General features: G+C 46.6%; 1 long non-coding RNA gene across 5 annotated transcripts; it reads left to right on the top strand.

The window, feature by feature from the left end:
• Positions 1-20,109: 20,109 nt before the first annotated feature.
• LOC135912472 (uncharacterized) lies at positions 20,110-59,020 on the top strand. 5 transcript variants are annotated; one of them, XR_010567685.2, is made up of 4 exons: positions 20,110-20,347; positions 35,235-35,546; positions 36,894-37,021; positions 58,689-59,020. It is a non-coding gene; the product is annotated as an uncharacterized lncRNA (long non-coding RNA). The 5 variants fall into 5 exon arrangements; XR_010567684.2 differs by lacking the exon at positions 58,689-59,020 and adding an exon at positions 52,173-52,232; XR_010567686.2 differs by lacking the exon at positions 58,689-59,020 and adding an exon at positions 46,184-46,281.
• The last annotated feature ends 13,069 nt before the right edge of the window (positions 59,021-72,089 follow it).

Raw genomic sequence — 72,089 nt, 5'->3', positions numbered from 1 at the left:
GCGCGTGTGATCTTTTGCACGTCTCTTGCAGTCACTTGCGATGGTCTGCGGCGGTGGCATCTTGCATATATTGCGGTTCCGTGCGCGTCATGCGCCTTGCGTTGAGATCCAAGGACGTGTCTCCGACGGGTCCGGCAGCATCTCCTTGCTGTTACTCGTGCACAAGTAGGGTTGTTGGAGCGGTAGCGTCGGCGCCTCCATGCACCCTCGCGTTGATGAGTTTACAGCCGTTTGCCGACTGCTGCGGATGGATAGTGGCCTCGGTCTCTGGCAGTTACTGCATAGCATCGCATGCCACAGCAGAGTCCCAGACCCATGGTGGAAAAAATGGCTTGCATCCGGGATCTACAGAGGGGCATGTGGTGATGCCATCTGCCGAAACCTTCCAACATCCAAGCTGGCGCAGATTGCAAAGTTGAATGTAGTGGTGTTTTTCTGCTGCGTGTTGATGGATTTTGGTGGAGGCAATGGAGTTGGATCGTGATGCGTCGGCGAGGGAGCGGTGGTCTCCATGCGCTTCTCACGGTCTTCGGTGTAAGTGACGGCGACACCCAGTGCACCCGCGTCTGCGGTGGGGCACCCCGCGGCCTTCTCTGTCGAGGCCCTGCTGGGAACGATGCCGCGCCAAGGTGGCGCACCTCAGAGCCTCCGGCTGCGGAGCAGCGCTGGTCTGGCTGGTCTCAGGCATACGCGAGCTGGTGGAAAAGAGCCATCAAAGCTGCGATCCATTCTGCCCAGGACCGGTGCTGGTGGCATGCGTAGTTGTCCCATGCCTTGGCGCCACGTCGTAGCCGCCCCGCTGCAACCAGCCATGTGGTGTTGGCTGACCAGGCATGGCGAGCGCTGAGCGTGCCTGGCTACCTGCACCCAGACTGGTATCATTCTGGAATCCGTGGAACTCCGGTAGTTCAGACGCAACCGGTGATGTTAATGTTGCAGGTGGGAAACCGGAGTTGACCGAAACGATGAAAGTCAGCTACTGCGATAACAGCGAGATGGCTCGCATGACGCCCGTCAAGCTGCCGTCTGCGCCACCCACATTCACCGCCCAGCCTTGGCGGCGGATTTGGAACGTGCTTTTCTGCCGCAAGCATCACGAGTACGTCATCTCTTTGGGTGAAGGGAACTGGTCTATAAACCAACATATGCTACCTGAAGGCATCAATGTTGCCGGATTCGAGACCCTCCTCATGTAATGGACGAGAAGAAAGGTGCTTGCCCGAGGGGCCCAATTTTTAATAATCATAAGAAGCCAACAAAGAATGACACCAAGGAAAACATAGGAGAAATTACTTGTACTTACTAACTGAATTAAAGAAATGGTACATGGAAATGAAAGTGGATTAAAAAACAACTTGCCGCACGTGGTGAACGATACCCCAACTGCGGCTGTTGGACGTTGCACCTCCACTGCAAAGGTTTGTGAGTGCTCGCTAATACTCCCAGTGTTAGTTCTACTAGTGCTTAAAACATAAATACCCAAGAAAGTAGATGGGAACGGATCAATGTAGCTCAATTGGAAGAGCATCGCACGCGTAATGCGAAGATGTGTGATCGCTGCCCGCCTGCGGCAAGTTGCCTCCTGTGGCCTAGGCCTATCGCGTGACACGACACTGAACCCAAGCTGAACCCGGGTTTCGAACAACAATTTCCGATCACGCCACACTAGAGCGGGTCACTGTGGTTCGCGTAGCGAACGCCATTTATAACAGATTCACGTTCCTGTCCGTGTGACGTGAGGTGCGTGGGCAATAGGCATAGCCCTCAAATTGTGATTGATGCGCTTATTAATGTTTGCGTGTGGGTGGTATAGCGACGTTTTCTTGTGTTTGATACCCAGAGCGGAACACATCTTGGTGAATGTGCGACACGTAAAGTAAGTGTCGTTGTCAGTTATCAACTGTGCCAGGAAACGGAATCTCGAAAACACTTCCACGGGGCAATCAAGATATTTCGCGCAGTCAGTGTACGCAAGGGGTACAACTCCACCCAACTTGTGAAGTGATCGCTAATAACAATGGGATAGCTCTTACCATGAGGGCTGCTCGGAGAAAAGGCCCCATGATATCACAAGCCGCAATCTACCAGGGGCTTTGTCTAAGAACGGGCTGCATCAGTCCGGGCGGCGGACTATACCACGGGGTTTCTCCCGCTGACATGTATATCAACGTCTAGCATACCGGACAACATCCTGCCTCATGCGTGGCCAGGCAGCAGACTAACACAACTTACTGTAAGTCTTACTGTGGTGGTAATACAAAAACAATCGTCTACAATATCATCGTAATACAAAATCGTCTACAAAGTCATCGTAATACAAAAAGAGCCGTTGTCTTTCTCCCCTGCTCCAAAATTCTTCGTCCGTTACGTTGACGACTGTTTTTGTATTATTCGTCGCGGTGACGTCCAAAAGTTTCTGGCCCATCTCAACTCATTCAAGCCCAGTAACCGGTTTACGGTAGAATATGAAGAGAAAAGCCGCATTGCTTTCCTTGATGTTCTCGTGGAACGCATGGATAAAGGTTTTGCCACAACGGTATATCGAAAGTTCACGCACACGGGAAAATCCCTCGATTTCCTTTCCATGCACACAAAGTGCCATAAGGGCTCGGTCGTGTCATCCCTGTTCGACCGCGCCTTCCTTCTCTGTTCGAGCCCCACAAAATGCAGAGCAGAATTGGACAGGGTATGGAAGGACTTGTCGAATAACGGATACCCACCTCAAATGCTCAGAGAGCAGGAACGTCGTGCGTCCGCACCCAACCGCCAAGCGGTTACAAAGAAGTGTAAACGCGTAGCCATTCCGTATGCGCTTTGTAAGAGAGGCTTTGGCAAGAGTTTTCAATGAGTACGACGTTTGGGTTGCGCATGTCCCGTCAAGCAAGTTACGTGGTCAAGTGATGCGCGTAAAAAACCCCTTGGAACGATCGAGGTACCCCTGCGTTGTGTATACCTTGCAGAGATTGTGACGCAACCTTTGTCGGCGAGACCTGTAATTTATAGGAAACGCATAAAACAGTAGGATGTCGCCAAGGGAAACTCATCTTCAAACGCTTTATCAGAATGCCACGTGAACACAAGTCACTTCATAGACTGGGAATCGGCATCCATTATCGCCAGAGAGAAGAAACTGCCTGCAAAACAAATGCTTGAATTACTGCACATTCAGACGATGCAACATGCGACAAACAGGACACGTGGGAATCTGCCAGAAATCTACACACGCGCACTGCGCCATCTATCTCATATTTAAACAAGAGCCACTGTGTTTCCTTTGTGATCAAGGGCCCTACGGGACCCGAAGCATGCAGTTTTATTTTCCTATACATGTCTTTCCATTGGCGAGTGTTCGTTTTATTTTACTATGCTCATTCCTCGCCAGACGGGTTTTCATCGAAGTTTGGATTATGGCTATCCTCAAGTACTTTTCGCGGAACTCGCTCACCGCTTTCTCTACAGTGTTATCTCTTACACTACTCGCTCGTGCTAGACACAACACAAACACGCAACGACCTTAATGAACGTAATAGTTCTGCGGAAACCCGCAAGGTGGATAGAAGTATTTAATAAAGGAAAAATGAGACCTGCACTTGTGCGGCGATGTTGTAAAGGCATAGAGCTAAAAAAAAAAAACAAGGGAAATAACGGAAGCCTTTCGCATGTTTTTGGAGGGTGACAGATGCATCAGTCAACTCTCGATAGCTTTGCCACAGGCAGAAGTGTCTTACCTTCGGGGTATTGTGCTAATCAGTTCTTAATTAGCCATCTTCGCTGTTGCCACGCGTATGTTATTTTAGTTTTCTCGTACACACTTGAGAGGGTGGTTGTTCTCCTTTCAACGTAGTTTTCTACTTATTCTGTTTCTTCGTAATAAACTGTTAGTTGCGAGTAGCGCCCGTGTTTGTCGTTTCTCGTCTACGTCTTTTTCGCGCACTTTTTTGTTAAGATGATACTTCATTTCCTCTGTATATATTTTCTGCTGTATAGGTGTGACTTTGCACACCCGCTTAATCCGTTACACTGACGGTGAGCGTTGAATGTCAGGGCGCCGCCTGCGCCTGAGCTTCGCCGTCACCAGAGAGCACAGAAAGCTGTCTTCACAAACAAGCCACCAGGATTCGAGCTCGTGTATTTGCAGCATCCTGCATTTGGGAGCTGGGCACGCTAACCATTATGCCGCCAGCTCCCCACACCACTTTCGGTTTATCTGCCTTCCCACTTCTCGTTTTCGCCGCAGACGCAGGCAGAACGGACGCAGAAACGAAAAAAACGTAAACAATACTTGAGCCGCTAGCTGACGCATGACTGACTTTGGCAGGCTACTCTCATGGGAACGCATGTGCGCTTGCATGCAGATTGTCACCTTAGCTTTATCGTAAATTTGCTCTCACTGACTCTTTTCGCTTAAAACTGAAACGCTGGACAAAAATGAGACCTACCGGTTTAATTTTTTTCTTGTTTTATAGGTTTAAACCAAAAAAGTGCATTCGTAACGTTAAAGCAGTAACAGCTTCATCATCAGCGACTTGAACGCTCATTTACACAAATAGTATTTTTTTAATGAAATGGCATACGGATACTATATTTCGAGGTCATGTCGTTGCCAATACGGGCAGGCACCACGTGTCAACGAAAGGGCATCACACTGGCCGATGCACGCGGCATGTTACTGAATGACGAGAATCGAAAATACGACTGTTCTTCAGTTTTCGCAACTTATTACACACAGAACACAAGGCACACGCCCCCATGACACACATTTTTTCGACAGCAGCGACACACAACGGCGGACTGATAATCTTCATAAAGGGGTTTAATTTCATTTTTTATCACGGAACAGCAAGCGCAGGGAGCGCCGCACTCATACCGCGACCACGTACTGTAGCCGCGCTCTTTTTTCCTCTGGCAATATGGCTGACGGCGGCTTCACGCGCTCCCGTAGGCGGCGGCGGGGACTGGCACTCCAGAAGTTTAAGCATATAACCTCCTTGCATAGAAACGACAGCATGGTTGCTAATAGATTGTTGGCTCGGATATCTTTGGCACAAGGCCCAAGGCGGCACGCTGTCTTCGAACGCGTTCTTATGTTTGCGTTCGCGTGTTTGTATTGAAGGGACGCGAACAGTAACGTGCTGCAAAGGTGCTTGCGTTGAGCGTATGTAAGGCGAGAAACGCTGTTCTAAACTCTGTTTTCTAACTTGTGCAGGAAATTCACTTTCATAGTGTTACCGCAATCGCAGGAGTGACGAGTATGATAACCGTAACCGCAAGCGTCAGGGTACGGTGGTCCACAGAGCCTGCCACTAAAGAATACGTGAACAGGTGTGGCCGATGAATAATTAATTACCAGGATTGATATTTAGTAAACGTTTATTATCAAGAACGGTGGGTGCTTATGCTACCACAAAGGAAGGATGCTGGGCGGTGACTCCAATCATTTACTCGACACATCCCACATCTACACTAGAATACAACGGATTTCACCAACTCTCGCTTATATTCTCTCTACCCTAAACTGCGAATTCGCCTGCCACCCGGACTCCAGTTTTTCCTCTTTTTGTCCCCAGTTCCTTTCCCAATGTGTTGGGACGTGCTTCCACCGACGTTTGCTCTTCCTTTTCCTCAATAAATCAAGGCGTTTATTCATTCATTCATAAATTGCTCCAGAAAATAGCGTGTCTTCATCTCCACAACCACCATCTCTCAACCGCACTCTCCCATCGCAAAACAATGTTGCTGTTTTGCAAATAGCTGAGCGTCATATATACAATTTCTCAGGAATGGCCAGCAGTGCGACGTGCAATTTTCGGTGGGTGACGAGGCAGTATAGAGCATCTTCTCTGCCCCTTCCACACTCAGCGCTCTGCTCCTTGAGCTACGATTAGCCGCTAGGACAAAGTACGAAATGAAAGAAACTTAGCTAGGCTGGTCGCTGAGCAGCTCTTTCCGGATTCCTGATGCATTGATTTAAAATAGCCATTTCTTTTAAGCCTAAATGACGGCGATATATGCGAGGTGAGTTATGGCTATAGCTCATGGGTTTGGACTAAGGACGATCTTGACGTAGCATTTTCGTCTTATGTGTGTTTGCGAACCGGAGTGAAGGGCAAGAGGGTAACGCGCCGTCCTGAAATAAAACATTCGGAATAACCCTTTGTTCGACGCTTGGACATATGTCAAGGGCCCGCGATACAAACCACTTTCAGGTCGGTATCAGCTTGCAAAGGGGGAACTCAGATGAAACGTTTTCAAGCGGTTAGTCTTTTAATTATCATAAGGATATTTTTATTGAAATTTCCTTCCGTGCCATGAGGTGAAAGCTGACTAACAACCATTTAAATTTTGTTTATTCTTAAAACTTACTGTTAATATAAGCTTGCTGTCTTTTACAGGCACCTAAATTAAGCAAGTTACGAATAATAAATTACTGCGTTAAACGTGTAAGCGCACACGCAACAAAAGTCCTTGTCCATTTCCTATTGTTCTCTCAGTAAAAATGTAGCACGTCTAAACTGTCCCATTGTAGTGATGTGAAGAACAAGGCAGTTCCAAAAGACAGAATCGCGAATCTTATTATGAGGCGAGCTTGCGTTGAAGAAAAAAAGTAACACTCAAAGCAGGATGGCTGCGCGCAAAGTAGTGCTTCTTCTAAATGTGATCTACGGACGAAGGCAGCGGTTCATCAGACTGGAATTCTCGTACATTTCAGCGCCACTTCCGACGCTCAAATGTGATCGAGAATATACGCCAGCATTGGCTTCACGCGCGCAATCTGATTAGATAACGCTCTTCGAATCCGTGACAACATTATGGATATTTGAAATACACGCAGGCGCGTCTTGATATAAGCGATAACCTTAGAACAGTGATTAGACGCTAGGGAAAGCTCACCCAAAAAAGAAAAAAATATAGTGTACAGTTGCTGCAAATATTACCTGAAACATAGTGCTCGTGGTAAAAAGTGCCCCCAAGACTGTACAGCGGCGACGACATACCAAAAATTCAAGAGCTAAACACTTTCCCATTACTGGTATTTATCGAACCAGCATTTCGTGGTTCAATGTAGCCCTGTAGTCCAGGGGCCAGTTCTACCACGGGTACTGTGTCGAAGCTTATATTTCACGTGACTGTACGTATGTCGGCATCAATCGCCACAAAATCACGGGATTTTCGTCTTTAGATCTCAACATTAAACAGCCAAAATATATGCAGTAATACCGTCATCTTAATATTTCAGTACTTTTCGTTCCAACTTACATGTCCGCGCTGATCCATATGTTACAAACTAGTGAAAATATATCCAATGCTTTACCCCAGGCAGCTGTTCTCATTCCTGATCATGCCAGGAAACTGAGCCTGATTCCACCAACGCTCAGAAATCTAACCGGGAGCTTGCACAATGTTCTCGCAAACTTTGCGTGATGTACCATATCGTGCTTCTTGTATAATGTAGGATAATCTGTTGTAAAGGCAGGAGTGCACAGTTGGAGATATGCGTTTAAGCTCACCAACTTGATTTGCACCAAGATAACCTGTCCAAGCTTTCATACTTGTTCGATAATAAGCCGGCTGCACCATCAATATGCCGGCTGCTTTCAACGGTACAAAAAAACCTGCTAAACCAATACAAACATTGCTGACATCACTTTATTATTCGAGTGTTCAAATTGGCAACCTCTAGATGCGGAGTAAGTAGACAAGTTGTGTGCGTATATAACGAAGCAACGTTAACTAAATTTTCAGTATTTGGTCTTAGGTGGCTAAAGAAAATGAGTAGTTTCGAGCCCGTCAACGAGATTATCTAGCCGAGCGAAGAAATTTTGATTAAACATGCTTCTGTAAGATCTATGCGAACAAACAATTTCCAATTAAGCGCTCTTGGAAAGTGTAACTGTGACAGAAAAAGATCATCTCTAAAGTCGCAGAACGAACAGAGCTTCAAGATGGGACACAAATGAGGAACCACACACATCCTACGCTAACAACTTGACGGGTTGTTTTTTATGTGATAATTAACCAACTAGCCCGTCATTACATCCTTGCAAACCTGTAAACCTGACCGCCCCTAGCCTTTTGTGATGTCATCAATAGTATGGCCCCGTGAGCATGTTTCTTGTGTCTAAACCACTTTCCCTTTTACAGCGAAGCTGTATGCCTCTACCGTCCAAAAAATTTTCGTGTCGTCGTTAGCATGGTAAGAAAAAAACTCCCCATACGTGGGCCGATTGCGCAGATAGTGCAATGCCGGGCCGACCCGCGTAGGAGATCAAGCAGGAGTTAAGCCCTCCCCATACGTTGGCCGATACCGAAGATAGTGCAATGCCTGGCCGATCCGCGGCAGAGGTGAAGCAGGCGTTAAGCACTCCCCTACGTGGGCCGATCCCGAAGATTAAACCGGCCGGATTCGCGGCGGCGTTGAAGCAGGCGTTAAGCACTCCCCATACGTGGGCCGATCCCAAAGATCGTGCACTACCGGCCCGACCAGCGGCGCAGGTGAAGCAGGCGTTAAGCATTCCCAATACCTGGGCCGATCCCGAAGATAGTGCAATGCTGGGGCGACCAGCGGTGGAGGTGAAGCAGGCGTTAAGCACTCCCATACCTGGGCCGATCCCGAAGATCATGCACTACCGGCCCGACCAGTGGCAGAGCTGAAGCAGGCGTTAAGCACTCCCAATACGAGGGCCGATACCGAAGATAGCCCAATGCTGGGCCGACCCGCGGCGGAGGTGAAGCAGGCGTTAAGCACTCCCATACGTGGGCCGAACCCGAAGATCATGCACTACCGGCCCGACCAGCGGCGGAGGTGAAGTAGGCGTTAAGCATTCCCAATACGAGGGCCGATCACGAAGATAGTCCAATGCTGGGCCGACCCGCGGTGGAAGTGAAACAGGCGTTAAGCACTCCCATACGTGGGCCGATCCCGTGGCGGACGTGCAGTTCGCCATTATGGGGCCCACATACACAGCTTCGCTTGCCATCCTTCTTCACAGAGTCGAAGGGCACTAGATTTTTTTATTCACGCTGTTTTTTCGAAGGTAAGCCATTTAAAGTTTTGAGGCCTCTTTATAGTCCGACGTTATCAGCGCGCGAGCGAGCATCGTTCGCGGTGCTGTAACGGCGTGATAACTGCGTGACTGGCGTGTAACACCCCGGGTAAAATGGATGTTCAAAGACCACGCCTAATCGAAACGGAGGATGGATCCTTACTTTGCTATGGTTGTCTGGAGTGGTTGCCGGTCTGACAGGCCCCCGCAGTCATTACAGGCCCCTTTGTGTGTGTGTAACTCTAGGGGAGAACCCTTTTAACAGACAATGCGACCCTATAGGTTCTCCCTAGGGGAGAACCCTTTTAACAAACTCTGCGACTCTAGGGGAGCACCCTTTCCGCGAACTGTCCGACTCTAGGGGAGACCCTTTCCGCGAACCAAACAGGACCCGCCGATTGCCGCCAGCGGAGGCAAGCACGTGCAACGTCGCCTAGGAGAAAGGACCAGCCGCCCATCCCCGACCAGACTCAGTACCTGTCACGTGACGCTGATGTGAGCGAGAACCCGCCTACGACTTTAGCTGGCTTGTTTAGGCAGCCCCGTAATGTATTTTTAATTCATTCATTTTCTTCTTCTATGTCCTTCACCAACCATTGAATAAAAATTGCAAGTTTCGCACTAGAAATCGTCTCGTCCCTGCCTGGTCGCCATGGTCTACCGGGCGCATGCAGCCGGCCGACAACGCCACGATACCCAATAGTAACGCCGGTCGGGGTTCGAGAAACAGGCGTCGCAACAACTGGTTGGCAGCGATGGGACACGCTACCCCGGAGACCCGAACTTTGGATGACATCTAAGAGATCGCGTCCTCTTTGTCTTGGTGACAACGCTCGGAAGGATAATAATAATAATATTTGGGGTTTTACGTGCCAAAACCACTTTCTGATTATGAGGCACGCCGTAGTGGAGGACTCCGGAAATTTTGACCACCTGGGGTTCTTTAACGTGCACCTAAATCTAAGCACACGGGTGTTTTCGCATTTCGCCCCCATCGAAATGCGGCCGCCGTGGCGGGGATTCAATCCCGCGACCTCGTGCTCAGCAGCCCAACACCATAGCCACTGAGCAACCACGGCGGGTAACGTTCGGAAGGAAGGTGTCAATATTCATGACTGCATATGGTGAGTACAGGGCTTTTCTTCAGTAAAATATCACTTGGTTTTGCGTATATTTTGGGGGAGGTACAAAGCAGCGATTTCCCTTAAACCGTTGACGGAAGTTTTCAGCACGTCGAGGTTGTTATACTGTCACAGAGTGCATGCCCGCGCCCCTCTCAAGATGGCCGCCATTGCCGCAGCAGCAGCAACGCCGCTTGCACAGCGATGGGGAAGAGAGCTTCCCGTTGTCCCTGAGCTCGCCGGACCGGTTGGTGACGTGTGTCGCCAGAGCGCGGCGGAGGGACGAGGCGGCTCGGCGAGCGGAAGAGCGGCTTGGAAGACGGAGCAGGTTGGTCGTGCACCGGGAGACAGCTGAAGATGTGGTCGGCAGGCTGAAACCTCCAGGCCGAAGTCTTCGCCGTTCGACCGACAGACGGTGCAAGTCCGTCAGGACCTTAGGCAGCGAGGTACCAGCAGCTCGTCGTTCTTCAGACCGGGATCTCGGCAAGCACGCCACAGCTAAGCCTCGTGTTCCAGCCCGCTCTCAAAACTTTCCGCCGGACTGTCTTTTTTTATCGCGTTTCATCTTTCATTTATTTATCCATCGCGTGTTAATTCTTGTATGTTCTGTTAGTGTAGTGTTTGCCGCATTTATTGTCGCGTATATTTTTCATTTGTGTCGCGTATTTTTTGTTTATTCGCGAGTCTTAAGAGCTCCCACGTGGTGGGCTTAGTGTCGCGCGAGTGGCGTCAGGGCGTGCGTTGTGTGACCCGCACGCCTTCCGCGAGCTAGGACCCACTACTTGTAGTTGTATGTTCTTTTTCTTTCATTATGTCTTGCGAATGATTTCATTTTATTAAACTGAGTGTGTGTGTTGTACGTCGCCTTCCGTCTCATGCCTGTGGTTCACGGTCGATCAGGCGTGGACCTTATCGCCGGTCAGCAGTCGAACCCTCACTAAACGCACGCGGGGTGGGCTTGTTGTCGCCCCATCCCCTCCGGTTCGGAGAGTGTGAATTCCTCACCACCAATATTTGACATATACAGTGAAAAGTTAGCAGCACTATGGGCAGCCATGAACTTGAAGGCACTAAAGAAGCCGGAATTATTTAACTTGGCCAGAAAGTTGGGCCTCCAAATTGCCGAATCGAAGAGAAAGCCGGAGATCATTGACGCGATCGAAGAAATCGGGGCACACGACGATGAAATGAAGGAATGCCTAGAGAGCACTGCGGATAAAAAAGAAGAACGTAAGCACCTAGAAGAAAAAGAAGAGCGCGAGCGGCCAGCACGTGAGGCGAAAGAAGAGCACGACCGTGTTGCACGCGACGCACTGGAAATGAGGCGCCTAGATATTGAGTTTCTGAAAGCCCAAAATACTGAAAGACCTAGCACAGAGGCACAAGAAAGCGAGCGCAGAATGACAGACTTGATGGCACCCTACGCAGTAGGAGGGGACATAGGTATTTTTCTGGTGCGGTTTGAGCCCGCGTGTGAGAAAGCAAAATTCGCGAGAAACACGTGGCCACAACGCTTGCTTACGTTGCTGCCACGTGAGGTAGCTGATATTACCTGCATGGGGAAACAAGAAGCCGAGGGCTTCGATAAAGTCAAAGCGAGTCTGCTTAAAAAGTACAGATTATCAGCAGAAGCATTCAGGGATGTCGATAAGACCAAAACTGAGTCACGTTCAGACTTCGCATACACCTTGGAGGTAAACCTGAAAGAATGGCTCAGAGAATATGGTGCACTCGGCGACGCCGAAAAGACAATGCAGTGCGTTGCATTAGGACAGTTCTACCACCGGCAGCCAAAAAACATCAAGTACTGGGTTCAGGAAAGGCCAGGCGTGGACACTATCATGAGAGGGGCCGATCTCGCTGAGGAGTACGTAACTCGCCGTACGTTCGAACGCAAAGAAGCTTTAAACAGGAGATGAGTAAATACAGACCCGACAAGCCAAAGCGATGGTCAAAGTCGAGTCAGTATAAATCAAAGAAAAGGTGAGATTCGGTGAAAAACAGTGACGGGAACAGCAAGGGAAAGAAAGAATCACCACAACAGAGGGCAGAGAGGGAAAAGAAAAAAGATTTTGAGGCAAAGAAAATAGTAGTTTGCTACAACTGCCAGCAAACGGGGCATATCTCCGTGGGGTGCAGAAATCCCAAACTAGTGTTGATGTCACTAAGTGGTAACGAGGAAAATCTGAACTTACTAGAACCGTACATTTGAGACCTCATGGTAAAGGGCCAACCGTGTCGAGTGCTTCGCGACTCGGCGGCCGCAATTGATGTGGTGCACCCGTCGTACGTGGAGGAAGGCCAGTTCACGGGAGAATGTGTTTGGATAAAGCAAGCCGTAGAGGCCTCCAGTGTTTGTCTCCCTGTGGCAAAGATTCGCATCGAAGGCCCTTTTGCAGTACAGGACACTGAAGCTGCCGTCTCGGCACATCTCCCGCCACAATATCCATATTTGTTTTCTGACAAATCCGAGGATTTGCTGCGACGCAGGGGAATCGGATTCCATGAGGGAATAGTACAATGCCTAACTCGTTTCAAGGCAAGGGAGCTCGCGGCCAAGGCAGCATACGAATGTCCAGCGGTGGAGGAAACAGGTTTGATGGAGGATTCCTCAACCAGTGCCAAACAGGACAGCCCCATAGGGGATAATGCGGAAAGTGCACCAGGTAATGAAGAGGTTAGGCAAGCGCCGGAGCCTGAAATGTCTCGAGAGGCAGAATGCAGAAGAAAGTTATTGGATGTAAGCCCTGCCACATTGATTGCTGAACAGGAAAAAGATTCCACCCTGCGGAACCTAAGGCCAGACGCGAAAGAAGGTATGGCCAAACCGAACGTAACCTTCCTCAAGAGGGCAGGCGTCCTCCATAGAAAGTACGACAGTCCAAAGGGAGTGCAATTCGACCAACTCGTGGTGCCGCATCCCTATCGTGAGCAGCTCCTGCACCTGGTTCACGGGGGCTTTTGGACGGGGCATCTGGGCATTCGGAAAAGAAAGGGCCGGTTACTGCAGGAATTTTACTGGCCCGACTGCTTTCGGGAAGTGAAAGCATTCGTGAGAAGCGGCGACACATGTCAACGCATAGGCAAGCCGGAGATAAGGCTAAAGTGCCCATCAGACTTGTTGCCATTATCACGGAGCCGTTTCGCAGGCTCATAATAGACACAGTGGGACGCTTCCTGCAACGCAGTCTGGCCATCGGCATATTCTCACTGTACAATATTCCCAGAGGCGGTGCCCCTCAAAGAACTAAGCTCGGTGGAGATCGTCAATGCGGCTTTTGTCTATCTTCGCGCGAGTAAGGTTTCCTGCAGAAATCCAGTCAGATGAAGGATCCGTATTTATGAGGGCACTGACCTCGACGTTTCTGGAAACGTGCAGTATTAAAATTATGCATAGCTCAGTGTACCACCCGCAGTCAAACGCGGTAGAGAAAGTCCACTCAGTCATGAAACGGCTTTTGCGAGCCCTTTGTGATGAGAACAACGCCGATTGGGAGGATTTCTTGCCTGCAGCAATGTTTGCGCTTCGAAGTGCACCGCACGGATCAACAGGTTTTTCACCTTCAGAGCTCGTTTATGGTCGCTGCCTTCGGTCCCCTCTTCACATTGTTCGAGAAGCCCGGGAAGGCCGGCCGGAAGACCCTTCGGTTGTGGCATACGTGCTAGAGCTGTTAGACCGACTGCACACATCTCAAAAATTAGCAGGGCAGGAAATGCGTAAGGCACGAAGCAATGCTGAGCATTGCTATGATAGGATGGCTCGAACGCGACGCTTTGAAGTTGGGGAAAAGGTAATGATCCTGAAACCCTAATTAAAAACAAACTACAGCTTCAATGGGAAGGACTGGCTGACATAATTAAGAAATTATATGATACAAACTACGTAATCACGGTACCTGGAAAACGAAGGACAACGCAAGTTTACCACAGCCATTTACTTAAACCCTACCGGCAGAGGGAGACCATTGTGAACATGTCGCTTAACCAACCTGAGGAGATGCCTGTCGAATTTCTAGAGTTAACATGAATAGCTGAAGCAAAAGACATTCACGAGACCATTGATCTGCTAGTAGAGCAGGCGTAGTTGAATCCTAATCGAAGGGCCAAACTGAGGGAATTCGTGTTTGAATTTAAAGACAGATTTTCGGACACACCAGGCAGGACCACTGCTATAGTTCACGACATTGGGTTAACCCCATCGGACAAAGTTCGTTGGAAAGCTTATCGCGTTTCACCTCGTCAACGTCAAGTCATGGCTGCTCAAATAAACAAGATGTTAGAGCTAGGTGTAACCGAGCCAGGACAGAGTGGTTATACCTCGCCTCTTATCTTGTGTGAGGTCCAAGGAAAGGAGCCGCGACCGTGTGTGGACTACCGCAGGCTCAACTTAATCACGAAGGACCATACCTACCCAATACCGCATATCGAGGAAAGGCTTGAGAGAGTGAGCAGTGCTAATTTTATTTCTACGTTCGATTAATCAGAGGGTACTGGCAGGTTCCGTTGACCGAGAGGGTAAGCAGGCTTGCGGCGTTTATTTCCCCGATACTCTAGGGGATGGGAACCTTTCGGCCGAAACCCTGAGCTTTGAATTGAAGAATGCTCCCTATTATTTCTCTAGCCTTATGGACCAGGTGCTATGGGGAATGGAGGCCTCGCCAGACTTTGCACTTCCGCATCTCGATGACATAGCCATTTTTTCTTCATCACGGGCGGACCACATGCAACACTTGCGAACCGTGTTGTGTCGTCTACGAGAGGCCAACTGTCAAGGCTCCCAAGTGCTAATGGGGGCGCACCGAGGTAGCTTATCTAAGTCATGTAATAGGGCAAGGCCATCGTCGGCCTACAGAGGTTAAACTGACCTCAATCGACAACTTCCTGCAATCACGCGGGAAGTTGTCGATGGCAGGTTATTACCAAAGATATATCCTGCGTCATTCCGAGATTGCAAGTTCTTTAACAGATACTCTATGAAAAACAGCACCACGAACGGTAAAGTGGGATGAAGCAAAAGAAAAGAATTTTAGTATGCTGAAGACAGCAATAACGAGTCAACCAGTGTTGAACACGCTCGACTACTCTAAGCCATTCATTCTTCAGTGTGATGCCAGCGACAGGGGTATGGGGGTGGTGCTTTGCCAAAGAGAGCTGACGAAAACGAACACCATGTACTGTACAGCAGTAGAAAGCTTTCAGTTAGTGAGGAAGCATACAGTGCATCAAAAAAAGGGATGCGCCTGCGTAGCATGGGCGGTGCAGAAGCTAGCATGCTATATCGCTGGTTCAAGGTTCACCACAGAGACTGATCACTGTCCCCTCACATGGCTGCAGTCCATGTCTACGAAAAACGGTCGTCTTTTGCGCTGGAGCTTCACTCTTCAACAGTACATTCAATATTCGCTACAAGAAGGGTAAGGTTAACGGCAATGCCGACGGTCTGAGTCGTTGCCCCTAGAGTAGCGAAAGCCTCATGCTCACTCTGGTTTCCCTGTCATTTTTACGTTGCTATTTATTTTTCATACGTTTTTTTTTATTATCACGAAGTTGCAGTTTATTGTGAGCTGATTTTAGTAACCACGTCTTAAAGCTTTCAACAAATCGCTGTTTTTAGTGTGTGTGTGGGGGGGGGGGGAGGACGCGCGAAAGGGATGGGAAAGCAGTAGCGGGTTTTCCTTTTTTTTTTTTGTAAAGCCTGGTGTGTCCTGGGGGAGGGTGGCCTTGCAGTCGCTTGCTTTGTGGTTGCGGGTCCGGCACTGTTCTGGAATGACTGCTTGCCGAAACGGAAGACGAAAAGTTGTGAGACCAGTTTGCAAGTCCAGTTTCACCGGACCGCACCAGGGAGAAAAGGGATACAAGAGCGCCACGAAGATTGATGAACGATTCCAAGGAATCTACAAGCGACGAACCCAGGGTTTGTCACCCGGAGGGAAATTCTGCTGCTGAAACGCCGATCCCTCGCCCAGTGGCTGCTGGCCCCTACGCGTCGGGATCTTGCTACCCCGCCGGAGATGCTGTTACGATCGGTGTGTAACACCCCGGGCAAAAAGCATGCTCAAAGGCCATGCCTAATCGAAACGGAGGATGGATCCCTAATTTGATATGGTTGTTTTGGGTGGTTGCCGGTCTGGCAGGCGCCCCGCAGTGATTACAGGCCCCTTTGTGTGTGTGCGACTTTAAGGGAGAACCCTTTTCACCAACTTTGCGACTGTAGGGGAGAACCCTTTTCACGGACTGTGTTATTCTAGGGGAGAACCCTTTTCACAAACTGTGTGACTATAGGGGAGCACCCTTTCCGCAAGCTGCCCAACTCTAGGGGAGACCCTTTCCGCGAACTGTCCGACTCTAGGGGAGGCTCTTTCCGCGAATCAAACAGGACCCGCGGATTGCCGCCAGCGGGGGCAAGCACGTGCAACGTCGCAGAGGATAAACGATCTGCCGCCCATCCCCGACCAGACTCAGTACATGTCACGTGATGTTGACGTGAGCAAGAACCCACCTACGACTTTAGCAGGCCTACTTAAAGGGAAGATGAAACGGTTTTCAATTTCCATGAATTGCCGGGGTTGGGAAGAACAAACCTATTAATTTATGGTTCTGAATTTTTTTCTTTGTATTGTCAATACAAGGGGCTGAAATCGCTTTCTAAATCCCCTCCGTGGACACACCCCTGTCGCTTCCTGGAGCGCCGGGTGAGGAGGCAGCCGGAGTAGAGAACCGGCGAGAGTGACATCATTCCCGGGGACCGTACTGGCGGACCGGCGTGCTGGCATGTTTCTATCCATCCTTTGTTTTACTAAACGACGCTACGAGAGATCTGCTGCCGCTCTCGTTTGTTTTCTTTTGCGATTTTCGTGAACTGTGCTTCCTTTCTGTGCTGCGTGAGTGTCTAAAGCCAAGGGCGCCCAACATTCTCTCGTTCTGTGCAGAATTTTGCTGTGCGAACGCAGGCGGGCGAGACGATGTGGTGTTTCACGTGTTTTCGAAGGACAGGAAACTTGCAGCGAAGACGGTCCGTGCCCTGAGGAGAGAATTTCTTGCCGACGAAATCAACTGTGCTGTGTTCGGACCATTTCCGCGTCAGTGATTGTCATCGGAGCTTGACAACGATGCGGCAATCGGTATTCCAATTAAATCGGCGTGACTGAAGGCCGGCGTTGTTCCGTTTATATTCTCCCACAAAAGAAACACATCGCCACTTCCAAGAGCGGCCTTCGCCAAGAGAAAGGGTGAGGTAAGGGTTTAATGTGCACACAGGCAATTTTTTAAACGGATTATCACCAGAGTGTCGAACGAACGGCCTTACAGCGGCCTATGGCGAAGCGAGGTGGAGGCACAGCCGGGAATAGGCACATGCATGCAAAGTGCTTGCCGTTTTCATCCTGCCTTTCCACTCCGCTTTGTCACGGAACACTGTACTACGGCTGTTTGTTCGGCGCTGTTTTGGTACGGTGAAATAACTGGCCGGGGGTATGCTTGCGCATTCAGTGATATTTGCTATTCGTCCTACCACGCGGTGCCCGCAGGTTTAGCTGTTCAGCATTCGTGTTCAAATCGCACGGCATAAGGCGTTACGGTAATATTTTCATGCTAGCGTTAGAGTAGTTGAACTCGGCGTGTAAAAACTTCGTTCCGTAGATTTCGCACTCACAGCTTGCTACCAGCAGCGAAATGCCGCAAAAACAAGCGTAGGCATAGCCGCGCCCGTGGCAAGGCGAACGGGCTCAAATAATGAAGTAACGTTGTGAGGTACTGAACTTGTCAGCGTTCGACGTGGTCTAGCCCCAATACAGGCATCGCTGCTGGACAAAAAAATGTTTTCTTGCCTTTAACTAGCTGTGCATCACGCATGGCAAAATTATTATTTGAAAGTAAATATGAGACATTACTCATCACTTCCTTATTACGCCTATTGATTGGAATTACATTACCAATTACCGCTTTCAAAAAAGTAATGGTATTACTTTACGATTGCTTCCAAAAAGTTTTCATGCAAACAAGATGTAAGAAGCAAAGTATTGACACGTGTACTTATCTTTATCGGGCAACCACGTTTCGCCGCTTAACAACTGTAATCGCAGAGCGAGGGACGCGCCTGCATGTATCCGACGTTTCTGGAAAGTTATCGACGCTTCTATCCGCGTGTCTGTTGTCGCCGAACCTTGTGTTATCAGATTTCATCGCGTGACACGAATGGTGTAGAACTTTGTGGAAGACACGCGGGTCCCATCAGTTAATCTGGAACATTCGACGACTGATCTATAAAAGCCGACACGCTTGACCCGCTGTTCAGATTTTCGACGATCGCCGAGCGTGTTCGCCGCCATCGTTGCGCTTTAAGTGTAGCCTGTTTTGTGGGCACAGGTTCGCCCAATAAAAGCTAGTTTTGTCTTTCACAGTACTGCTACTGTGTTCTTTAACGTCACTACCACGTGACAGTATAAAGGGACGCCAACCTTTCTTCAAGGTAACGTACACTTGCCAACATTTCATGTCCTCCCTCCCATGTGCCTCCACGACACCGCACGACACTACCAACGTTCTGGCGCCGTACACAGCTTACTGGTGCATATTTAACGCAATTAATAAATTACTTTAGCCATGAAATTACAGACACCAAATAATTCACATTACTAAACTACTAGACAACTAATCCATCTCATAAATTACTGAAAAAGTATTTCAATCACTGTAAGTAATCCAATGGTTGTCATGGTTGCTGATATGCATGATATGCTTAAATTCATGACATCCATGCCTTGCACTCTTTCAGGCTCTTGCAGAGCACCTTGAGAACCGAGCCCCTGATGAACCTGTTCCACTACCATCACCAATCGAAGAGTTTGAAGCAGCCGGTGTGACACAGGCAGATAATGTTGAAGAGTTTGAAATAGCAAAACGCGGCACTTGTGTTCGCGATCTTGTATCAACACGCAAAAAATCACGGAACTTTAGACAAGCAGCGGCAAGGTGCATGACATCGCGGAACTGCACCCGTGTTTACAATCTAATGAGATGTTATTGCTTCGGCATTCTTCTAGCAGCAAGTTCCCAGTGACACTTTAGCGCGTTTTTTCTCCCGTCATTGGAACGTGCAGCTGCATGAAAAGACATATGTACCAGCTAAGATTTCCAACGCGCGAGAAGGTGCACACATCGCTCTCGCTGTTGGCACACTCAACATCGTCGTCGCCGCCGTTGCCGCCATCGTTTTCCGTATCTGCTGTCGGTTCGAACATGTACGGCGAAAATACAAGCTCCCCGAGACAGCGAGAACGTTCCATAATGCTTACAACTCAGCTGTGAAGCCAGAACAGAACAGCGTGCTACGCTCTGAAACGGCGGCGCCGACCGGCGATCCCCATGAATGACGTCAAAGCGGTCCCGACCAACCACGGGCAACAGCGGTGTTCGCGCGATGCCCTGAGGCGCTGGGGCGCGTTTTCTTGCAAAAAACAGCCGCTTGCGTTTGTTTCCGCCCTTTTTAATCGAGATATTCGTGTTCAGTGGACTCAAAACTGTAGAATGCCGCAGGGGACTCATTTATTTCCAAAAGTGTTTTAGCTTCCCTTTAAGCGGCCCCGCAATGCATTTTGAATTCATTCATTCTCTTCTTCTCTATCCTTCACGAACCATTGAATAAATGGTGCAAGCTTCGCACTATAAATCGTCTGGTCCTTGTCTGGTCACCATGGTCTACCGGACGCCTGCAGCCTGCCGAGAACGCCACGATACCCAATAGTAACGCCGGTCGAGGTTCGAATAAAAGGCGTCGCAACGGCGATAAGTCGCGCTACGTCGGTTGCGCTGCGCCAGCCGAGAAGCCATCCTCTCTATACTTCAACGCCAGCGCTGTCGGCAGCTATCTTCGGAGCATGCGCAGAACGATCGCCAAGTCGAGCGCCGTCCGCAAAATTCGTCTGCGAAGTTGCGTTGGCGCCGTTCGCGCCTTTTTCTTCGCAGTCTGATCAGTGTCGCGCCTGTGGAACGTAACATGGCTTGGACGTATTCCGCGCGTCAAAAACTTGTCCTTGCGTTATTAGTGCACCGTCTGCGACGGAAGCGCAGGCGCTCCATGTACGTTCGTGAAATTTTCGCGGAACGGAGAAACGTCGGCGAGTACCACCAGCTAGTGGAAGAACTGCGGGAGAAGGAACCGGAGTATCGTCTCAAATGTTTCAGGTAACCGCGCTTCGCACAGAGGGTGTGTTTTATTTTTGATGAGATTGCATCTCCCCCTTTAGCTCGCTGTGAAGTATGTGAGCCACTCTTTTCATTGCTAGAGATTACCTTAATTGGGTGCCGGACACTTTCTAGGACGACCACACGTCTTGTAAAATTCCATGGTAGCGGTGAACTCCCTCGTTTGCCTCGGCACGTATCCGCTGCCGCTCCTCGTCACGAGCTCGATTACTTTGAGCTCTCGGGTCAACCGGTCCATTAACTGCTTCCAGAGCTTGTGGCCCCCTTCGACTACAAAACGAAACGGGGACACAAAAAAAGTAATGATGGTGCATTCCGCAAGAAAGAAACTCGCTTTGGACGCCAAGCCTGCAAAGGCGAACACAAGCAGTCGTAAACAGCTCACCTGTGGCGAGACCGCTGCTCTGCCTGATCTTATCCCATGCGTTTACCTTGCGCTGCTGGTCGCGGAAATCTAGTCGTTTTGTGTGATAGACACAAGGGTCCTGTTTAATGGCTTCCAGCAGCCGCTCAACAATGTTGTTGGGGTCAGGCATCGCGTGTGCACCGCTCGCGCTACTCGCACCACTGTCACAGGCAGCGGCCGTTTTCTTTGAGCGCGATGCATTGTGGTGCGAGAGTGCCGCCGCCTCCAACGCGCGAATGGCTCAGGAGTCACTTCGGCGCCTCGCCCGTCGGGGCGCGTTGGAAGGCGCCGGTTACGTTAGCTGTGCCCGTGTGCCCGACTATAGAGGGGTCGTTGTGGCCAACGTGACGTGGCGTGCGCGCGCGTGCGTTACGTCGGGTTATAAACGGCCAGTAAAGAGCCATCTATATTCCGACGTAAAAAAAACATCTTCCGCGTAATGCGAATACGTGGGCTCGTTCCCCACCTGCGGCAAGTTCTTTTTTCATCCACTTTTATTTCCATTAATTCATCATTTATTTAATTCAACGATTAAGTACAAGTAATTTTCCCTGGGCTGTCCTTGCTGTCTTTGTTTCTTGACTTATTGTGATATGATTGTTCAAAAATCGGGATCTCGGTTAACCGCCTTTCTGCTCATTCATATATATATATATATGTATATATATATATATATATATATATATATATATATATATATATATATATATATATATATATATATATATATATATATATATATATATGCGATCTGTGATTTTAATGTACAAAGAGTAACACTCTAACCTGACAGCTTTACGGGAAGGCTACGGGCACAGTCATGTGCCTCGTGAGAGTCGCAGAACAGCATCGAAGCAACTTGAATGGGATGTCTCTTACCAATCCAGGATATCTATATAGTATGTTTCAAATATCCAAGTGTTACGTGCAGGCAACATTTCTGCAACGTGGTTTCAACGTCCATTTGTCGGTTGTATAGCGACGCTGATTCTTAGTAAAATAGATATGACTGGACGTCTCATGGATGTGACGCAGTTCTCACTGACGTCCATTGGAAGTCACGCAGAGCTGCGTGACCCCCTTCCTGAAAAACAGTAAGCAAGCCAAAATAACATACGTTTTCGCCAGAAATAAATGGATCGTTTAACCTCGGCATTTTCATATTTTTCGATTTTACGAGATTCCCGTTTTTACGAAGGTTTGACCAATCCCCACAGAGTTAATAAAATCTAGGTTCACCTGCAACTCGTTCAAAATATATTTCTCTATCTTATGTGATGGATAAACGTAAAATCGAATGGTGATACGTTGCATGAGCATCAGCTTTGGTTGTGTAAGAGCACGCGTTGGATACGAACGGATTTTGAGAGAGACCGACGACACCTACTTCTCCTGCTTAAGTGTTGTAGCTGTCTTGCATGAAGATATGGTTTTGTAGCAGCTTGCTTGAAGGAGGAGGATGAGGAAAAAGAAGAGGGAATGGAGGGTGTTGAGCCAGTGTAACGACTGGCTGGCTACTTTCTACAGGGATATCCAAAATCAAGAAAGGGTTAACAGTTTCGTGAGTGCGCAAACGAACGACCACAGAGAGAGAGAGAGAGAGCACACAAGGACAGGCGGAGTCCTTGCTCTTGTGTGCTGCGCCTGTCCTTGTGTGCTATCTCTCTGTGGTCGTTCGTTTGCGCAGTTATAAAACTCTCAGCTAATAGGCACCAACTCGCCCAACAAGAAGTTTTACGCTCAAGAAAGGGGTTGACAGATGGAATGGCATGCTGTGGTATAAAGGCTATAAACAGGGATAAGGTGCCTCAGTAAGGCTGCCTTTCTGAGGCAACTCGTTCCTGTTTATAACCATTATACCACATGCTGCAGGGATAGGAATTTTAAAGGGAATTAAAGATCATGGAAGAAGAGATGAAATATATTAAAATATAGAAAAAGAGTTGGCGCATATGTATGCGACGTAGCTCGCCACCACTGTCACTTGGTCCGGAAGTCCTCAAAAAGTTGAGCAGCATGTTTAAAGCTTTCTGTACTGTAGACAGTCTGGAAAAGTGTCCGAGGATCCTCTTCCCCGACAAGGGATGGTCGTCCAGTCAATCTATCGATCCAGAAAGCTCTGTTTAGGAGCATTGTAGCGAGGAGTGCCATAAAAAATGTCCGATTGTCTCCTTGATTAGGCATATGTCGCCATGCGTGGTTGTTGGCAATTCCAATGCGAAATGAACAAGAATTCGCGTATGATTCGCCCAGCCACAGGTAGCAATGAGGTGTCGCTTCATGTCGCGGTATTCCATGCAGAAGACAGAGCTGCAGCCGCTGATGCAAGCTACGGAGGCAACGTTTTGCCAAATCTGGTCGAGCTCCGTTGTGCCAGTGTAAGCACATGCCACTCCAAGATGTAGGCTGGCTTCAAAATAATCTTTACCGAGCTTAGAGCGTTTATACTGGTTTTATATGGCCGGAGATTGTGCTGAAAAGAAGTCATCATATCCGAAGCATGTGTTTGTAACATGGAGAGAGCAGGGCGAGAAGAGCTAGTATATAAAAGCTCATGCCGACGAGTGGAGTGTCATCAGCAAAGACTGTCAGCTCGCGAACATGGCACTGCTGAATCCCCAACGAGGAAATCAAATAAGAAATCATTCAGCAGTAGAAGCAAAAGGACTGTAAGACTTCAAACAAAAGCGCCACTACAGTTAAAAAGAAGAAAACAGCTAAATAGTCAGCATAACTAAGCGTTTATCTGGACGTCAGCGTACATGTGTACTCAGTAACTAGGACCGTTAACTCCGGCCATGTTTCCATTTTGCTACCCATGACTGTGGCTATAGCAGCATAGCTTAATCTCGCAGTTTCAGCGAGGAAGAATAAGAAATGGCTTTCCCAAACCCGGCCCTACGCGGCCTTACTTTACCGAGATCACGCCATTTATCGAGCAACAATATCTCCTAACTGAAGCATTATAAAAGCACGCCACCCTGTAGTCGACTTTGCCTTTTGTTTTTCATCGAGGCCTGACAGCTCTATGTGCATGGAGAAAGCCTCGTGAATGGTACGGCAGATGTTCTACAACGTCGTCTCTTTTTTCACACCGCATATCACATCAGCTATAGGCATTCGAGAATCTCATTACGAAACAACAAGATCACTGAGAGCAAAACACGAAGACGGTGCTGCGACCCGTAGGAAGAAATTTTCTGCGCGCAATAATTGCATGACCCCTCGTTACGTCAGTGGAACATTCGCAACTCAACACGGAGATCGTGGAGGTTGTACATGTGAGCACGGCCCCCTCTTTGCTTTCCGTCTCCGTCTCATTAACGTTAGGTGCTCTTGGTTTCTTGTTTGTGGCGTTCGGTCTTGGCTGTCTACCGCCCCCCCCCCCCCCCCACCTCGTACTGTTGGAATAAACAAGCAAAGCTCGCTGTTTGCGCGCGAATAGAAGGGCTGCCTTGCGCGCAGAGGTGACCGCCTTATCCTGCGGAGACGACAAGCGTGCCATGCGTTGCAATTGGAACCGTGATTGCGTAAACAAACAGATGCTTTGATTTCAGGCGCGCTGTCCTCTGCCATAATTGCTTACCTGACAAGCAGAACTAGGATGGCACGTGAAACAACAGCCTTTGCAGCAAACTTTGCCTGCGATTGAAAGAAAACGAAGGTACCCTGCAGAAGGCGAGCACTTTCCCTTCGGTATTTCTACTTTTTCGTATTGAGTTCCGTGCATGGTACGCGAGAATGCGGTAGCGGCTGCTTTAAGCGGAGCACTTCAAAGGGAGCCCCTTTTTTTTTTCCTAGCAAACCGTGAAGCGTCCCTTTGCCGAATGAGATCACGCAAGATGGGCTGTATTCATCGTGCGGAATGGAAGGCAGCTGTTATTGCGTCATTCATATTATTTGAGGAGTGTGTATCATTTGCGGTATGTACAAAAATCACACGCATCAGGAAACTAACTGCTCTCCCTTTGTAAACATGAAAAAGCTATTACGAAATTTAAACTATTAACAGTAAAGGCAAGGTAAGCTTAAATAAAGCGTCTACTGCAATTCTCGAGTAAAACGGGTCATTTAGAGTAGCAGTAGCATCAAGCACGTTACGGGACGCTATTAAGCACTAAAGATTGGTCGCATCAAATGTTGACCTCCAGTATGTCCGACTTCCCGTTAAAAAAAAAAAACACGACTCATTATCATTCCATGTTAAGTGGTAAGAAGCATTGGACGATCACATAAGCTCATTCTTAATGCGATTTGCATTCTTGGGGAACTTAGTGCAGTTTACGATACGTCGATATCACACCTCTTTCACGGCAACTTGGGCCAATGGATATGTGCCAATGGGTATGCACCAAAGGTCAGACCAGGTCAGGCAGACAAATAACTTTACTAATGGTCCTGAGGAACCGCGTTAGGGTATCTCCCTTTTCAGGGAGTCCCCGTAGCCGTCGCGGGCCGCACCAACGTCGGGGTCGGAAGGTCGTGGTCCACCGCCCTGTCGTAGGCCCTCTAGACAGCCCGCTGTTGCTCTGAGACGTCGGCGATCTTAACGGCTGCCTCCCAGTCGGTCAGACAACTTGGGTTACTGTGTACGTGCAGCTGGGAATGTGACACTAGGTGTGTGAGCATTCTTGGCCAATCTTCCTAAATGGGTATGCGCCACTGGGATAGACAAGCAGAACGAGAACTAATATCAGAAAAAACGTGGCATAAAACGTAGCCGACTGTAGAGAAAGAAGTGAAGTGAACAGAATAGGACCACAGCCTGTATTGAGAGAGGAACGCTGAGCTAGAAAGTAGTGGAGAGGATGTAGGTAACTGGAAATTCAACAAGTCGGCTACGCTGAAGTGAAGAATGTGGCAATACGGTGTCTCTTCACTGATTCAATTAATGTCCACATTTATCGTGAGATGGCTTCTGCCAGACTTTGTAAATTTCACAGACCATGGTAAAACATGGTGGCGCTGAGAAAGGCACAAAAATTGTTAATTTTTTTAAGCCATTAGTACGATAATTTTCCTGGAATATTTAGAATGACTGGCATTGAATATTTGTACCCCGTAGTGGGCGTACAATTCATTTTCTTGTGCTTGTCTTTATTCGGATGACATGGTGTGGGGCAAATTTGGGAGTGTTTTGAAAACTTTCGCATCCCTTCACGCTGTCCATGGCTGTCGCAAACATGAATGTACAAGAACAATATGTACTGATGTGTGAAAAAACTCAAATTGACAAGAAAAATAGTTCTGAAATTTAAAAAAAAAATCATTGGGATGAATTAGTATTTGTTCGCGAAGTGAGTACTAATGTGGGCCATATTACAATACAGATGACGCTTCGTTGGGCAGCGGAATGTAGCTAGGTTTTTCTTTATTTTTTCCGAAGGCTTAGTTTCATAATTTCGTTACGATTGAAATCTAAAAAAAAGAATATTTCAGTTGTGATTATGGTATGTGAAAATGTTACGTTTGTATTGTGTAATCTGCAGTGAAATATACGGTGAGGCGTCTCGCATAGAGCTTGCGATGTCTTGAATTTTTTAGGAGGATTTAGTATCAAAATATGTTTCAGAATATGTTACCAAAATAACTTCTGTTTTAAGCAAAAAAGAGTTCGAAATCGGCTCCAGCTTACTACCTCAAAGTTGCACGGTATTTAACCTTCGGTGCGTTAAATTGTGCATTACACTGAAAACGCAATGCCGAAGGCACGCTTAGGAACCAGACGCCGCATTCGCTAAGCTTTGTGATGCGACACTGCTGACTTGTTGCACCTTGTATCGTGACTACTTGAACCTTTGTCCTGCATTGAAAACAGGTGACATGGGCGAACGCGACAGATGTCCTCGCAGAAGTCGGTACTCGGATAGAATATTCGTAGGTGGGTGGGTGAGTGCCGGGATGGGTGATTGATTTATTGATTGGATTGAACGTCCCAAACACGTAACGGACTCTCTGTACTATTGGAGGACTCTTTTTTTTTAGTTTTGAACGCCTGGGGTTCCTTAACAAGCAGCTAAACCTCGGAACATGTGTGTTTTTTTTTTACATTCAGCCCCCACTGACATGCGGCCCCCGTAGCCGGGAATCGAACTCATGGCCTCGTGCTCAGCAGCCGAAAAGAATACTCGTACCTACTGCATCGAAATGATTGCCTGCTTAACGATTCATGTGATGAATAATTCGCGCCCTCATCTCGTGAGGTGTGATCTGTTGCATGTCACCAATTGTGCTTTGTTTCGAAGCAAATACATAGGCAGCTCCATCGATACGTACCTAATTTTACTTGACTTGTTCCTTTTCATATGTCACCGGAGCGACGTCCCCTTTCGCATCATAGAGTGCACTACTGCCACCACTGCATGTCCGTACAGTTCTGTAGTCCGCTAACGACGGGAGAAAAGAAAACTCGGGCACATACATTGCAGCCTCGCGAATTATTTCTGCAACTAAGCAGAATATACAGATATACTAAGGATAACTCCAGACAAAATGGCGGTAAAATATCCAACATCAACAACATTTCATCCTTTGAAACGTTTACGCACGTTGCTGTTTTTTCAGATATATAGAACGTCACAAGCGTCGGAAAAAATGGTGTGTCAATCATCGGCAATGACAGTCAATGGAAGCTTTCTTCTAGGAAGCTATTCGATTTATTAAAGAATAATACTCCTCAAGGCATAGCCATGCTGCATGGAAGACACTTAGGCAGCTTTTGTTGTTTCATTCGGTCATTCAGTAAAAAACGATGTCTTTAACCAGCTATATATCTAGCGGTGCCGGAGCCCTCTACTGCAGCAGTCACAAGCGGGAAAGGGCGGAGTAAGAGGGAGAGGGCTGCACTACCCAGCGCTTCACTACAGCATATAAACCTTCACACGCCCCAAGTCTCTCACGTCACATCACCTGCCGGCAGGCCTGGCTATTCGCGCACTCGCACTGCTCTGTTACTCTTTGTCACGCTTAAAGGGTTCCTCACTAGGCCACATAGCTGATATTGGTTATACGCTGGAGGTTGTTACGGGCCCTCTAAGGAGTATTCTACCGCAAGCAATTTTTCCCCCTTAGTTCAATAATAGCAGAGATAGAAATATTTCGAGTACTGTAGACCCATGATTTGAGGAGGGGAGTGTCACCGCCACCATAGTCACTCTCTCCACTAGCCCCGCCTACCCTCCACAAGCGAAATTTATTCCCTGCGTTCGCCTATAACGGAGCCAGAGGATCGCATGACGAGTACGTCACGGGCTGCACCTTCTTTTAACGCGACCGCGTTAAGGAGCCGAGGTCGCAGAAAATCCGGTTTCGGCGCTCGGCGTTTCGCATCCGGCGTCGGTCGGCGTTACGTGCGAAGAGATTTTCGCACTATACATACCCAGCTCTTCCATGTGACGCAAGAAATTGAGTGAACTAAGTGAATTTCTCAAGCTAAAATACGCGGAAAAATTGTAAACTACGACTTGCACACAACTTACAGACATGATAGCTCAAGGATTGTAATATGAATATACGAAAAAAACGGCAAAATTCTGTTACGCGAAAACTCAAACAAACCCCTTTTCCAGCGTTTCAATGCATAGACTGGAGACGGCGTCCGCCATTTGTGCACATCGGCGCGTAAATACCTCAGGGTCCACGGAGCGGGGCCCCCGCTTTCTTGGAACACTTCCAGATGGCGCTCGCCTCCACCGCATCGGCTGATTAATGAAATACGACCAAAAAGTATGGAAGCTCTGTTGACAGCAGTCAAGTCCAAAAGATAGACGAATACCAGACAGTTGGCGATAAAGTAGAATTAATTCAATTTATAAAGGTAAAGGAGAAAAAAATAGAATTCACTCGTATGGACCGTTGACCATTACATCGGTAATATGCAGGTTAGCAATGCAGGCAATCAAATCAAAGCTGCAAGCATGGGCAGAGAATAACGGCATCTTGCGAGAACTTCAGAATGGGTTCAGAATAGGTAGGCATTTGGATGATAACTTATTTGTTTTTACTCAGTGTATTGAAATATTAAGTAGAAAGGCGACCGTTATATGTGCCCTTTTGAGACATTACAAGAGCGTATGACAACGTAGACCACAACATTTTGCGGGATATTCTGAAAAGGGACGGCTTAGGCCACGATTGTCTGCAGCTTTTGGGAGAGATTTACCTAGAAAAATACTGTTTGCGTTGAATGGGAAGGGATGAGGAGCGAGGAGAAAGTTGATATCAACAAGGGACTGATGCAAGGGTGCCCTTTATCCCCACTGCTGTTTATGATGTACATGATGAGCATGGAAAGGGCGCTAGAAGGAAGTAATATCGGGTTGAATCTCTCTTACAAACAGGCGCGTACAGTAGTAGAGCAGAAGCTTCCAGGTTTGTTTTATGCGGATGACATCGTGTTACTAGCTAACAATCAAAGTGATGTGCAACGTCTGGCTAATATCTGTGGACTGGAAGGCGATAAGCTAGGCCTGAAATTTAGAGTTAAAAAATCAGGTGTTATGGTATTCAATGAAAAACGAACATACAATGAGAATACGGGGCCAGGAAATACCTCCCGTAAGAGAATATAACTACCTTGGAATATCGATAAACAAAAGCAATAACTATATGTATACAGAGGAAAAAACAATAACAGCAGCGGGGAAGAGAAATGCGGCCATAATGAAACACAGAACGCTATTGGGATACGATAGTTACGAGGTGCTCCGGGGTATGGGGAAAGGTGTAATGGTTCCAGCACTTACATGTGGAAATGCGGTTGTTTGCTTGAAATCAGGGGTACACTCAGGACTCGATAGCAACCAAAGGTCAATGGGATGCTTCGTACTGGGCACTCATGGGAAGACTACAAATGAAGCTGTGCAGGGTGACATCGGCTGGACAAGTTTTGAAGTGAGGGAAGCTCACAGTAAAATCAATTATGAAGAACGACTCAGGAATATGGAAGAAAGTAAATAGGTTGGGAGAGTGTTCAGGTATTTGTACATGAATAACATTGATTCACAGTGGAGGAAAAGAACTATGAAGCTTACCAGCAAGTATGCGGCCTGTAGGGTGAGCAACACAGCAACAAAGAACGTCAAGCGGAAAGGAAGAGAGGCTGAGATAACCTCACGGGTGGCGGCAATGAAAAAAAAAAAACCTCCCACGAGTAACTGTTTAAGAGGAAAAAATGAAATCAGGAAAGAAGCAATTTGTGATAACTCGAAGGGAAGCTCATTACTTTTCGAAGCGAGATTGGGACGCCTTAGAACACGCACCTATAAAGCGAGATATGATAAGGAAGAAGAAGCATGTGCTGGCTGCGGTAAAGCTAGGGAAACGATGGATCATGTTATATTATAATGTGAAGATATCTGCCCGACGGTCGATTTGGGAATCACTGGCCTCCTGGAAGCCCTTGCATTCAGCGAGAGCAGATGAAAAGTAAACATGTCCGCAATAGAGATTAGTAAGAGGTGATTGAAAGATTGGTGGAAGTAGGCAAACGATAAACAACGGAGGCGAACAAAAACAAAGTTCACCATACGGGTTCAGAAACTTTGGTTATGGAAATTCATCGTGGTTTTTTTCGTCTTTTCTTTTTTTATCTTCTTTAACATAGGTAGCACATTAGGCAATAAAATAACAAGAGCTTGGTGGCGCAAACCACCGCCCCGTTCCCAAGGGAACGCTCCTAACATCGATCCATCCATACATCGCGGCCCATGCAACGCGACTGTTAGCCGGTGAACATTACGGTTACACACGCTGCAGTTACCGGGAAGCGTGAGAAGCAGTCATGGATCTTTGAATGCTATCGCGTTCCAAGTGTTAAAGGGAAAGCTTTAGCGTATTCCAATCTCTCTCTCTCTCTCTCTCTCTCTCTCTCTCTCTCTCTATCGCGTTTCTGCTTAGTAGTTCACTTCCTGTGACGGTCCCACGCAGCACGACCTGTTGCTTTTGTCTTGTGTCGTGCAACGGACGCTTTTGCGCGCTCTCATGAGAACACTGATTAGCGGTATAAGTGAGTGTCACAATCACGAGCACTGGGGAAGGCGTGAGAGGGTGAAAGAGCATGATCACAGCGCCGAACACCGTAGAAAGTAACATAGTCTTGTTCTCAACGAGCAAGCGTGGGAACAAGCAGTCGATACATAAGCGCATATCTCTTCCTACAATGGCCTCCCGTCGTCCAGGTCGCTTCCACGAATAGGGGAACCTACAATGACACGTTAACCGGCTGACATACGGCGGCACCTCACATTCCTCCAGCGACGTTGGATAGCGCATTACCTTTCTTTTCAATTTTACACCCGCGCCGCTAACACACCCTTAGGAGTTGCCTCGCCCAGCCGTCTTATCCTCTCTCCCCTTCGGACCCTACCTATATATGCTGTGACGAGGGGACCATATGTCGCCTTGAAAAAGACAAGTCCACTTGTCGAAACGTTGGCTGCTGCTCTCGCCTTGTTCTCGTGTTGCTCACACACTTCAACAAACAAAGATGTAAGAGAAACGAAATTAAATGGGATACGGCGCTGGAGTACTTAATGTAGGAATCAATTCGTGACATCGCGAAATTAATTGCCTTATAAACATATGTGCAAAGCCAACAAAGCCCCCTGTGCACATGAAGCCAGAGGAACAAGTTATCACGTCTCAATGGTTCCCACAAAGAGTGCCACAGGAAGCGGAAAAAGATCCAGTAGAACTCTTGATTATTTTTTCGCTAACGATGCATGATTTCAAGAACATAAACTAGTTGCCTTGGTGTATACCCCTTGATATTTTTCGTAAAACTATAGACCACAGTGGTCTCATTCTAGCACACAACTTCGGCATGCAGAAGACGCAAGAGACGGAAGTTCGTTATCGCAAGGGCTACATTCTGCAGCCTGCACTATTTTCTAGCCATTTCTCACTCTGCCACAGCAGCGGACAATACTACGCGCCCTAGATCTTCTACGGCCTGAAGCGCGCCCAGCTTCTTTTCTCATCTAGTGTATGGCGCTGTCATCGGAGCTTCCTTCGTCGCCTACAGCTCATCGTCGTCTCAAATGTGGAGTGCTTCTGAAGTTTTCTTCTTTTCGAAAGAAACCTGCTGGCGCGCAGCTGTGAATGTTTATGCCAACCGATACTGTATCAAACAGGGCAATAGTTACTGCACCGAGCGTAACGTCAGTCAATCACGTCACTGCTTCACATATTGGGCGATACATTCAATTAATAATTTCAGGGGTTTTACGGTTTTACGTGTCCAAACGACGATGTGATTATGAGGCACGCCGTAGTGGGGGACTCCGGAATTATTCGGACATTTGGGCTTCTTTAACGTCAACCCAATGTACGGTACACGGGCGTTCTTGCGTTTTGCCCCAATCGGCGGGTGAAACTTCAAAAAATTTTTTTTCTTGCCTATTCCTCGCGCCTCAATCTATTTTCTTTCGAACTTGTTTTCATGTTCCTCCACAGCAGGGTAGCAAACTGGTTACGCATGCTTGGCTATCCTGCGTGCTTTCCCTTTATTTTGTGCTCCCCTACCTGGTGCTCTGTAGGTGCCCCACCGATAAGGGCGGGCTCTAGTCAGAGGATAGGGTAACCTTCTGCATTTTTTTGTACGACGTTTCTCTTGAAGCAGCCGGTCGGTTAAAGCATTCAAAAGGAAAGTGGATCAAATGAAAGTGATCCAAGAATGAGAGAGAAAATGGTCGCCTATAGAGGACGCAATATTTGTAGTAAGGCTAAACGTCTCGCATTTATTCTTGACATACTACTTTCAGTGCATTATGAACTGTCTTACGTTATTCTTTCAGTTTAGCAATCGCCTCTTAGCAAGGATAATCAATATATTTTATTTTGCGTGCGTTTGTGCATTTGTGTCTGCACACGCACGCACACCCACAGCCAAACACACAAATAAAAATACGCGCACCACGCCACAGCCCTCAACCTATGTAGCTCAACAAGTATTACCTGCCTGATTTTTTTTGTTATGGGTACTATAGCTTGCCTCTGACGCTGTACGTTTCTATAACGATTGCTTTTCTGTTGCAGCACAATCCTAAATCCTCCTCACATCTTTTTGTCATTTCCGTTGTGTATGTACTGGAACTCTGCTCTGTTGTTCCACTGATAGTGCTTATAGCTTTAAAAAAAAAAAAGAAGGATAACCATAAGCACCATGCTCGCACACCACGCCTCTGTGATTGAGAGCAGAGGTAAACGAGGGAGTCAGAGTGGACTCCGATGAGCAAATAATAAGCATGCTCGTTTGAGGCGCCCTTTCGCATCTTCTTTACCACTATGAGAGTCGGATTACAAGTTACCTGCCCATTCTACGCAGACAGCTTAAGTGCCTCGAAAAGGGCGTTCGTGTAATCTGATTTTTTTTTATATATTCAGCCATTCCATTTTCCTTCCGCCACCCTCATTTCTGAAATCCATTTTTTATCTCATCACGTTGGATTGTTAACCACAGTTTCTTGTGATAGCGCGTTCTTATGCATATCAGTCTCCCATCTTACCTTCAAATACAAAAGAAGGAAAAAAGAAGACGCACCCATTCAGACAGGTTGATATGCACATAGAACAAAAAAGCAAGAAAGAAAGAGAGGAGTCACATGACGAACGAGCTCTTCAGCGCGTGTCTCGGCACAAGCGCCACAGGGGCGCGTCGCACAGGGAAACGCGTGTCGTTCGCTCCGAGGCTCGAAGCGGCGCGCCGCTCGCTTCACTCCCACTAATTGGCGACGGCACAAGTTCCGCGATCGAGCCTGCTCCTGCTAATTAGTGTCGCGGACGCGTCTCAATCGGCTCAGCGACCGGTTGCAGTTCCAATTTGCAGACTGAGCTGGTCCGGGTCTCGGTATAGGATACCTGTGGCTGCGCCTCGACGGTGCTCTGGCAAGTGCCTTTCATTTCCCGCGTTCACTGTTTAAGCTGACGTCGATGAGGCATCTTTGTTTTGAGCGTGACGCGGGAAAGGAAGCGAATGCTTGAGTTTTGCTCCTGGGTATAGTTATTAGCCCCGCTCCTTTTTTTTCCTCTTTTCAAATCGCTTACATAATTAGCTGCACCTGCTGTCATTTACCTTCTCCTGTTTCCATTGCTATATTTGATGGAAAGTATGAAAAGCCAGCAGTAAGCTGCGACAATCAGACGCCGTAATTGGGCTGACGTTTATGCTGTAATGAGAGTCTTTTTTTATGTAGTATTTGGCAACGAGAGATTTTATTTGACGCATTATGGGGTGCGGTCGATGTTTGTGCGTCTTGCTTTCTTTTCGGTTTCGGTTTTTACACGTCTTATGCTGCTCACGACAAACAGTAGATTCTACTTACTGCACATTTTACTTTAATACACTGGTCCACATGTGATTCGTCCAGAATGTGGGTATATTCTTTCTGAAATGTTTCACTCTTAACGAGACAAAACTGCACAAAGAACATTATCAGTACACTACCACGATGCCACTATCACGAGGACCGAGAGCACGGCGGGAGAAACGATTCGATTCTGGTTATGATATACCTCCGTTATCTTAAAGGGAAAATCAGACATCCACCCGTTTGTAACAATTGCTACAAAGGAAACCCATACGGGTTCCTCGAAAGGAAAGCCTCAGAGTTGAAGAAAAATTCGTCCTGGCCGGGACTCGAACCCGGGACCACCGCCTTTCCGGGACAGCCGCTCGACCATCTGAGCTACCCAGGCGGCTAGCAGATGGCAGGGCGAAGCCTTTGCTTCGTGTTGTCGACAAATTCGACTTTAAGGAGCCCGCGTTGCAGAAAATCCGGCGTCGGTGTACCGCGTCGGCGTCCGGCGTGGGACATCCGGGGATGGTCCGGGGAGGACCGGGTGGCACCGCCGGCGCGCTGGCGCCTAGCTGTGGGCGAATACAGAAGCCCAATGGTTCATTTAGCAGCTCGCTCATACTGTGAATGCTAGACAACTTGTCGAAGCATTCCCCTCGGCTTTCTGTGCTACCATTCCCACCCTCCTTACCAGCATTCTGTTGCAGTGCTTTCATAACGCACTGCCGCACCGGCTCCTTCGCCCAGAGGCTCACACACGCAGTAAGTCCGCAAAACATGGCACATTGGAAATAATTTTTTTGAAATTACCCGCGAAGAAAACAAGTGGGCTGCACGTTTAGAGTTCTGCTCCGAAACTATACATGCTGTGGTCGGAGTTTTATCTAATTTGATTGGGCACCTAAACAGAAATCATGAACCTGAGCACATGCAACAAGAGAAGGCAAGCCAGCCGAAGATAACGTCGGCCTTCACCGCTGGGTGCAGCTCTGTGCCTTTTCATCGAAAGGATACTCTTGACGACGCCATAATCAGCATGATTTGCACTGACATGAAGCCATTTCGTGTTGTCGAGAGGGAGGGATTCAAACAATTCGTAACGTTAAGTTTTACATTATAAACCGCCTTTCACTAAAGTAACTGCTTTTTCTTCTTTCGGATTCAGGTCGCCGTCCCGGGCTACAAGTAGCCATGGCGGGATGACCTTAAAGAGAAGTTCCTGCCCGGGCAAGTATCAGCGCTGCGGACTAAAATATCATCGTATTTGGCGGGAACGGAGCGTGTCTGTATCGCGCTAGACGAGTAGACGTCGCGGCCTACGGAGGGCTTCCTGACTGTCGAAGCAACATTCCTGGACAGCAACTTCACGGCTCACATGTACCTCCTCAGTTTCACACGCCTGACAGGGAGCTACACAGCAGCCCGGATCTGCTCCGAGTATGACTCACCGTTGCTGCAGCGGAACATCGCTGACCTGGTGAAATATGTATTTTGGTACAATTTCACCTCGGTTACCTGTTTTATTTCATTTGCCGGGTCCTTCTCGAGGTGACAGATAACGCTTCATCAATGATAAAGGCATTTGCACTTACCGGGTGGGAGACTGAAGAAGACGATGATGATGACAATTTTGACGACTGCCCGGAACGCTTAACCAAGGAGCTTTTAAGCGAGTTCCATCAGTTGGAGCAATTTCGATGTGGCTGCGCCGCCCGCAGTCTGTAGCTTGCCGTAAAAGACGCCAATCGGCAAGTATGCGCTATTAAATAATGTATTGGTCTCATCATATGTGCATTGATACGTCGTTCATTTATTAGTATTTTCATAAACAATTGTTTGGGCCAAGCTTTGTTAAATAATTTGCCATGAATGCATGGGCGAAGAATGTATAATTTGAAAAGTAAGGGCAGACAACTGTGCTTATTACAGTTTCGGTGCTTTAAAGCTTTATTATGCAACTTGCCCCGGCTCATGCTTAGCGGAATTTTCGAGTGTGCTTCGCTTTTTCATTTTGGGGATTCGTGGTGTATTTTCTGCCATGGCCGAGGTCACGAACTCTGCTTCCCATAAAATAGTGGCTGCGGATCATTCTTCGGCCTCAGGCCAGGCACCAAACTTACGTCACTTCGAGGTCTGCTTTCACCGCACCAGTCAAGCGTTCTGAAATACCTCTAAAGACAAAAAAGGCACATCATGCAAATAACGCCGATGTTGTCCCCAAGTCACATTTCAAAAGATTTGGATTTGGTTGATTCCGTGTTCAGGCTATTTCTGTCTTATTGTATTTTGTGATTCTTGCTATTTTTCTCCTTTCGGGATCTCCCTCTCCTTTTCTTTTTTTTTTTTAGATAACACCCCCCTCCGCCCGGGAAAATGAAATCCTGCGTACGCCACTCCTTCTAGTACAAATTGCTCTGCCAGTAAATACAGTTGCATGGCATACAAGACCAGCTAGCGAGGCGGCGGTCTGCTGCTAGTACGTTTAATTGAATTACGAAGCCAATTTCATTAAGCTAACACCAGCCCTAGTGCCGTAGCCACGGCACTACGTGCACGACATGTATTCCTAAAGAACAGGAAGGTGCAGCCTATGCATTAATGTCACTCAATTTATCGTAGGGCTTGGGAAAATGGCTGTCTGTCCCCACTTTATTTTGTCTTATGCAATCTTGAAGAGTATCAGTGGGTCATCGAGTGCAATATCGTACGATTACATATGTCATCATTCTCATTCTGAGACTATTTTGCATTGCATGTTTGCCGTTTGTGCTACCTGTACTTGCACTGGCAATATTCACTAATTGTCGTCTTCTATTTATTTTAGGGCCCAGATGCCGAGGAAGTCTTACAAATATGCGGCGCCATCATTGCATATATACGCAAGAGCACCGCCGACACGGAAGAAGTGTTGGACGTGGCCGGCCTGCATTTGGAATCTCACAACACGATCAGGTGGAACTCACAGCTGTGAATGATGAGAAAGCTCATTACTACTTTTTCGAGTCATCCAGGCCTGACAGAAACTGCATGCGTGCAAGAAGGCTAAATTGTCTAAATATGAACTGAGGCTGGCGACAGACTTGATTGAGCTTCTCTCTCCTCTAGAAGAAGCCACAGAGTTGCTGCAGGAAAGGCACGAGACCGCCGGGATTCTGCTTCCCGCGTTGGTAAATGTCGAAGTTTCCCTTGCGGAAATCTTAAGCAAAGGGAGACTTCTTTTCAAAGAGGCGGCTAAAGGCCTACAACGTAGCCTGGAGAAGGGGTTTGCAAGCGCATGGACTAGCTCTGTTTGTTTTTGTAGGGTGCCATCATGAACCCACGGTTTAAGTCTTCTTGGTGTTAAGCTGCAACAGCCGAGCAGATGCGTTCTGTTGTGCTGGGGAAGAGGCTTCTTTTGTTAGGGCAGGATAGCGCCAGCACCATCGCGAATGCAGACTCTGAAGCAGGACCAAACAGATTTATATTTAAATACATCAATCAAAATGAAAGTGCCCACCAAGACAATATGCCTGGATCCACTGTAGGGAAAATTTCTCTTTACCTTACAGAGGGAACTTGCGCAGACATGGTAAAGCCCCTGACCTATTGGTAAGAGAATGCTAGCCACATTCCCTTGCTTTCCCGCCTCGCAAGGGCAGTCTTCACTGTGAACGCGACGTCAGCTGACGCGGAACGCGTGTTTTCTATGGCCTTCCTGATAATGACATCGTAGCGAAATCGGCTGTCGAGTACCGCTTTCGAGCAGCTCATGCTTGTGAAACGCAACACATAATTAGGTTAAAGGAAAGTGTTTTATCTCTTTTTTTGTTTCTAGAACTAACGTTGAAGCAGCCGTCATTTACATTTCGGGTTTTCAAAACCAAACGGTGAATTGTCCATTTAGCTCATGACATTTTGTTGCAAAATGTGACAGGCCATCCTATACACACCTCAACAGTCCAACTATTGCTGCTTCGTTTGCACAACACCTTGGCCCAATTAGTCGTAGCTCAGTAAGCCAATCAGATCGAACGACTGAAACGTACATCGACATGGAGGCACGTACTCAGACAATTACGATATGCAACATCAGAGTTTGCCCTACGCGAGCCCCTGTCAGTCGCACTAAACATCGGAGAAAACATTACAGTGGCCCCCATACCTGAAATATGCACCCCGAACACCATAAAGCCAGGCGTGCAGCACGTACAATGGCACTGCACCGAGCATACGGCAAGAACCCCGACACCTTCTATACGGACGCCGCGGGCTACCCCCAGATTGCAACTAAAGTGGTAGCGGTGGCCGACTGGAGGGGCGAAACAGTATTACCAGCCACAATACGGACCGACAACTGCCCGGAAGCGGTAGAATGTGCCATAAGCTCTCGCGATCAGCGCTCAAGCCCCAGATAAGGCAATAGACATTCTTACAGATTCCTCGCAAGCATGTCGACACTTCGCGCACGGCCGTATTTTCCAGATGGCTCATAAATTGCTGCACAAGAACCACCATATCCCACTAGTTCACGTAGTTTGGTCAGCTGGGCATACGTCTCTCCCTGGCAATGAGCGCGTTCATGTGACAGCCCGAGGCCTTACCCTCCGGGCGCCGGTGGAAGGCCAGTCCAACCCAGGCAAGGTGGAAGCGATACCATTAATACACACGCATATACTTTTATTTTTAATAATTTAACTTTTTATTACCTTCAACTTCACAGTCACAGCGAGCTGACCGAGCTTGAAGTACATCATAATGACGGGGTACATGCCTGGAGGTGTTAAGCGTTCCTTTCAGTTAACTAGGCAATGGTAAGTCAAGGGATAAATTTAATTTTGATATTACCTACCTCGGTGCCGGGATGGCCGAAGGCTTGCGGAACATGGAGGCAGATTGCTCCTATATTATGACGTCCAAATTTGATCGTCACGTATCTAGGAAAAGGAACCCCTTCATCCTTTCCATCAACCTGACATTCATAAACTAAACCAGGAGTTAGGGACATCCATAACAAGCGCCTGAAGTGGCCGCAACCAGGGAACAGCGGCTTTCTTTTCTCCTTTCTTTTTTTTTTATGAAAGCGCCATCTTTCGAGAAGATCGTATCATAGAAATGGTTATTCATAAATGTCCACAGGAGGCACACTCCACACATCTATCCTCGCGTCTCATGTACAGCCTTGTTTTCGCGTGAAGACCCGTTCCAAATTGCGTGAGAAGTTTCAATTTTCAAACCCTATAGAAACCGTTGAAATTTGGAGGCCTTTTTAGAGGGCAGACCAACTTACGAAGAAACTACAGCGTCGATTGGAACTTTTCAGCTGTTTCATAAACTTCAAAGACTATATGCTTTCAAGCGGTCGCAACTGCTCGAAACAGTAATAATAGGTGAACTATTCGACGGCGGAGGTGTTGTTGACCTGAGTGGTCGTGGCGCATGCCCACAATGGCGGATGGACCTTCATTCAGGTGGTTAATTTAAGCGGATAAAACAAGCGAATCATCAATGTGGATGTTGGAACTTAAACATTTTATGCTTTGCGTATGCAACAAAAGTAAAGTATATAAAAATGCCATGGTAACTTCCCCGTCACATATTATATGAACAAAAATAAATAAAAGAAAACTATGGTTGGTAGAGGGGGGGAGTCCGTCTAGCATGACAAACGATTAACTTGAATGAAGTAAATGTTGATTGCCAAGCAAACATTTTTGTTGCTGAACCTGATAATAGAACCTCTGAAAGATAGGATTACAGGCGCAGGTGAATCTAGGCCCATGTTGCGAAGTGGAGTTTCCAGCATACCTTTCCAGTAGGAAATCGTCTATTGTCTCCGCTTCACCATAAAATGAGCATAATGTTGAGGGGACTAGTCCAGACCTGCGTAAAAAGAAGTTTAACGTGGGTATACGGCAGCGCAGCCTCGTGATGGACACTTCACGTCTTCGTATTTGGCAAAAATCTCTGTCGCGGGTGTATAGAAGATGCTGGCATTCCACACAGCTATTGCGGAGCCGGACTCTGCCTGCCTGCCTGCGCTTCACTAACTATTAGTTAAATTTTACGTTCATATTGTTTATTTCTCGGGGCAATAAGGAGGCTATGATTGCCAAACATTTTTAATACTTCTTTGAAGGGGGCGTTCGAAGCGAGGATCCACAGTACCTTGCATTTTGTGCCTCGATGTATTCGTCTCTACCTAATGATTAGGGAGGGGAGTGGAGGCCGCAAGCGCCTTCCAACAGCATGCCAATACACGCACAGAATCGACGCGTAACATGGCGTAACCGTCAAGGCGCGCCGAAAACGGAGGAGGAGGAGGGAAGCAGTTCACCCTACTTTCCCTTCAGACACCTCAGGCGCTTTGCGATCTGCGAACCCCTTCGCCGCAACCGTCAGCAGCAACCGAACGGTGCACTAGAAATTTCTCAAGCGTCATAAGCACCCGCGGGAGAGCGAGGGAGAAGTTTGTCGTCACTCGGTGCACTCTCGCAGCATGTGCGGCGCTAAAGTCTGCGTCGCTAAAGTCTGCGGCGCTAAATCCCCTTAAACTTCGTAAAGTAGCGACACTCTCCTCCTCCGCCTTCACTCCTCCTCGTTTCTCCTCTCTTTCATGCTTCCTTCTTGACCGTGGCGCCGCCTACACTGCTCGAGCGCGGCAACGGCGCCAACATGCGCTCCTCGCCACTCCGTAGACGCTTCTCGAGAAAAAATGGCGCTGATGCATGGCGCGAGGGCTCACGTGATGCTATTAGGCCACTAGCGACACGGCGTCGGCCTCGGCCAGAGCGCGCGAGGAGGAGGCGGCATTCTTCAAAGCGTGGCAATACGAAGTTTAAGGGACTTTATGCGGCGCGAGATAGCAGCGCCGCGGTGAAGCCCCGCTGCTGCTCGCGCGCCCGGAGGCGTATTTCCAATTGCTAGTAGGTACAGCGGGGTGTGGCGCTTCCGGAGACGACGGACGTTTGCGCGCATGCGCGAGTAAGAGTGGGTGTGAGAGAGGAAATGTGGGACTTTTTTTCCTCGAATATACGACTCTGCCTAGGCACTACGGAGAAGTTTCTTAGCGCGTGTTGTATGCGCTTGTCCCTAGGCGCGCCGGCAGAAGTCGCGGGGCGCGGTAGTGCTGAACCTAGCATCGCAAATTGGCGGCTCGACCCAATTATATTTATTCAGTCGTGTTGTTTGCTAATTAAAACAACGTGTCCATATTTTGCATTATTGGCGGCGCCTCCAGGACACCAAAGCGACAACGGGGACAACGGGTGTGTGTGTGCGTGCGTGTGCGTGTGCGTGTGTGTGTGTGTGTGTGTGTGTGTGTGTGTGTGTGTGTGTGTGTGTGTGTGTGTGTGATCTCGTAGTATATATAGAATAGCCATGCATTCATGCAATTGTTGCGCGTTCGGAGACACACAAGTGAAAAAGGAATAAAAGAGAAAGCGCACGCGGGTGATTCAAAACGTTTGACAAATACCTAATCTGGGCTCACAAAAGGTCCTTGCCCTAGAAATTTTTCTAAAGTTCCAGCCGATCCTGATTCCGGGCATATTATTAACAAAGGCGTTCAGCCAATAGCAAATGGCACTTGCGAATAAAAAGGGTTTGTGAACCCCTGATGCGTAACTTCAGCAAATGGGACCTTGCGCAGTGGGTCAAACCACGGTCAAAGACTGGTATATTGTAAAAAAATGTATCCAAAGGTATGAGTGTTGTTGATGGTGGCACGGAAAGCAGTCAGGCGTCGTCAAAATGGCATACCGCATCGTCAACGAAGGTAAGGTTGCCTGTTGTGAATCGTAAAAGCACAATATGCCAACACATACACGCACGCGCGCACGAACGGAGAAATGTTGGAAAACTGCTAAGGCAGCCTTTGTTCTCTCGATACTGATGGTTGAAAAGAATCAACCGCTTGGCCAACTGTTTACGAATGTAAGGCCAGGCTAGCTTCTAAGTTGCTTTTTTCTCCAAGTGGTGCATCCGTATTGTCCATCTGACAAAGTATGTCGTAATTTTTTGTTCATTAAATATAACGAAAAGAAAGGAAAATTACTGCTGAATGCACTGTAACGGTTTAGCACAGTCTGGCGACAGCTGAACGGGGGGGGGGGGGGAGGGGGAATGTGATACGGTAGTACCGGGAAAGAGGACAGCAGAAATTATAGAGTAAAATAAAGGAACTATATATACATATATATATAATGGAGGGACTACTCAAATGTTTATCGATATAAATCGCTTGTAAGGTGACTACCACGAAAGCTTGTCACGTGGTAACGCACACCGGCTCCGTTAGTTTCCTAACCACGGTGGCGAAGCTCGACTGCTTGGTGAATCCACACTGTGGTTTGTGAGCTTCCTCCCACGCGCCAGAGGGACCATGTGGGCACAGCAGTGCCTCAGCGCTCTCGACTGGCAGCCCGTATAGCAGACAATGCGCTGACAGCAGCTTAAGAGTTCCTCTTGCGATTCTCCAAAGCACTGCACCACCGGAGCAAGTGCGAGGGCTTCCACTTTGCCACTGTTGCAATCGCCCATAGCAGCTAGACCAATCTGTTACTTGCGCACTTGTGTAGGAGAAATAGGAGGACGTCGTTGACTTGCGAGAGATGCCGGCGATCGCTTCGCCTCAGCGCTTCTTGGAAAGTTCGTCACTGTTTAGTACAGCACGAGGTGGGTGAATGACACGACACGCACAGCGAGGCAGAAAAAACCGCAAGCCTGTGAATGATACCGCGCATGCTGCCGCACCGGACTTCCCGCACCCCGACACAACGCCCTGAAATGAATCGATAGGTGTGTCTACAGGGGAGGGGGCGGGGGGGGGGGGGAAGGGGGCACTTACTCCCCTTCAGTGTCAGAAGGGGGGCGCAAATATGTCATTCCCCCCGCCACTTTTGAAAGCGGGGACTTGTACTTCCGGCTGCACGCTGGAAAGTCCAACAAGGCTACAGCTGAAGCTAAATCTTCTTTCTTAATAGAGTGACCACATAAGTAATGCTTTTCTTTACTATGAATATCCCTGCGAGGACAACGAGGATTGTCTTTTGTGCCTTCTCGCGGCGCCCTGTAGTAAATGACGCGCGGGATTCGCCATACACGTTCGCGTTGCGAGGAACGCCTGGATCTGGGCAGTTCCCGCCCTAGCAAGCTGTCGCAGCTGTCGCAGCTTGCGCAACTTCCAGCATGCCCAGTTTATTGGGACTGCTATATCTGTATTCGAAAGCATAATCACCTTGCTACGATTAACCTGCGGACGAGGGTGACGTCCGGAAGAAAGTATTATAATCAGCCGCGCCCAACAACTGGTGTGCCTTACGGCATGAAATCGTTGGATTATCAAATACTAGAGCTGTTTAATCTCTCTTTAGAGATAGCCTACATAGCGTTGCAGTCTGAGTTTCTTATCATCATCAAAAACCTAATCAAACCTCTTACCGGTATAACTGTCGAATTTCATTGTGTAATAACGGCTTATCGTAGCTGTTCTCGTGAAAATGACCATGGTCGAACGCGCAGAGCCACTTCAATACCAAGAGAACACAAGCCATATGACACTTCCGACTTTCGCGATTTCATTTTCACGCTTTTTCTAAACAAGAGCTATACAATTAGTTGTTTCTCGGCAGGAGCTAAAACAGCAGATACCGTATTTACTCGATTCTAAGCACCCCCTTTTTTTCATGATAGTGATGCCCAAAGTGAGGGGGGGGGTGCTTAGATTCGAAAAATCTAGAATGACCCCCCCCCCCTCTCCCTCTTTTCGCTGCGACATCACGACCAGATTAGTGCGCGAAATAGCATTTTATTTTGCAAGCATCCACGAGAAAAATCGCTGAAATCAGTGAACCCACCGCTTGTGTCGGATGCTCAGTCACTATCACTGCCGCTTACGAGTCCGCGCGGCTCTGCAGTCCGGCTGTGCGGCAAGTTCGCGCCGCGGACATCATTCCACCTCAGGCCTCCGACGGCTCCGGCTCGATGACAGAGCGTGCAAGCGCGCTTGGCGGCCTTGGCTGCGCGCTCTTCCTAACAAATAGGGGGGTGCTTACACTCGCATGCAAACTTTTTTTCTCAACTTTTTCGCGAAAATAGAGGGGGGTGCTTAGAATCGGGGGGTGCTTAGAATCGAAAAAATGCAGTATTTCGCATTTAAAAAAAAATGTGGGCCGCTTTTTGATTATGTGTACCGAAAATTTGCACTGTGATAGTTGCTTGTGTGCTCTGAAAACAGTTACTGAATAGTCGCCTTCTCACAATTTTTATGTGTTATACACGGCATTTACGTGTTTTCTCCCGGTATACTCGGTAAAATATGCTGGGCACGGTGTCTATATTTATTGGAAGTACGAAACTATCTTCCGATTGACGAGCGATGTATGTTTATTCTGTGTAGGTTGATTACAGCCTTTGCAGAAATTTACTCATTGAAGCGTTCCAGGGTGTCATACATGCCGCTTATCTGGACGTTTCCCAGACTCCTAAAACAACAGCATGAGATGCGGACGTGAAATCCCATGCAAAAAAGGAAAAATTTTAAGCGCAATGCGTTGCGAAACTTTCTCTTTCCTGCTTTAAGTGCAAGTGTCGCAGATAAATATAAACCCTCGTTTTTTCATGTATTTGGTGCATATTACGAGATTCGTTGTTTTCTTCTCCAGTGTCCTCGGTGAGTTAAACAAGGTATCTTGTTTATATCTGGAGAAAATTAGAAGCCTTGCATGGCCAATGCGTGTGTTAAAAGCGCATTTTCCAGTAAAACACTTATTCAAAGGATCCATAGTGTTATTAGTCTTCTTTACGAGCGGTGTAACACTTAGACGGCTGTACTGGCATAATTTCTACTACAAGTGAGGTCAAATTTTGCGAAAAGAAGGGGCACAATACTCCAAGTTCATGTGCAATGGTAAATACGAGTTGATAAAATACAGCGATAAACAATTATAAGCGGGTGTTCGAAAGTATCACGCTGCTGCTATTAGCTGTTTCCCAATGTCCCGAGAGAACTCTGCGTTTCAGATATTTTATACTTTGAAGGAATAGGCCGTATTTTAAGTGCAATCCGTCGCGTAGTTTTAACGTTTCTGGCTTATTTAGAAGCGTTACGAATAATTATTGAACACTCATCTTTTTTATTCTTCCTTTTTAATGTGTGACATATTAGTTCCTCCTGGTTTCCTCACTGAACTAAAGGAGGTGGCTTCGTTATGTTTGGTGACTCTAAGGCCAAACCGCTCCCTTGTCGGTATACCCACACATCCACATTGAAATCACTGACAACGACAACAGGGGTAGTGTCATCGCCACTAATTCACGCAAAGTGAGTATTTCACTCGCAACTGCAATGACATTCTTTGATAATGTCAAATCGATGCACGCACGCCGCTGGGTGGTCGGTTGAGCCCGATTGGTGTGGCATCGCAAGGGATAATGTGCAACACGGAACGCGCAAACCATTCCCTTCTTTGGAACAGGCACATACACATTAAAATCACCGACAACGACAACAGAGGTAGTGTCATCGCAGCTAATTCACACAAAGTGAGTAGCCATGAGCCTAACGAGACTATGAGTTATTATTTTTTATTGCATTTTTTTATTGCTCACGGCGGTATGCGCCATTGATGAAGACATTTAGCGACATGCTGTTTTGTATGTTATATGCGTGATTAGAAAGAATTTAAGCATTCTTCGCTTCACTTTGCTGAGTGCTTGTAGCCTCTGCCTTGCGAGGCTATGAGGCATTGCATTTTTTGCTTGCTTACGGGAGCGTGAATGCTTACGGAGATATGAGCCATTGCTGATGACAGTTTTTGTTGGCGGAGAACAAAAATGCACGGAACTCTAGTCATGTACAGCTTCGCTGCTAAAGCGAAACAGTGCGCGCCGTTTTTGTTGTGCTTTGAGCGTTAATTCTTTTTCAGCGGATAAGTGCACGAAATAGGGAGTTAGATTCGCGACTCAAAATTTTGGAACTGTATTTGTTCTTCACTCTCACTTCTACGTGACAGTAGAAGACATGCTACATTTTCATTGAGTGAATACGGGTAACTGGATCGTATACTTTTGCTCCATTTGCGTTTACTCTTCCAGCACAATATTTTATAAATCACAACCGAATTTTTCCTCTAACAGGTTGCAAAGTAGAGGAACTTGGATATTAGCAGGAAGCCTCAAGAGAAAAGAATATTTTATTGATTATTATTCAGGTTTGACCGGACGGCAGAAAAGGGAAATAAACAAAAAATATCCTTAGCATATTTAAAAGTCTGTCCACTTCGAAACGATTCATTTGAATTCCTGCTTTGCACGCTGATACCGACTAGAGGAAAAAACGTGGGAAAGATAAGCAATAAGAAAGATAACAAGAATAGTGAAGGGATAGCCAGAGTGGACAAAGTCCAAGAACAATGACCGCTAACAGTCGCAAGCGTTCGTATAGAGTCTGCAGTCGTTTTCGAGAAGCACAGTTGGTCTTTGTGGCCTTCAACATCTATTAGTACTTAGGACAAGAGCCCGAGACATTTTTCTCCGAGCGCAGTCATCCATCCAAGCGGCTAATACTGAGTGAGCTCCTGGAGCCGAGCGTGGAGCGTCTGGCGTTGAGGGTTCAGCCTCCATAGATCTAACGAGACGCGTCGGCCTAGAAACGACAGGATGGTTGCTAATGCATTTTGATGACTTGGATATGTTTGTCAGGAGACCCGAGACAGCATCCTGTCTTCTAACCTCTTATTATGCTGGCGTTCCCGTACAGTAAACTGAGTTCTGAAGGTACGCGCACCGTAACATGTGGTAGGGTTGCATACGTTTAACATATGTAACGTATCTCTCCTACGCATGTAAGCCGACATACGCTATTCCAAGCTGCCTGTTTAAAATAGCGTTTCGCTGAACCCATATTGTTAGTATTCCCACAATCGCAAGAGTCCAAAGGGTGACTTGTTCTCTGAGTTGTAAGTTGTCACGACAACGGAGTTGTAATTCACTGCGCCTGTCTCTAAGAAATACGCAACGAGGTATGGCTAATGACGAAATAATTGCCAAGAATGGTATTCAGGAGGTGTTTATTACCATGAACTGTGGTCGCCTATACCACTGCCAAGGACGGATGTTGGGTGGTGACTGCAATAGTTTGCAGGGCACATAGCACATCTACACTGAAATTCAACTGGTTTTACCAACGCCCTCTTGTATTCTCTAGACCCGTAATTGGGACTTCGCCTGCCACCAGGACTCTTCTCTTTTTTTTTTTCTCTTAATGTCCCTCGACCCTTTCGCAATGTGCTAAGACGTACTTCTCCCGGTGCTCGGTACGCCATTTTCTTAAGGAATGAATTAATTCCTTTAGTGCTACAGAAAGTAGCACCTCTTCATCTCCGTAATCACCCTCTCTCTCTCCCATGGACTCTGTGTATATTTCTGGCAACACAGCGACAAACCTAAGCCTTAGTTTTACACAGAGAAGCCGGGAATTATGATTTTTAATGAAAAGACAAATAATTACATGGTGTAAATTCAACAGCATGTCATACCGACAGTCAAGCAATGTAAATACCTATGCCCATGTACGGGGTATCCCACGTAACTTGAGCCAAACATTAAAAATATGTAAATGCAACGTAGCTGGACAGAACGAAGGTAGTGTTGTTTTCCGTCGCTTAGAGATACTCAGATATTTTTTTCATTCCACCTATTAAATAATTAGTCTTAATAATTCAACTTCTCAAAATTAAGTGAGACACCTAAGCGAGTGTGTTGAGACGCTTGTCCAACGACTCCTAGATAGCACAAGGCCGATGCACTTCGTTCTGTGACGTCATGCTACCTTGCCCGACTGCCATAAAATCTAATGGGGACGCTCCAGAGTAAGCCACGGTGATTTTGACGTCACCGCTTTCGTCACGCCGCGCTTTAGAATGTAAATTTTGGTACAAGTCACGTGACGTCACAAAGCAGAGTGCAGGGTGGGGAGTAGGTTGGAAACTGACTTCCGCCAACGTTTGTACTTTCGAATTTATTCTGTTTTTTATACATAATTTCTTTATAGCGGTTCCCGAGGCGCAGTTAGAACGTAGGCGAGAGCTTGCGCGAACAAGGAACGCGCCAATAACACAGGCTTCCGAGAGCGAGGGTGACGTGGCGTCGCGGGGCTGTCCTCTCCGCTCACGCAACACCTGGCGTGCTCTAAGGACAGCTGGTGTTTTCTTTCGCCCGCTCTGCTCCGTCGAGGCGCGCTCATTATGTGGCGTTGCTGCCACTTGGAATTTAGGTGCCGTTTTTCGCTTGTGCAGAACACAGACGTCGGCTTTTTCGCTCAATGTGCTATTTGATGCTTCTACATCGAAATACTGATAGCAATGATGAATTCGAAAGGGGGGCAGTACGCTGCGCGTCATTCATTCCCGGTCTACCCACATGGCTCACCATTCACACAGCTATCTATCATGCATGAATGAATTTTAGGAGAAATTGAAACACCTCTATCCTAAATATCCGATCTTCTCACTGGGACAAAATGTCAGGAGCGTTTGTGTGTGGGGCCATCTCGCGCTTCGGTTTAAGACTTTACGTTCTGCGTCAACTTCATGACACTAACAAATAAGGGTCGATGTCACAAAGAGCTTGACAGTCCACATACGACTATGACGCACTAAGTTCTGTCTTTTAGCATCAAGCTGGAACTTGCGTTTACCTTGTGCCGATGCGATAAAGGAGGTTGACTTCAGTTGTGTGAAATTCTTTAGTTGCGGAAGGTTGGTGTTGTGGAAACCACTGCGAACATTAGCGGCCTAAGACAGCTTGTTTCATATCATTTTTTCTGTGCTGAGGAGCCTTGTTCGTTGGTCTGAACTCCAACGCTGTGTGCCCAACATTGTCAGTGGCCTCCTTGCTTGCTATGCTGATATGTGAGGGTATCCACTGGTGGAAACTCCAACGTTTCGCAATTCTTCAACAGCATGTAACGTCTGAATGCGCTTGTCTGAATGCGCGATGTAATAATTACACCGCCGCCTCGTTTTATAAAAAAAGAACGACTGATTGTGGCCGGCCACTCTCCAGTACTTAGAAGAGCAGCATCACGAAACCTCAATATTTTGCCTCGTCCATTAGTAGGCTTCTCATTACCTTGCTTGAAAGTAAGAGCTTTATCTGCGCATTCATACAGATAAGACGTCTGCGGTACGAGCACTGCACGGAACTTTGAAAGCAGTGCAAGATACAAGAGAATGAGTGAAGGCCGTGAGGGCGTGGCAGCAGGAGTATTTGATTGCTGACAACTCTCTTAATACGAGGCGTATTAAAATATTTTGTTGGGAAAGGCTTGTGAGGCCGTGTCCTTTCATGCTACGCACATTCAATAGATTTCATAAAACATGCTGCAGGACTGCCTCTAAGGGCCCCTTTAATCGTGCAGAGCGGTAAGCCTGCGACGGAGACTCTGAGAAGCTATTATAAAGCAGTGATTCGCATTCCTCCCGTATCCCTTTCCCTGCGATCCTTTTCTTTCTTCTCCTCGTAGTGTGTAGTAGGCCGCTCTGCGATACTTTCTAAGAAACAACGGAACAAATTACGGGAAGAAATGATTCCATGTTTCGGGCTGCCTGTTTCTCCGTCGCTCCCTGGCTTTGTTCTCTCTTGCCTTTTTTTTTTATCAAAAGCATCTTTCCAAGGATTTTGGGCAATATCTGGCTCCTGGTTCGCAGTATGCTGCCACTCTCTCGGTTCTGTTCGTCCTCAGCTGGCATATTGCAAACAAGATGCAAACAATAGCCGAAGAAATAGGAGCTTACGAAAAGTAAAGTCGAAATGCGGCCTTTTGTCCCTGGCCGCTGCCGGAGACGGCAACGGGAGAAAAGGCGTGCTCTGGATCCACCGCAGCACGGCGTTCTTTTATTTATACCTAGAGATCCGTGTTTTGCCAAGGAAACGAGAGGTGCACTAGCGTCGTAGATGCGCCGCGCGGCAGCCAGAACCACTGCTCGCGGAACAGGGACGGGGCTATTTTAGGGCCCAGCAACGGAGCAGACGCGCTTTCACCGCGTTGTCACGAGAATGTAGTAGCCGCCTTGCGCTTTCATCTTATCTTTCTTTCTAACGATGCCGTTTGCCAAACCAAGTTGCGAATAATATGCAAAGCGAGTCTGTGGCGCGTCGTTTTTTTTCCTTCCCCATCATCTTGAACGCACGTCCCTCAGCCCTCTTTGCGCGTGTTGGCATGTGGTTGCATACGGATCGTATATTTGTTCGGAGAGACGGCGCTTTGAACATCCGGATACTGCCCTTCGCTTTGCGCGAACCATACGCTCAATACGGCACCCGTCTTTTCGCAAACTGAGCTGTGTTGCCCTTGCTTTTTTTTCAATAGTTTAAGCCTAGTTAAAGCAACTAACATGCGCTTAAGAAACACGAGACGAATATGCAGCGAGGTGCCATAGAAAAGCATTAAGCTCGTTGTGGTAACTTGATAGCAGCTCTTGACTAGTGGCTTCGATAGGTTAAGCCTCCGATCAAATGTCAGCGGAAACGATCGCTGCTAGCGCTACTATGCTCACCCTGAACCTTGGCCAGTGTTTAAGTGTAGTCATTATATTAGGAGAAAAAAACAGCCAAAAAAAAGGCGCCCACAGGAAACATACAAGAGAGGAAAAAGGCTGGACTACCAACTGTTTATTCGACAGAACGGGGCTCTAATTTATAAAGGGCACTCTGTCACAAGACCATCGTACAATCGGCTTATCACAGCCACCCGTAAAGAAAAAAAGAAAACAATAAATCCCAAAGGCTGCATGCACCTTCTATCTTCCAAGGAATCTCACATCTGTCTTTGCCTGAGCCCAGTGATGAATATCTTAGCAATACCGACGTTAGATAATCGTAGTAATGCAAAGTCACACGTACATAGCGAAAGCAGAGTCAAAACCAATAAAACAACTAAATAAAACCAACAGTACAACAAAACAGTGAAACTACATCCAGGAACACTTACAGAGCCTAATAAAACCAAATGACCAAACACACCAAGCAGAACTGAACATCATGTCACAACCTAGCGGTTTCTTATTATGTCCTTATAGTTACAAAAACGATCCAATGAATTAAATGTCCTTTTTCGTACGGAAACTGACGAGTCACTGCAACATGCTTCCCCTTTTTTACCAATAAGAAAGGCCTACAGTACCTCAGTGCCAACTTATCGCGACTCCTGCCCAAGATCCTGATATCACCAAGCACTGGCTTACATTTGCACTCATTGCAGTAAAGGGGCAAATTTGACCCAGTTCCCTTTTCTAATGATTGACAGTGCTACCATGCTCTGTCGTTAATACACCGGCACGTTTTGTGCGCCTTTTCAAATTGTTTTTTTTTCACAATACAATGTACCAACTAGCCCAACAACGTGTTTTACAAGTATAGTCACATTCAAAGTACTGAATTCATAATTCCGGCTGAATGTGGCATATTGTCGTCGCTTGTACGAGGCTTTATTAATCTCTAGGAATTTGCGTCCACATTTACCCTCCATGAAAATTTGTAGACAACTCAACTTTATTGTTCAGTTTCGGGTTACAGTACTCTCAATAAATTATGAATGCAATTAGGGGCAAATGCCTTGTCACACGAGTCGTGTCGCAACCAAGTAGTAGATTTTATGATTTCTACTAAATGAACATGGCTTCATTACAGCCCAGCTTGGATTCCACAGTTGGAACTTTTACTCTAAAACAATTTCCTATAGCGACCCTTGGGAGAACTTTGCTCGTGAGCTATTACTGAACCTAAAGTCCCGAGTTTTGGCTCACGTAATATCGATTTTTTAGGGAGATTTCAGCGACATCCTGCAGCCTTCTGAAGTCTTCTGGAGATAACGAAATACATATATAAACGATGGAATTTCCAGTATGGCGCCAAATAATTATACTTGGCCGCCAACGGTGCCAGAAAACGTGACCGACAAGTAAGGGGACTGAGACGAACACAAGGCACACTAAGAGAAAGTTTATGTCTTGATTGCGCAGTATGCGCGATCGATAGAGACACGACGACGAAGTTTTTGCGCTCGGTTGCTGGTTTTCTTCTGGTGCTGAAGTTTTTTTCTGTTTACATTATTTTCGTGCATCAGTAACAGGCAACGACGTTTGTGCTGAACCCTGAAGACTCCTACTCTGCTGGGAGATCCTCGCCGCGGAGCTTGCCATGGATGGTCTTGGACTCGTCTGGCGGTGAGCATAGACCGCCCGCCGCTCGGAAGCGGCTCAGTTCAGCAGTAGGATCCGACGCTGTTGATTCTGAGCTTTCTGTCTCAAGATCGGAAGATTCGGATGATTTCATACCTGTCAAGCACCGCCGTCCAAGACGGACGTCTCCAGCATCGTCCTCAAGTGAAGCGACTATCATATACAGCACCATGAAGACTACGAAAGTAGCTTTCATGCCCGTCGACGTGATGGTAAGCCTGAATGCTATCCCCCGACAGAAACTTAATAATTTCTTCTTCAAACTTACCCCTCGACTAATCCAAGAAGTTCGCGTGAATCCCTGGAAAAATGTCGTTTCCGTTGATACAACTGATGATAGATGGTGCAAACTCTACTTGGTTTGTCTGAAATCTATGGGGTCCACACGCGTCCCTACATACCACAGGGTACAAATATGGCAGCTATTGTCGTGTCTGATGTTGTCTTGAATCTCAAAGTTGACGTTTTTAAGAACATGATCGTTTGCACGCCACCATGCAAAATAATAAGCTTTCGAAGGCTGGGCTCGTCAAATTGTATGAACATACTTTTTGCCTCGTGAAAGCTGCCTAGTCATATAAAGGCTGGACTTATGCGCTGTCCTGTTCGACCTTTCGTACCACTCCCTTTGTAATGTAATAAGTGTTTTAAGGTTACTCATGTTCAGGGTTTTCGCACCAGAGATCTGGTCTGTGCCAAATGCGGTGGGAATCACCTTGTAGATTTCTGTGAAAGTCACGCATATCGGTGCCTTAACTATAATGGTGAGCATTTGGCAACGGATAAAGGATGTCCCTCACTGCAGAAAGAACTAAAGGCACTAAAAGAGAAAGCCAAAAAGAAGGCAGCAGGAGATGAAAGCTCCCGTCGGCGTAGTGCTGTCCCAGCCCCTTGAAAAGTAGCGCGTTCAAAGAATGACAAAGACACAACGCATCGGAAAGTAGGGGGGGCGGACCTTCGCCCTCTCAGACACATCGTGGCCAGCGCTTCCATCGAAATCGTCGGAACAAGTATCTACAAAGACTTCGACCACAGTGGAAAACAATGAAAACACAGTACCTAAACCTGTCTCAGCCAACGACGATGTACAACTTGTCAATCTTCTGAAGATGCTTGTCAACGTCATCAGATCTCCAATCGCTGGTCGTCAGACATCAGCAGCGTCAGCAGCAGAGCTACTTTTGGAGGCCCTCGTTCCAGTCCTCGACGGGCTTCACTGGACGTTTTACCGGAAATAATTTTAATAGTTGTCAGCAGCCTCGCCTCTTCGTGCTGCAATGGAATGTCACGTCGATGCGATTGCGGCACTCAGATTTAGTTCTTCGACTCATCGCTATGAAGACTGCTCCAGACGTCATAGCGCTTCAGGAAACTAATGTAAGGAAAGATGAATATCGATTGCCAGGCTTCGTGGGTGTCCACAGTAACACTCGATGCGCGGAACCAGCTTGTGGCTCTTTCCAGTGTGTGGACGCGGCGCATACGCGCAATGCTTCAAAATCTTCAGTGTACGTGGGTGCTGACTTGGATGTCGCGGTTCTTGACACAGACGGCATCTGTGACGATGAGTTTGAGTGTGCAGCTGTTACTGTGATCCTCAGAGGTGTCTCTACGACGGCGCCAAGTATATACAACAGGCCTACACGTTTTTCCGATACCTTACTACTTGAGTGCTTAGTGTCTCGGTGTGGTGCATCGTTTGTGTTATGAGGAGATTTTAATGCCCACCATCCACGATGGTGTAGCCATCCCCAAGACAATCGTGGAGCATAGATTAACGAGATCATTATCAAGAACGATCTGCAAATACTGAATGATAGTTCACCTACATTTATAGGTACAGGAAATGAGTATTGCACTATAGACCTTGCGATATCAACGAGAGATGTGTGCTTAGCCTGGTCATGTGAACCTGACCCGTGGGACTCAGATCACCTACCCATTTGATCAACATCAACACATACTGCGGGTCGCCAGGCTGCCGTGTATACAGTGACTAACTGGGACAAGTTCCGTCAGCTAATCTCAGAGGTACCATCTCAAGACAGCCTGTTTAAACTGATGAGTGAGTGCTTACGAGAAGATACAGTACAACGGCGACGGAGTATCGGCAAACCGAACCCCGATTTAAAGCTTTTGCGGCTCCGCGCATGTCGACGGCGCGCTTATAGGCGGGCACAGTGCTCTTAACGACGCACCGACTGGACTATGTATAATAGCATTGATGCAGCCATACGGGGGCATACAAAACAGCTTCGTCGCAAGAGCTGGGAAGCTTTGTGTCGTTCGTTGCATACTGGAAGTGGTTTGTAATTGTACGGCGCATACTGAACGCTCTCCACACTGCTGAAATCTGCAAGAATCCTACGGCTGCATTGAGCATAGCGACTGGCCAGTCACCAAAAGTTATAGCGGAGGCATTTGCAGACATTTTCGTTTCTCCTGCATCCAGTGACGACACAAATGGCGACCTTCCTTCTCTGACAAGTCACAGCATCATAACCGCTTCCTACGGTCCAGCCTGCCAGATGGACGAGGCAGATTTCACTCTTGAAGAGCTGCGACACTCGCTGAGCCTCTCCAAATGCCGCTCTGCTCCAGCTGAAGATGGTGTGACATATCAAGCATTGCGGAAAGTTGAGAAGAGCTTTCATGACCCTATATTGGACGAGTATAATGAAGTATAGAGAACCGGTATAATCCCTGCTCAATGGAAATCATCCGTGGTGAGACTAATTTTAAAGCCCGGGCGCCCTGCAAGACACTTGAAGTCCTACCGGCCAATATCCTTAATTTCAGATGTCATCACGTTAATGGAGCGAATGATCTCGTATCACTTAGATGCCAAGCTAGAGGAGCTGACGTTTTTTCCCTCATGTCATTAGTGCCTTTCGTCGCCGCCGTTCAGCTCTGGACAGCATACCAGACTTTGTCTCAGCGCTCGAATTTGCTAAAAGAAACAAGTATTCCGCCTACATGCTCTTCCTAGACATACAGCAAGCTTTCGATTCAGTTCCGCATAAGGCGATTATTTTCGCTCTTGCAACCGCAGGAATTTCGGGTCGTCTGCTCCGCTTTGTGTATAATTTTCTATTGGAGCGCCGGATGAAAGTGCGTGTCGGAGGAGTAATTAGTGAATGCCGAAATGTGAAGTGCTGTTGTCCCACAGGGCAGCGTATTATCGCCGCTTTTGTTTAACACTGTACTCGCCGCGCTTCCAAGTCGTTTTCCTCGGTACAGTGACTTCCCTGTGAGCATAGCTGTCTACGCGCTGCAGGTGATATAGCTCTGTGAATAAGCGGCCCTTCACACCTTGGTCCGCGGCTTTCTACCAGCCTGCAAAGAGCTCTAAACGCTACTTCGGAGTACTTAGGTGAAGTTGGCCTGCTCATATCACCTGCTAAGTCGGCTGCAATAGCATATCACCCTAAACAATGCGCTCGTCGAACAATGAGCTGACTGTACCTTGACGAAACGCCTATAAACTGGTGCGACAACACCATGCGTTATTTGGGGCTAATTGTGAATGATCGCATCTCTTGGCGTCCTGCCGTTAAATCTGTACGACGCAAATCGCGCTACCTCCTTAAGTATGTGGCCGCCTTGACTGCTATAGGTCCTGGCTGCGACCAAACAACGGCTCTCCAGGTGTACCAGTCACCTGTACTCTCAGGCATGATGTACGCGTTACCAGTCCTGAACATACCACCTAGTTTGGTGGCCCAACTGGAACGAGATCATCGCGTTGCCCTTCGACTAATGCTTGGATTACCTCGTGAGGCGCAATCTGTTGTATTACTCACTGAAGCGCATCAGTTACCCCTGGGGCTGCAATCAGACCAGAGAGCTCTATATCATATTGAGCGTCTTCACCGCGCATAGAATGGTCAATCGTTCCTTGATTGTCTCATTCACCGCCCGTTATCTCACATGGGAAAATGGCGGCATTATTTATGAATGTCACTGACATTTCTGAACATGCTGCTTCATTTACGCCTCCGCCTCCAAAAGATGTCACGAAACACGTATTCCCAATTCACCTCACAATCCCTGACATGCACAAAAAGTCTGATATGCCTGCTTTGGCAATATTCCAATTGACTCAATCTCACATGTTCGAAAAGTTTCCAGACTATCTTCAAGTATTCACAGATGCATCCGTACACAGCGTAGGTGAAGGCGCCTCTGCAGTTTCTTTCTGCCCTTCGACTCAAGTACTGCGTATCTTTCAAATCCCTCATCCAACTTCGTCAACAACTGCTGAGCTAGCAGCGATTAATGTTGCACTGATATACGTGCAAGAGGAGTTAACTACTTCAAAGATTTCCATCTTTACGCACTCCCGCACTGCCCTTAGCAGATTACAACGTAGTGAGATTGAGTGTCCACTTGTGCGCAGCATTACTGACTCTGCGAGCAAATTTTCATCATGTGGGGTATCTCTCGTTGCTTTATGGATACTTTCCCACGTAGGAATCGAAGGAAATGAAGAGGCTGATCGGCTCACTTCAACTTGCGCTCATAACAACTGTGTCTGGCCAGAAATTTTGTGCAAGCTTGATGACGCTCGTCTGCAGATTCGTCGCCACCTACTCAAGCAGCATCCAGACCAGCGCGTCGCAAAGAGAACGTTCCCGCCCAGTGTTCGCGGTCGAGGCTTGCCTCGTCGCGCTAAAGCCCAACTACTCAAGCTGAGGGTTGGCCGCGTGAACGTACATGAACGTTTATACAGACAAGGACGTGCGGCAAGTCCATCGTGTACGTCTTGTGGCTGCTGCGAGACACTTCAGCACCTTATATTTGAGTGCCCCGCTTTCAGTGTGCAGTGCATGTCGCTAGTGAGAGACTACTATCTCCTTCGCCTGCGGTGTACGACACTCGACGATTGTTTGTACCCCTGTGGTTGTGCGTCTAAACGTAATCAGGCTCATCGCGCCCTACTTACTTTTCTAGAGTTAACTTAGGTTCACGTTTGTAGCGTCGAAACTATTCTATTCAACATTATGAAGTAGCGTGACATTCAGTGACCGGCCCTACTGTGTGTGATCTGCACTACATGTATTTTACTTTATTCTTTAGATTTGTCCTGTTACTCTTCCTTTCCTCTTTCTTCCCCTCCTTCTAATTTTCCATTTCTGTGTTGCTGTCACCTCCCTCCTGTAGAGTAGGCAGGCGTTGTGCCCTTTCCGGTGGCAGTTACCAGCCTGCTCCTCGCTTTCCCTTTCCTGTTAGATGTATATATGGGTTCAAACATAATAATAATAATAATAATAATAATAATAATAATAATAATAATAATAATAATAATAATAATAATAATAATACTCTTTGACGAGCAGTGAACCGAGGTATACACATCAGCACAAGTACACAGAAAACAACACCAACTGCTCGTACATACCAAATCACCGGAGGAAGCACACATCGTTCCCTGATAGCATCAGAGGGCATGCTGACGAAAGATTCCTCCAGCCTTTCTGTCTCAAGAGCTTCTATATATTCTCCAGTCAGCCGATCAGGAGATCTGCATGAAACGTTTGTCTCTTCCAACAAAGGTGTGCAACCAGTCTTTACAATGTCAACACATATTCTCCAGAGATTACTTTCTGTTGCTTTGTACTTATACGTTCTTTCAATCTATTGTTCAAGCATCCACTCGGTTGGACTCATTGCACCGCCTGATAAAAAAATTGCGTGCACCACTTCTTTGTCACAATGCACGAAGATGTCACGATGTTGCATGATGTACTGAGTATTGTCCCTTTTTTCGTTATTTAATGCCTTGTTCTATTTCGCAAGCTTATCTGGAGCGGAAAATACCAAGCTAACGCCGGCCCTTTCGCCCCTATTCTTCACTTTATGTAAAACAGCATGAATGTAAGGAATTGCGGACTTTGTTTTTTAGAGTCTAGTGCTCCGGGCAGGATGATTATTCACAGGCTTCCTGAGTTGCTTGAGAATTTGTTTCTGCAACAACATCCATAATGGCCCGCGGATACCGTGCTTCGACTAGGTGACGAGCTTGCTCGTCAAAGCCACTTTGCAATGAACCGGTCAACACATGACTTCTCAGGGCGTTGTCAGAACATGACTGAACATTGCTGCGCTGTACAAGCTTAGAACGAGGGTTTTAATTACAATAATTGTTTGTTAGGTCCGGGCTTGGGATCTCCCAAAAAGCTGCATTCTTGGTATCTCCAACAAACCTGCGCAGCATTTTGCAGGTAGCTGGCTATCCAGCATCGCTTGGGTTTCTGAAAAGTGTTACCAGGTGGACTAACGTGTTTGTGTAAAGCTAGCACTTTTTGTGTGACGCGAGCATATGTGTGTGGCTATAGCAGCAAGACGATTACGATGGTGTTGACGATCGCATGACCGTGACGGCATGATTTCTATTCCAGGTCTTCGACACGATTTTACGACACGCTGGTTGGTGGGTTCTACATATGCGCTGGACGGCCGTAAGCGACCGCAATTCTGATGTCATCAACAACTAACTGTTATACATATGTACGTGTACCTATGTCTATGTCATGTGGCCTATTTTACAACGACCAATACATTTGTGCTCCGGCGAAGAAACGATAGAACCTGTTCCACGTGGACAGTACAATGTCGCACAGCTTCCCCATAGCTTTAGCTGCTACGAGGAAAGAACTGGGCAATGTGGGCCGATCTTGAAGGTGGTGCAGTCTAACACAGCGTCTCAAAGCGATAGCTGCCACAAGGGAAGACTGTGAGGAACATGCATGTAATGCAAGCTCCAAACGTTTCAAACACTTAGCTGGATTTTGCACAAAAAGTGGGTGTGTGATCATGGCGTAACTGTTAGAGCGTCGGGCTTCTGTGCTGGAAGTCAGAGGTTCAATCCCTTGGTTAGCCACGCACCTATTTTTGTTAAGGGGCCTCAAAACAAGGCTAGACAAGAACCTGCTTTCCTACCTACCACAGACTGCCGCCAATGCGGCAAATAATGCTTCACATTAAAAGCGTCGTCTTACTACAAACGACAGAATAAAGTTGCGTTGCATCGAAACATACCAGAAGGTAGTCGCAGGCGCACATTCTGGCACGTGGCACATTCTGCTCAAATTCCAATTTTCTATTGCATTGCGACGAGCAATTAGGCGAGATTGCGGCACTGCACCAGGCCTAGACAAAGGCAGAGGCACGCGGCGCGGAACTTTTTGGTGCGCGGATAGCGCTGATCCGTCGACACCTTCATTGCCGATGACGCCGCAATGGCTCGGCAGCAACTCTGAGTTGATTGTATGTACATGTACAACAGCGTAGTTCTAGGGTTAATTCTCTAATTCCGGATACCAACTGTTCATGAGGAGTAGGCTTCACTGTAGAGTGCGGATGGTCACCTTGGAATCAAAAAACATTGCTGTGTCGTCGTCGCTATTTTTCCCGCAACCAGAAGAATGGTGCGAGCTTACAGGAGACCTGCAGACATTTTGCTGATTCGGTTTATTTGGTGTTTACTTATTTACACGGTTAATCACTTGCATTTCCTGAATTACTGAATTAAAAGCAGCACCTACTGTGACCAGGGGCCAAATTTTGGATGTGTCCATGAAATGGACTTGTCCACTAGGTCGACACTGACAGAATATGGGCCCTGGTCTACTGCTGCCTATGGCACGAACTCTCTTGGGTAGCCTCGGGAAGGGTCCCAGCACCGCGTCAGAGCGCTGCGAACAAGACGAATAACGATCTTCGTTGAATGGAATAAATGAAGCAAAAGGCATTCCAAAACAAACGCGCAATCGTTAGCGGGTTTCGCCGTGTTTAACTGGACCATAGCCATCCATCCCAGGAGCTAAGGCCTAGGACCAAGTAAAACCGCTCACAAAACTGCCTAGACAACCATTGGGCTTTTGACAAGCTGGTGTAGAATTATGGGTATATAGAAACCAAACACATACAATACATTCGTATACAGCCCTTAAACATTCAGAATCAGAGTCAGAATTTATTGTTAGAATTTGGGTCATATTACAAGTATTTAGTATGCAGGAGGAGGTCCCATAGTCAAAGACTGTATCGGGACCTCCTTTACAAGAATAGTTATGATAATTGACATCTCAAACAACAGTAGCATATAATAAGGTATTATACAAGCAACAGGAAATGAACGTTAACAGAGCAAAATACAGAATTCATTACAAATGATAACAAGGTTTAGCTTATGGTAACATAAATAATTGCACGTGAAGAAAATACCAGTAGTTTATTTACAAGAACAAAAACAAACAAGAAAGGCAAAAAAGCAAAAAAGAACGGACAAAAAAACGGTTACAGAAAATTTTGTCATTAGTTTGTCAATAATAAATGCATTTAGAGTTCCCTTTTGAATTGGTGTAAAGATCTTGTATTTTTCATAATGAGAGGAAGAGTGTTCCATATTGATATGGATGTGAATTCCACGGTTTGTTCACCGTAGTTAGTGCGGATTCATGGTAAAAGAAAATTGTTATTCAACGCGAAACTGGTGGTACTATTAGTTGTCAGGTTAGATGGTGAAAATGTGATGGACGGTAGGTCATTATGTAGAAATCTGTAGAAAAAAATACCGAGGTTGTATTTAGTGAGCCCAGAAATAGCAAGGATGTTATTCTCGTGTAGTAAGGAAGTGGCATCAGAAAAGCATGAACTCTATGTAATTATTCTGATGGCTTGGTTCTGAATTGTTTGTAAAGATGTAATACGAGTATTATAGGCGTTTCCCCAACATATGATACCATAAGTAATGTGAGAGTGGACGAAGCAGTGGTAAAGTGAGAGCAATGTGGTACGCGTGAAGTAAGGGCGTGCTTTATTTAAGATGCGTATACCATAAGCTATTTTCTTTTTTATGTGAGCAATATGATTGCGATATTTCAGATTACGGTCAAGTAGAACGCCAAGGAAAGATGAACATGAACTTGGATGAAGGCAGTGGGGACCAATAGGTGGAATGGAAGCTATGTTTCGCTGATGTGAAGAGAATACAACAAATTTAGTCTTAGTTGCATTAATAGGTAACATGTTAACATTACACCACCTTAAGATGTTTTCTAAGTCAGTATTTAGTTTATTAACGAGAGATGAGATATCTTTATGAAAAGTGAATATAGTGGTATCATCAGCATACAGAATGCATTTTGTTGAAGAAAGACAATTAGGTAAATCATTAATATAAACTAAAGACAGGAGTGGCCCCAGGATGGAGCCCTGAGGCACACCGATGTTAGTAGTTCGCTGTCGAGAATAAGCTCTGGAAACAGAAACAACTTGAACCCGGTTATACAAGTAGCTTTTTAGTAGCGAAAGGGCAGGACCGCAAATGCCAATTGCTTCGAGCTTAGAAAATAGAATATTATGGTTAATGCTATCAAATGCTTGCGTTAGATCGATGAAAACTGAGGCGGTGAGAAATCCCTCGTCAATAAATTTTTTTAGTTGGTCCGTAAGATGAATAAGCGCCAGCTCTGTGGAATACCCATGGCGAAAACCGAACTGACATGCAGAGATTATATGAAATTTAGAAAGATATTGTGTTAGCCGTATTTCAAATAGTTTCTCAATAACTTTTCCAAAGAACGGCAGGATGGAAATAGGTCTGTAATTGTGCAGTAGTGAGTTGTCGCCTTTTTTAAAAACTGGGATAACTTTTCCAAGCTTCAGTTCAGAGGGAAATAAACCAGTCCTGAATAATAAATCAACAATAAATGAAAGTATGTCTGAAATTAGGTGCGAAATAAGTTTAATGTTAGCAGGGTGGACCTCATCAATTCCAGCGCTTGTTACTTTTAGGTTATTTATAACAGCAGTTATTTCTTCTGGTATTGCAGGAAATAAAAAGAATGAATGAGGTAGACGGTTCACGTTAATGTTTTCTGCTAGAGTAGGTGCGTTGTTAGGAAAGAAAAAACTACTAAAAGCCTCAGCCATTTCAGCAGGGGAATCGAGCTCTACTCCATCCTTTAAAATTCTGGATACCTGGTTTAGTCGTGTGTGTATTTAAAAAGGAGTTGACAATCTCCCATTTTTTAATGTTATTAGCTGCCTTTAAATTTCTCTGCTCGAAATACAAACGTTTAGCTGTTTTTATTTTACAGTTAACGGTATTACACAAGTTTTTACACCTGGCACGTAAGTTCATGTTAAATGGTTCCCTTTTAATATTCCTATATAAGTTATCCCGTTTGCACATTTGTGCTAATAACTGCTGTGAGAGCCATGGATTGTGAACAAATGACACAATTGTTTTGCATTTCTTTTTGGAGGTGAACTTACGGAAGTATGATGTAATTAGAGAAAAATATTTGGAAAAAGCTTTCTGTGGGTCATTTAGTGATTTAATTTCAGACCAGTTTGTATTAGCAACAGTAGTTATGAAGTCATCTTTGCCAAGAACGTCTTTAGTGTGTGAAAGTGAGTAATGTCGTACATTAGAATTGAAACGTAAAAGGAGGGGGTAATGATCACTGATGTCGATGTGCAAAACTTTTGCCTCTGGTGAATGAAGTAGGTTAGAAAAAGCATGATCAATAAGTGAGCCTGTACCATAAGAGACTTCGCGTGTGGGCACTTTGATTAAGCAATCATATCCGTAGCTGTGGAATAAACTAGTGTAGTTAATACAAATTGGTGATGTTTCATCCAGTAAATTAAAGTTTATATCACCTATTATAACAACATTTTTATTTTCTAGTGATATAGTATGTAAAATATGATCGAGATTGGTACAGAAATCGTTGACTGACGATGAGGGAGAACGGTAAATGCAGCCAAATATGAAATTCTTGTTATCTTGAGCAAGAAAGCAGTTACTTATTTCAATCCAAACTGATTCGCACTTAGTAACGGTTAAGGATAGATCATGTCTTCTTCGATACGCAATATTATAAGAAACATATATGGCAGCACCACCGTGATTAGTCATCAATCTGTTGCAGTATTACACTTTAGAGTTAGGGAAGCAATACAAATTATTCTCATCGTCAGATAACAGGTTTCAGTAATGGCAATTAGTGAAAACGGATTAGTTAGTGATGCGAGGAAATTGTCGATAGCGTCGAAGTTTTTACAAAGACTCCTAGCATTAAAATGAATGATGGAATGAAATCCATTTAAGATAGAATTCAATTGATCGCTTTTCAGTGAAGAAGCCATGTTTGTTGTGTCAATTGGTTAAACAATTATGCCTAGTCTAATTTCGTTAAGTCGGATTCGTCATGAATACGCAGAACTTTTCTGTTAGTAGTCTTCCTAGCCTTAATTTGGCAGTTGTCCGTCCAAAGGAACCTCCAGTTTCTTTCTTTCTTCAAAGTTAGAGCCTTGGAGAAGAGAGCCTTGTTAGATGGGGTCAAATGCTCATTTGCAAAAACGGGAGCGTTGGAAGAGCCGGGAAACCCAAAGTCAGTAAGACAAAGTTTAGCTTTACGTGCTTTACTAACAAAGTCAGCTTTCTTCGTTCTAGAATGAAAACGAGCGATGATATTTTTCTTGTCATTAGATCTGGTGGGAACGCGATGAACAATGTCCAGATCGCTAGGCGATATGGTACAGCCAATTCTGACTCCTACCGTTTGCATAATTGTAACGCAGTCCTCTCCTTGGGAACAAGGAACGCCTTTGACCTCGACATTGCTAAGGCGAGAGTACTGTTCTAGTTCCTCAACCTTCCGAGTCAATGACTGGTTCTGAGACTTCAGCTTGGTGTTCTCAATGATTAGCGTAGCATTTTGGCTACGTAATTCTTCTATAAGTTTGTTGAAGTGTTCAGTGCTAGTAGTCAAGGAATCAACTTCCTTTTTCAGTTCCACAACATCAGTCCCAGACTCCTTAATCCTCAACAAGATCTTGCCAAAGACGAGTTCATGCGTGTTTTTAGCCATGTTGTTAATCTTTAGTTCCAGCTCCTCAATTTTTTTCGATAGTTCTGCATTCGTAGGCTTGGTATGCGTATTAAAAACAGGCTCAGATAGAAAAAAAGAAAAAAAGAAGAAGAAAAAGAAACACAATGATGGCAGCAGCAGCAGTGGAGAGAAAAAAAAAGAAAAAAGAAAAAAAAGATCAAATTTGAATACCTGCGCAAACAGAAGATTCCGGCTTAGATTTGGAACATGCAATGCCGCTGCTGCCAAGCACCGAACAGTTTGGAGAATACGGTAGACGGGCTTTTGGGTCGACAGCACAAAACACAGGCAACAGCGCGGAAGTACAGCCGGACCCTTAGTGGCGCAGCATGTGGTGATACGATATCGACCGGGTGAGGTGGGCCTTCCCCATAAAAATCAGAAAACGACGACGAAGCCAGGCATCGTGATGATGAAAAAGAGTAGAAAAGGTTGTATTCACTTCATTGCTACATAGTGGTGACTCTCATCCGAGTCTCGGGTGGTTCTGATTAACACTGGGACCAGGACGACCTTAAATAACCCCTTGCGGTCTTGTGGTCCTTGACATCTCCTTGAGGAGACTGTTGAAGTATTAGTGCTTTCGTCAGGTTCTGCCATCGAGTGCCAACCCATCGGATTTTCTTCCCTTCTTCCTTCCCTTTGTGTCAGCTAGGGTAATAAAAGGGGTGGCGCTGTTTTGGAGAATAGGGCAATTATGCCGACATGGGGACGCCCGCTTGCACGCTTCTCACACTTGACCGGTCGATCATACGGGGGCCAAGATGGCCTTAATTACCCCTTGCGGTCTTGTGGGGTCATCGACGTCTTCTTGGGGAGCCTATGGAAGTATTAGTGCTTTTGTCAGGTTCTGTCGTCGACGACCTCCTGCCCTTCGGTATGTCTTCTCTTCATCCATCCCTTTGTATCAGCTAGGGGAATAAAAGGGGTGACCCTGTTTCGAAGAAGAGGGTAATCAAGTCGACATGGGGATGCCCCCTTGAACGCTTCTCACACTTGACAGGTCGATGTCCAGGCTTACCATAACAGCTTTTTCTGCGACAAGGTAAATCATCTTGTCATGGAAACGCACGCCTGAATGTCTCTCACACTTAACAGGCCGACCATAACAGCGGTCCCACGGTTCCGTTCCTGACCCAGATTCCTCTTACCTGCCCGCTCGTGCGAGGAAAGACGGCCCGAGTAAAAGGGAAGCAACACTGCTCCACAACACAGGCGACAATGAAGCGTAAAGTCACAGACAGCTATGTGAGAATATGGCCGAGAATTTCGCAATACTGGGACGCAATAACGCAAAGCTATTCCAAACTTCTCTATTCCAATTCTGCAATCAGCCTTCTGCGATTGGTCTAAACTTTTTTGAACCACCCCCACTTCACCTGTCTGTCACGTGACGTCACGAAAACCGCGATAGCTCCCTATCTGATATGACGCGTACACACTCATTATGCATCATTAGACCAAGCAAAAAAAAGTTATTTCTGATTCAATGCCTTTTAGCCATTAACCTTCAGCTATTGGTGAAAATATTTCGGGCTGCACCAACTTCACTTACCTGTCATGCGACGTCATAAAACCGCGAAAACTTATCGCGTCAAAGTGACATGCACGCGTTGAAGATAAATTAATATGCCGAACAAAACAGAATTTTTTTTCTGAATAGCCACAGGCTGCCCCGTTCCAAAAGGAATAAAAGATGGCTGCCGCCGATCGCTCAGGCACTGGCTACTCGCATTCCGGAGAGCATGGGTTTATTTGCGTACAATAAACCTTTTTGCGTGGCGGTGTAACGTTTCCAAGCACTTTCGGTACGTTTACGACCTCGCTCTGCCAACTCTTCTTTGCTGATGATCCGTTTTAGCGGCATTCTTAACCTTCCGTTGCACGCCGCCGCGATTTTCGACCGGCCACCAGGCCCCGCACACTCTCAAGTTCAACAAATGGTCCCACAGGGTGAAAAAATCGACCGCGCGCCGCTACTGACGAAACCAGCATATTAGAATCACTTTGGGATGCTTCCGTTAGTCCCAACATTTCCCGCTAGAGGCATCGTAATAAGCTCAATTTTATCTTACAAATGTTCTCTTACAATTACCGATGCATTTTTATTACATAAACAAGAGGGCAAAATTATCATTGCTAATTAGATATTGTACTCTTTGTTAGTAAGCTTATTGTTTCTTTGTCATTATGAACGCAAATAGCGTTCAGCATCATCGATTTTTCACGTGACCTCTGGCCTGGATTTAACATTTTTATCGCTATTTTGGACGGCCCGGCGGCACGGTTTCATTCTTTCGCACACTCAAGCTCATTGCTTCTTTAGTTGCTAAAACTAGTTTATTGCGCTTCGATGTCTCACGTTATTTAATTTGGGTTAAGTGACGTGTTTGCAAGCGGACATGTAAGCCCGAAAGCTGGGTTTTGGTCGTGAGACATTCGGAACACGTCTTCATCGAAACGGGAGCTGGATTCTTCTGCGGCTGACAACGGCAATAACGGTGAGTCCTTTAACACCGCTGCTTGAATCGTTATATTTATTTATTTATTTATTTATTTATTTATTTATTTATTTATTTATTTAGTGATACTGTTAACCCTCACTTGAGGGTCGTAACAGGAAGGGTCAGTAATTGAATTGTACATAGAACAAACGTTGACGATCATTTGTAGGAGAACATTTGTAATAGATAGAACATTTGTAGAAAAAAACACACAGCTACATGCATGGAACAAATATAAGCTATACAGTGTAGCGAAATACTTATCAAGGCCAACCTCAAAATCACTCATATCATTTTTTGCACCACATCATTCAGTAATTCATTACACATTTTAATAGCGTCAGGAAGGAAAGAAAAGCGGAATAGGTCTGTTCGAGCTATTATTGGTTGTACGAATGTACTGCGTGTTGTTCGTGGTAACCTTTTGTGAAAGAGCGTCAGATAATCATCCTTGTTTATTTTCACATCTGCGTGTAGTACTTGAAAAAGCGATTTCAATCGCTGCTTCTGCCTTCTTGATTCCAGTGGTTCCAAGTTACATATTTTTAACATTTCAGTTACCGAGTCACGTCGTCGATATTTAGAGCGGATAAAGCGAACTGACATTCTTTGAATTCGTTCTAGTTTATGTTTTAAAAACTTTTGATGGGAGCTCCACACAGCACCAGCGTATTCTAGGCTCGGACGGATGTATGTCTTGCATGAAATCAACTTGACTTCTCTCGTCGCCTGGCGTAATTTCCTTTGCAAGTAGCACGCCTTCCTGTGTGTTGATTGACAAAGATTTTCGACATGAGGACGCCAGTTCAATTTATCTGTAATGGTTATACCCAAATATTTGAAGCTACATACTTTCACCAGTATATTATCAGCAATATTATATAACATTACATTCTAGATTATGTATTATAGATTCCAGATTACAGTATATATTATATATCATGATAATATATTATATAATATAATATGCGTTTCATTAACTTACAGGCGGAGACAAATTAACGAACTAGATCCTGCATTAGATATGGGCAGTCAGGATCCTCCGTTGCAGTTTCCTAATTAAACCTTGCCTTGCGATGCTGTCGTTATACGCAGACAATCGAGAAAGAAGGAGCGATATCGGAACGCGCGTCTCATTTTTCATCTTATTGCAGCTGTGGCCATAGGTGACTGAGTAGCCTTATCAATATATATATATATATATATATATATATATATATATATATATATATATATATATATATATATATATATATATATATATATATATATATATAACTTTTTTTCGAGTACGCCGGCAACTTTTTTCGTCCCCAAAACCAAATCATCCTTTGATAACAGAAATTGAAAGTACAGAATTTAATGTATAATACAGTTGAAAACATGATAATTCACTCATATTTCAAACTTGTTGGTTCCAAATGTTCTTGCTATTCAGTTTGGGGTACCGTAGGGCATTTATTTTTGCATTAGTGAAGCGGTGCATCCCGTTCGTGCAGAAAAACAATGCATCAATTCTGAAAGCCTCATGACTTTCATGCATTTTCTTGTGGAACCAGCAGTGTGATCTCTTGTAGTGTAAGAATGAGCGAAGAAACGTTCTCACTTGTGATCGTAATAATACTTAAGCTGTTGACACGCATTGTAGTTAGGCAGACAAAAATTTTATGGACGATAGCAATATTTATTTAACAAGCTGTTAAAGCACCCTAGAAAAGACAGTGTACATTTGCATGTTTTCTGTAGTCGCAAACCATTAGAATATGTATGTCACACCTTCTTGTATTTCATATTGCAAAATTGTGATTTTTCAATTTCTGATTCAGTCAAAATTTCTGTTCCAGACATGCATTAATGAGGAAGGCACCAGTATAAAGCAAAACACACTCCACGCACTAAACAGAACCTGCTGCCTGCTACAACAAGGCCATTGTGTGGACTTTGGCTACTACTACAAGGAAAACAACACCTGGTCCACAAATAAATATGATTGATATATGCTGTATTGTCTTGCTAGTCTTGAATACACGTTTGCATACACGTTTGTTTGCAGCAGATATGAATGTTTGTTCATATTGATGCTTCCGTATAATTGGTTCGAACATAAAAGAAAACCCTACATCAGTTTGGCTAATCTGCACTGTATCTCATGTGTCATTGTTCTGTCCCAGCAGAGTCTATGCGAAGCACATCTTGGTCATCACAGGAGCTGCCATCTACACCAACAGGAAGGGGCTGGAGCCGAATCAGCAGCGCTTTTACACGACGAACAAAAAGCGCATGCAGAAGAATTTGGATGAGATATCAAGTCTGCAGAGGACTGTGTCAAGACTGAAAAGAGCTTCTGCCACCATTCCACCAGCACGGACATTTGGCAGAGTCATCCAGGTAACTCAAAAAGGACTTTCTAGAAACTCTTCAGATGCACCTGCAACTTCTGACCAAACATGGAAGACGCTGGTTAAAAGAGTTCCGTCAGTTTGTCCTTAATCAGCTTCCTGGCCATGTCACTTCCATTTGTGCCAAATGTAATTTTTCTTTTATAAAACAAGCTTTTTCATTGCCCATTCTCGTTAAGGATAATTCATCCTAATTCAAACATGAAGGTCAACCGCCTCTTTGCTGATACTTAATACCAGTCACTGTCTAGTAGCGTAACATATCTGTAGCGGTATCCTCTAGTGTATATTGTCATGCACAATTCCTCTCCTGAAAGAGCCGATGCAGCATCAGCATGCGTTGTGCATTAACCTACGCACCGTGTCCTATGCACCATTTTACTTTTCTTGATGTTTTTAGCCTTCAATGCTTGCAGAGCAGAGTGGCTTCTCGCTTGAATGCAAGCTTTCTCATTTTCCATATCCCTAGTCTCGTTGATGATTGCTCTTCTTCCTCGATAGCATGGGTCTTTGCGCAAGCTACAGTGAAGTGATTGATTGCAGAATCTGGTTTTACTGCCCCACTTGGTTGTGGTCGCCGTGTTACGTTTCTCGCATGTGGGGGCCTGGTCTGTTGCGTTCGTAAGCACTCCCTAGAGCACTCCCATTTGCACTCCCATTTGCTCCTTCAGTCCGCACAGCGACATGGACTCCCAGTACACACGCACCGTAACTGGTGCTCCCCGTTCGTTCTTTCCAGCTGAAGCCATGGGAAAATTGTGCTTGTGGCCTGCCTCCGCCATGATTTGCTCAGAATGGAGACCACCATATGTGCTTACCTGGTTCGAAGTGTATGAAGTTGATAGCCACATGGGTGGAAATGCCCACAAAAATGGCTGCCCAAGATGATGCCCTCGAAAGCGACTTGTCCATATTGAGACAAAGTGGGACACCAATTGTGAGCCACACATTAGCGCCATCGAAAGAAAAGAAACCTGCAGGTTGGAAAAGAGTAGGGTAGTCCATGTCGCTGTGTTAGCTGCGGCCGCAGATGCCTGCATCACCCGATAGCATCGCAATGCAAGTTGCTCATCTTCAACGGTGACTGCCGCGGCAAACAGGTGGGACACTTTGTCCAATCTCCTTGCCTGCTGGTTGTCACTGGTTACCAGGCCGCCATGTGCGACGACGACGGTGAGCCGTTTACGAGCTCGCGTCAATGATTCCAGCGTATCTCGACATGGAAGGAAGGAAGGAAAAAGTGGAGAAGGAAGGCAGGGAGGTTAACCAGTTTAGCTTAACCGGTTTGCTACCCTACACATGGGAGCGGAGATGGGGGGGATGAAAGATGGGGAAAAGAGATAGGGAGCACATAACACGGCACACACATCGTTAGTTACAGTCTGTCACTCTTGCGTGGTACGTCACATCACTGTCACAGCCGCTTGTCCAAGCCTGCCTCCATAAACATCTCGACATGGAAATTTTATTTCCACTATTGCACGAGAATGTACACTGCTTGTCTTCTGCCAATAAAGTCGCACGTTCTGTTCACTCACTTGTGGCTTGTTTGTACTGGCGTCAGTAGAGGCTCTTTGGCCTCCTGGCAATTAGAACGCACCACCTACGTGGCAGCCAAGGCATTGAAGCATGCCGCCTAGCCGGCAGGGCAAGCACGGCGCGTACCAGCGTACGCTACCGGCGAAAAGCGGCCATATTGGATTTTGCACTAAAAAACGAACTTCCGCTTCCGAGTTGAGCAGCGCCATCCGGCGTCCGCCTAAGTAAGTTCCATGCGCTGCCACTGCTTATTTTCGTACCACTGCGGAAGGTACAGCTTCCCTTCTCTAAAGTTGGTTCTTGATTCTATGCAGCCACCTCAAGCCAAGTAAATGAAAGCAGACCCATCGCAGACGCCGGCACCGCCCTCTTCATCGGGTTATCGATTTTCACTGCCCTGGCTCGACCCCATCGTATCCCTCTCCACTTGACTGTGATCCTCGCCTCTTGGCAGCTAATTAGATAAGACAAGGCGCTCACTGTAGGCAATGTTATTCGTTTTTCAAGCAAACAAAAAGTGACCGTCTATAAAGGAGGAGAGCGTTTGGTTGGTGTGTTCAGACAACTGCGGGTCACCGCCCGATGCGTGCGTCGGTGGTTACGCAAATTTGACGTCAGGATAATGGCATAAAAACATATTGGAATAGTTTACCGTTATAGGGCCCCTGGCTCTGCATTGTGGGGGCCGATTACGTGAGTACGAACTGCGCGGCAGTGCGCTTTGAAACTTGTCTTCGGTGTTTCATCATCCGGCACAAGCTGGTGATGCATGCGGCGTGCGTGGGCGTTGCCGAAATGCTGCTTCTCGCAGGCTACGGCTGTGTTGTAAAAGAACTGTCAGCTTCAAGCGGAGTAGGAAAGAGCGAAACGAGCGTCCGATACAGGGCCGTTATTTTGCAGCGATGCCATATGCCTTATTCTATGCTATTCTCATCATCCACCACACACGGCCGCCTGATCGCGTTGATAACGTGGGCAGACCATCGCTTTGACCAGTGGCCAAGCGCGAGAAGCCTGAAAAAGCAGAGAATCGGAAAAGGCATCACTACAAAATACCGGCCCAGGATACTGTGAAGCCCCGACCACACGCACGCTTGCGGACGCGCGCAACCATGGATGCGTGCAAGCTTGCGTCGTCGCGCCCATGCATGCGCTAATGGTGCGGCACAGCTCGTACGCGTCAAAACACGGCGTGATCACGGGGAACAGCTCCTCTCTGTTACCGCGTGCTTGGGCTGCCTCTCGTCGGCGCGCCTGGCTCCGAACCTACAGCGCGGTATACATTCAACTTTCAGTGAAGCTGATTTATATCATGCAAGAAAGTGCTCCTTCTTTCATTTTTGTGCTGATATATCAGCTATAAAAATATAACAATTACGTTTATAGATAACGAAGCATATCGAATTACTGTCAATAACAAAGTACGAAGCGGCGTCTGCCAAGGCTCCTAT

Source organism: Dermacentor albipictus, chromosome 1, assembly GCF_038994185.2.
Source record: "Dermacentor albipictus isolate Rhodes 1998 colony chromosome 1, USDA_Dalb.pri_finalv2, whole genome shotgun sequence".
Lineage (NCBI taxonomy): Eukaryota > Metazoa > Arthropoda > Arachnida > Ixodida > Ixodidae > Dermacentor > Dermacentor albipictus.
This window is presented reverse-complemented; position numbering and strand designations above follow the sequence as displayed.